The following is a 72,089-nucleotide window of genomic DNA, read 5'->3' on the forward strand; positions in this document are numbered from 1 at the left end:
GACTTTGAGCCCGGTTAGAATTTATTATTGACAAATAATAATATTATTAATATTATATTAATATTAAAACCTTTTGTTTACTTGAATATTACTCCAAGTTAATTGGAGTATGCATATATATATATATATATATATATGCATCACGTAAAAAAAAGAAATAGGGTTTTTTGGAATTATGCCGCAAGCCAAGTCCAGCCGCCGCTACCGATATCGTAACCGACCACCGCTAAAGCAAACTACCGCCCTGTCATCGCTGCCGTGTTGCTGCCTCCGCCTCTGATCTGGTGCTGTTGCCGTGTTCGCGCCACCTTGCCGCCAACGCGCCATCACCACCGACCGTCATCGTGTTCGGTTCGTCACCTAGCATCGTTTGTTGAAACTCGGTGTCTCAACCGGTTATTCATTAACCGAGGTAAACTTAAATATTGTCGGTTTAGATTTATGTTTCTTTGGTTGTTTTGTATCGTACTCGTATCGTATGTAACCGGATCCTGTACGGTTCCATTAAATGGTGATTACTTGTTTTTATATTCCGCTGCGTATTCATGTATTAATGTGATTAATAATTATGAAACTAAGTTAACGAAACCGGGTTTAACTGTTAAACCGTTGACTGATCACCACTGGAACCCGACAAATATATCATGTTGGACATTAGTTAGCTAACAAGAGATATGCATCCATAAATAATATTGTAATTTTGTGGCAAACTTACCAATGCAGCAATAATGTGACAGCAACAAATTTCAGTACATGTGCGACGCAGAAATGTTCTATGTAACATAAAATATCCCATGTTGCACCACGTAGTTTGCTGATCAATGAGCAGAAATAATGAATCATTTCAAGTATTCAACTAAATTAAAATGAAGGGTATTTAACAAGAGAAAATGACCAAAATGTCCATTTGAACGATTAAAGCCAAGAAAATATCATTTGACCATCTTATTCCCAAATTGTCCATCCCTATATCTCGTCGAATCGACGGCATTTAATCATTACTCATACGGGATTTTTAACCAACCAGATTCTGCCACTTGTCCAAAATATCTCGTCAGACGCCTAAAAAATCCAGTCGGGTGTTTAGAACAGACTATCGACCAGACAGTTTTATGGACGCGTGACAGAATCTTGTTAGTTGAAAATCTTGTCGGATAATGATTTAAAAGTGTGTATGTCGAGACGATATTGAAGATGGACATTATGTAAAAAAGCTGGTGAAATGGTCATTTTGGTGATTATTATTATTAATATTATTATGATAGGCATACTCACTCGCAATCCTTGCCGGTAATGAAATTGAATGGAACACCAATGAAATGTAATACCGATTGTAATGGATTGCCCACAGTCTTTTTAACTTGCAAAATTAAGTAGAAAAAGCAATCAACCTGTACAAAACAAAACACAACAACTAGATTCATGGTCTAATCAGAACCAACAAATCATATGTATCATAACTGTTACAATAATTTCAAATCTAATGTAAGTGAAAGTGAATGAACCGTTAAAACATATTTAGCTTTTGACGGTTATTGGAAAACAAATAATAATAATAATAATAATCAAAACCATAATTGGTTATTTACAATAGATTAACATTATCTATGAATAAAAAATAATGGGTGGTTATTTTTTAAATAGAAAAACATAATTAAGTTAGGAACGAACTAGATTGGATTTGACGATAATGACTAAATATAACTTTTGTATTGATTAGTTTAGTATTATGAATATCATTTAGCATAGTTAAAAGTTAATTGAGATCAAAGTAAAATTATACGTACATCAATAATAGTTACAAGACATTGTGGAAAATGCTAATGCTAATGGTTATTTGTAAGTTACAAGTTACTACAATACTAATTAGTAGCAACTTAGTTCATAAGTGATAAATGGTTGTTAGTAGTTATTTACTACACGAGCAGTGATAACTGGTCGTTAGCAACAACTTATGCATCAGTGGCAAGACAGGTGATCAACACTAAGTTGCTAGTGATGTCATACATTTTCACAAAGAGTTGTATTGTTTCAACTTAAACATTGTGGTGGTTCCCCCAACTATAAAAGCCGAGTATTCAATTTGATTATGATACACAATCTTTTAAACATAACATGAATATTCATTCTTGTTTTCTCTTTTCTAATTAAAGTTTTGAAAGTACCATTGATATATTTCTTTCAATTTGAAAGTGATATTTTCAGGATTCATAAAGAAAGATATCATGACTCGTACAGATTACAAAACCTACATCTTTCTCTCACATTTATTCCCCTTATATTTTAAGGTAAGCGTATATAATATATCCTTCGGTTTAAAACTAGAATGAGACACAAAATGATTCATGTTACATGCACCATAATATTAATGAAATGCACCATAATAATGAAATGCAAGATAGCAAAAGTAAACAGAAGTAACAAACCGATTTTGAAATGCGGAAGTGTCAAACCAACAATAATCAGAAACACGTAACTTGGATAATCCTTAGAATCGGATTAGACTAAGAAAAGTAGACAAAATTTTTATTTTGATGATGTCCATGGTTCGATGTTGACCTTATTAACCAACCGTCGATATTGTTTTACTTTTACATCGGCAGTTTCAAAAACTAAACTTCCAAAAAAAAAAACGATCATATTCAAACCCAATAATAGGTTTATAAATCCAAGTAGAGTTTAACTAAAATAAAACTGATCCAAGCCCATTGCAAAGCCCATATCTTTTTTTCTTTTGAAACGACCAATTCCACTAGTTCGTTAATACTATTATTAAACGGTTTACATTCCCGCGTCTCCTAATTCCTTAATACCTAATAATATTCAATTACACTAAAATTACAGACAACAAACATATAGAACAAAATAACATAATTATAGATACTTTTCGTGTTACGCTTGTATGCTTACATCATAACCGACATATTATACATGTGAACCTGGACGCCGACAACTTCACGTATGAACTTGTACTCGTATTTAAAAGGCAAAGACTTGATGTGTTTTATTGTTTTAAAATAAGATTGAGAAGCATTAACTATTCACTTTCATACTAATACTAATATGGGTTCATTCATCTGATTTCGTGGGTATCCCTACGGGTTTGACAAAACGAAAACGGGTTATATCACATAATAAGCTGAAGTAATAATGCCGTTCACATCTCCCCTACTTTCCCAACCAAACCCTAACCTCCTAAAGCAAGGTGCTTTAAAACCCTAATCAATCGAGGCTTCAGAAGGTTCGTTTGTTTAACAATCGACATCAATCAGGTTTGTTTATTTCTCACCGATCTACTCTCTCAAATCTATCAGCCTCTTCAGATCTTTAAACCCTAATTAATTATCTATTAATTTACGATTCACTTATTCCGTATGTGAACTGTCAAACTCTAAAATCGATATGTTGTTTCTGATTCTATAAATACCTATACTATACATCTATCTCTGTATATACAATCAAACAGTCTGTGAGTTTTCTATTTCTTTTTATTAATAATCTTAGGTTTTGTTTAATTGATTGGGTATAACCCTAAGTTTAAATGATAAAAGTTTGTTGATTTTAATAATATGATTTTGATGTTTTTTGAATCTACTTATTGTATATAAATTGTTGAAAGATTATGTTTTTTTTTTATTGAAATTAAGGTAACGCTCAATGTGGATTTTTAAATTTCAAGATTTTTGTTGATCTTTCTAATGTAAATTATGTTAATTGAACTTAATGTATCTATCAAAGCAATTGATGCCATATAATGTGAGATACATAAAGTGAGAGACAAAGAACTGCAGCCACAAGTCAGCGAGTTGATTTACGGGTATGAATTTATTTTTGTATTAATGCAAATAGTTTATGCTATTAATATCACATAACAATTATTATTTGTGTTCTCTACAGGTTAATAAGAATGTGGCAAGCGATTGTAAAATGTCACCGAAAGCAATTTGAAGCGATCATGGAGAGCAGAAGTCGGACTTTAAGGGCAAGCACGAGTCTTGAAAGAGATTCAAACTTGAGAACCACTCTCGAGCTTGAAGCGGGGCTTGTAACGTGGGCCCAACATTTTAGTAACTGGATTAATGCGCAGAAATCATATGTTGATTCCTTAAACGGGTGGCTAAAACAATGCATTGATCACAAACCAGAAGTAACCATTGATGGTGAGATTCCTTATTCCCCGGGTCGTTTAGGAGCTCCACCGATTTTCATAATATGCAACGATTGGCACCGTGAGATTAAAGACGTGTCTCAAGAACGTGTCTCGTGAGCAATGTTTAATTTTGTTTTGAATTTGAGACAGCTGCTGGAGAGACAAGATGATATGCAAAGACTAATGTTAAAAAAAGAGTATATTGCAAAGGATTTCGGTGAATTCGGCTATCGGTTTTAAGACTAGTGATGATATTGTAGAGTTGATCCAACATGTGTAGGTGTTGTTAGCTATTGGTATTTTGTACAGACAACTTGGCCATTTTTTTTAAATATTGTTGGGTCTTTGTTTTAGTTTTGGTTAAAACCAGTAATATGATAGTATGTTACATTTAGTTATTAGAAATGACATTAAATTGTGTCAAATTACATACATCAGAAAAAGCAACAACACTATGTTACATGTCATGCTTCTTATGTGCATGTTTTGATCTCTTGTGACTCAGCCCCTTCTTCACAAAGCTCGACTAATGACCCGCACATCATCATGTTTAATATGTTTTCTCTTCATGGAATGAACCGAATCATCAACACCTACATGCACTCGATGTGTCCTAGCCCGTAACGACCTTCTTTTGTGGTCTCCTGACCATGATTTCCGCCTCTTCCTGTAACGTTCCCTATGATAAGAAACGCTCGCCTCCATATCCAAATCTTCCTCATCTACCTCACATATTTTACTATTCATGTTTGCCAGTTCAATGTCTCTCTTGCGTTGTTTACGCCTCTCGTGGATAGCATTCACCTTTGCGTTGAAGCCATTCACTAGACTGAACAGACAACGACATCCACCTTGCCAACATGAGATAATCGTCCTTATAAAAGCAAAGAGCATCTTGAAACTTGATATGAAAACAAGGTGAAGTATCTTCACTTTGTATAACAAAAAAACCACTAGCAGAACTGCAATATATATATCATGTTGGACACTAGTTAGCTAACAAAAGATATGTTTGTATGTATCCATAAATAATATTGTAATTATGTGGCAAACTTACCAATGCAAAGCAATAATGTGACAACAACAAATTTCAGTACATGTGCGACGCAGAAATGTTCTATGTAACATAAAATATCCCATGTTGCACCACACAATTTGCTGATCAAAGAGCAGAAATAATGAATCATTTCAAGTATTCAACTAAATTTAAAATGAAAGGTATATAACAAGCTATTTAATGTTTTATCAAGAGAAAATGACCAAAATGCCCGTTTGAACGCTCAAAGCCAAGAAAATATCATTTGACCGTCTTATTCCCAAATTGTCCATCCCTATATCTCGTCGAATCGACGGCTTTTAATCATTACTTAGACAAGATTTTCAACGAACCAGATTCTGCCATTTGTCCGTCAAACGCCAAAAAAATCCAGTTGGGTTTTTTTGGACGCGTGGCAGAATCTTGTTAGTTAAAAATCTTGTTGGCTAATGATTTAAGAGTGTGTATGTCGAGATGATATATGGGAAAAAGCTGGTCAAATGGACATTTTGGTGATTATTATTATTATTATTATCAAACACATGGTATTTGTATGGTAGGCAAAGGCATACTCACTCACAATCCTTGCCGGTAATAAAATTAAATGGAACACCAATGAAATGTAATATCGATTGTAATGGATTGCCCATTGTCTTTTTAACTTGCAAAATTTAGTAGAAAAAACGACCAACCTGTACAAAACAAAACACAACAACTAGATTCATGATCTAATTAGAACCAACAAATCATATGTATCATAACTGTCTGCAACAATAGTTCCAAATCTAATGTAAGTGAAAGTGAATGAACCGTTATTTCGTATTTAGCTTTTGTCGGTTATTAGAACACAAATAATAATAATCAAAACCATAATTGATTATTTATTTACAATAGATTTTACTTCTTATTATATATATATATATATATATATATATATATATATATATTATCTCTATTACATTTACAATTAAAAAGATACCATTTAGCCAAATTAAAACCACCATGCGGTTATTATTAAATGGAACCATGACTTTTAATTTATTTTCTTAATCGACAATATTTATGAATTTATCCAAAGTGTAACCGCCACAGTTTTAAAAATGGAAACGGTTATTATTATTTGTTAATATTTATCGATTAAAGAAACAACAAACAGTAAAATTAATATTTAATTAGGACCATGTTTAATTTCACATCCTCCCAGTTATAGGGTATGTTTGGCAAAACTAGCTGGTAGCTGTTAGCTGTAAGTTGATAGCTGTAAGCTGGTAGCTGAAAGCTAGAAGCTGGTAGCTGTTACTGTAGCTTTTAAATATTTAGGTGTTTGGTAGAGTAGTTGAAGCTTTTAATAAAACTAGCTGGGTGTCCGCGTGGTGCGGCGGAATGGGCGCACAACCCAACATCAACCGCATAATCAGTGTCGGTATATGATTCACCTGATGACAGTGCATACATAACCTAAATGTAGACGTTTAATTCATGGAAAAGTAGTAAGCTTGTAAATGATGTCGAAAATCAAGAAATAAAGCTGAAATATACAGTAATTTTTAAATAGATATTTTTTTTAAACCAACATATTTTGATATGAATCCCTTTCGGAACAAGCACTGTTTTAATCTGAAATATGTTCTGACCTGACCCTTTCGACTCAAAAGCGTACCGACACGAATCGAACTAATTTAACCATTTTTGTATCGACTCGTTCTGACCCTAATTTGGTCTTACACATGACCCAAGTTCATCTGACTCGACTCCTAATTTGGTCTTACACATGACTCGAGCTCATCTGACTCGACTTTTTACCGATCTTAACCGATAATCACGTAGTATGTTAATTTTTTAAAGTTAAAGAAGTATAGCAATATCATACTCAAATTAAAGAGAATAAAATGCTCATTTTTATGATGTAATTTGTTTAAAAAATTATTAACGTGTGAAAAAGTCATGGGGGTAGTTAGTTTTGAATTAGGGTTGAATGTGTAACTATTATATAAGCGTTTCAATTTAGAGCTTTTTCTCATTCTCTAAAAGCTTTAAGCTCCTTTTACCAAACAATACTTTTATTAGATAAGAGCTTTTTCTAAAAGCTTGTAGCTTAAAACCCCTAACAAGCTCCTAAAAGCCCCTTGCCAAACACACCCATAGTGTCGTTTCATGGCACCTTTTATAAAACAAAACAACAGTCGTGTCTATTCTTCATAACGGTAATTAATGATAACCACCTCCACTCCCAAACCTATAAATACACCACAATATCGATTCATTCTCCTCACCGATGATGGCTGTATATAGCAAAGCGAGAGCGCTGGCACTACCATGTCCGGTGATGAGTCTGCGTGGAAACATTACATGACTTGAACCTTAACTAATCTAAAATTCGACGGGACCAAGGGAGGATTCGGGTCTCCGGTGGCCGAGGATCCAGTGGCCCACCCATTTAAAGTTGTGTCGTTTCACCAAACCACTTTTAACCGTCAAAATCAATAACCGCCACGGCGCCACCCCTCCCAAAACTACAAAATCTCCATGTCCATCCATTCCCCTTAACCCAACTTCTGATTCTATTATCATGGTGAACCGCTGATGCCAGTGGCACTCAACTAAACAACGAATGGTGTCCCGTATCCATGTAATGTAACGTATGGGATTGCGGGAGCGCTGGTCGGCTGATGAGCGGGCGTCCAAACGTGCAGTGGCGGAACCAGGACGTTTTAATCAGGGGGTCGTAATAGAAAAAAATTTATTTTCATTAAAGTACATGAATCACTTTTTTTTCCCAATCGATGTAGCAACTGGTAATTGTAATCTACGGGTCCCATAGCTTGAAAGCGTTGTAAAACAGCTTCATTTTCAACGTTTGCAAAAACATCTTTCTCAACATAACACAACAATGAATCTGTGAGAAAATTATCATCCATCTTGTTGCGTAAATTATTCTTGATATACTTAATCGTGGAAAAAGATCTTTCAACGGTAGCTGTTGCGACAGGCAAGACCAAATCCAACTCAACTAGTCGATATACCAGTTCATATGTAATGTGATACTTCATTTCAACCATTTTCTTTGCAAGTTCTCCAATATCACGAAGACCAGAAAAAGCTTCATTACTTTTCACATTTGAAATATATCGGTCGAGTTGTATCCTTAGTTGTCCTAAATCAGAGCCACAAAAATCTTCTGAATATAAGGCAGCAAGTCGTAATAACTTCTCACGGTCAAAACATTGAAATGAATCTCTAGGATCCAGACATGCTATACACGTAAGCAACTCTGTGTTTGACTTAGTAAAACGTTCATTCATTTCATTAAGAAGAAGATCAACCACCTAGAATCATGTGAAGAAAATGTAATTTTTTTTTCTAAAATAAAACTTAAAAACAGAATGTTGTAACCTACAAAAATTAAAAGAATAATATATCTGATAAAAGATATCAACATGGAAATGGTGGAGATATGTTTGTGGCTCGTCATTAACTGTACGTCTAACTCGACTGGGAATGACTTCTTCCATATTAGGCACATGGATTTCATTTTGAGAACAAAATGAAGTGACTTCTTTCATTAATTCCTCCCATCCCTCGTCCCTGTATTTCTTTATATCATGTTTAACATCTTCAATCAATCGTACGGCATTGCCAATATTTTGATTCTTTAACTGTAGGGCTTGTGACAAGTCATTTGTCTTTCTTAACAAATTCAACATTAAATGACCAACAAAAACAAATTCAAAATTTTCCATTTTCTCAGCCAAACCTAATGCTATGCCTTGAGTTTTTCTATCAGTGCAATCTCTAGACAAAGCAATAATCACTTCTCTCACTGGTTTCCACAAGTTCAAAAGCCTGTCTATTGTTTTAAGATGAGAACCCCAACGAGTGTCACCGGCTCGAGCTAAACTCATTTATTGGTTTTTCCCTTTTCCTGTACAAACTTCACCCGTCTCTATACATTCCACATAATCATCATGTTGTTTTTGCCGAATAGAATCTTTTCTTTTACATGAAGCTCCAACAACATTCACAATTTTCACAAGGTATTCAAAAAAACTACTCATAGATGCGTATTCAGATGACGTAGCGACAACAACTAACTGCAACTGGTGAGCAAAACAATGAATATAAAATGCATACTTATTTTCAGCTAAAATTTTTTGTTTCAATCCATTTAGCTCACCACGCATATTTGAAGCCCCATCATAACCTTGCCCTCTAACTCTAGACATAGTTAAACCATGTTTTGCAAAGAAATTGTCAATGGCCGCTTTCAAAGATGTCGCGCAAGTGTCGGTAACATGCACTACCCCGATAAACCGTTCGATAACTTCCCCACCATCATCAATGTATCTCAAAACCACCGCCATTTGCTCCTTTATAGATCAATCACGAGACTCGTCAATTAAAAGAGAAAAGAATTTCCCTTTAACCTCATTCACAATAATGTTTCTTACCTCCATGGCACAAGCATTAACAATTTCCTTTTGGATTTTCGGCGATGTTAACTGATTATTTCCGGGAGCATTTGAATTAAAAACCTTATTTACTTCATCATTATGCTCACAATACCATTTGACAAGTTCAAGAAAATTACCTCGACTATTAGAACTAATAGTCTCGTCATGCCCGCGAAAAGCCAAGCCTTGTTGTAAAAGGAAACGAATCACATCAACAACGACTGTTAACTGAATACGATAATCAATCTCATCTTGCTTACATATTCGAGACATCATATAGTTTACATTATGCCTTTGATCTTTTAAAGACTCGAATTGAACTCTTGCATGATTGTGTCTACTATTCTGCCCCCCCTTCATGATCACGGAAATTTTCAAATGCCCTTTTCCAATTTTTAAAACCATGGTTGATAAAAACATCATCCCCGTGTTATTACCAGTAGGGAATAAATAGCACCATAAACAAAATGCGGCATCCTTCGATACACTGTATTCTAACCAACAAAAGTTTTCAAACCATAATTCTTGAAATTTCCTCATACTTCCAGAAACTAACTTTTTAGGGAAGTCATGACCTTTTGGTTGACAAGGGCCTTTCGCCATATACCGTCTTCTTACTTCCTCTCGTATATTAACCGAATAATCATTAATTGGTTTTCATAAGGCTGGGTCACCAACAATTTCATCTTCAGATAACTCAATTTCCTCTCGACTTCTTTTGTTATTTTTTTCATTGGAATTCGAAGGATTTGATGAACTCTTGATATTTGATTTTGGTTTCTTTACCAAAATATTTGTCTATACGTGCATTTCTACACATAAAAATAGTAATATGTTATTAGAAATTGAATTATATAAAAATAATAATCTAATTGAATATAGTAAAACTAGTATGCAACACACTGTATATATCAATTTGTTTATTAAATAAAATTTACTAACATAGAAAATCAAAAAACTAAATTAAATATACTTACTTCATAGTTGCAAAACAATGGAATCCAAAGTTTTCTTTCTTTTATTTTTTTCCGAAAAGCAAAACAAAATATATGTGGCAGGTGTGACTTGTGAGGCGTAGAGAAAGTCAAAAGACTTAAAAAACTAGGGTATTAATTTGCTGGGCCAAACTCTTCTAAAAATGCCCACAAGTTAAATCATTAATTTAATCTGATAAATATTAATATATCAGTATATCACCCAGTTGTCTTTTTCCTTTTCCATCTTTTTCTCTCTCTCTGCAATTAGCAATTTCCCAAAGTTGGCCGGATTTTCTTTCTTGACTAGCTCTCGCGGCTGCCGGAAAAAATTCTTGCTTCATCTTTTTTTCTTTTTCTTTAACCTTAACAAACTTTAGAGGACAACCAAGAGGGTCAACAATATAAAACTTTTTTTGGCAGGGTACTTTGGTAACCTTAGAATTTGGCCGGCCGGAGGGTCAGCTGACCCCCTGACCCTCCTGTAGTTCCGCCCCCGCAAACGTGGTCGTGAACATGTTTGGATGTTTTTCCTTTCAACATATAACTACTAAGAACGATTTTTCTTTTATTATTTATTTTTTTTTTGTCATGCATGTATGCTATATTAATTTACTAACATAGTTGCAGCAAATGTGACATAAATTAGTTGATGCATATTTTAATTACCCATTTAATTGACCAACCACTCGAGAATAGAACGATGAATCAGAAGTCAAGAGTTAAGAATGATGAGAATATGAGGATTATATCATGAAAGCATTGAAAAAAAAAATTAAATAGAAAAATACGTTACTTTAGACATTATTTTAAGTATTGGGGCATTTACATATTTCCCCTTCCTAACATCCTTAATTACATATTTCCTCAAAACTAAAAAAATAATTACATATTTCCCCTTCATAACACATATAAAAAGGGGAAATATGTAATTGATTTTTGAGGTTAAGGATATATGTAATTAAGGTATTTAACAAGGAGAAATATGTAAAAATTCCTTATTTTTCAAATGATATATTATTTGAAGTAGTAATATTACCAACAACGCCAAATTAAGTTTTATTATATTCATGTTATAATTAAATTTAACATATAAATGAGATATAAGTGTAAAATTATCATTTTTATTAATTAAATTAAATTACATGAATTTAATCATCTTTTTAATTATTGTTTTTCTCTTTTATTATCTAAGTAAAGATTTAATTTCTATTTGCCATAGACGTCAAAGCAAGAATATATGCAGTAAATAAATTTTATTTCTGCATAAATAAATATTAATCACATTATGGTTTTATATTTGTTTGTGGTTATATAAGTATTAGCGCATTGATGTTTGTTTTTTTTTTCAAAATATAAATCACTTATGAACCAATCTATTAGAGTAAATTTAATATTAATTTCTTGAATTTTGTCATAGTAATTATCTAAACATATAATATAACTACCAATAACATGCTATTTGATTATAATAAAATACATAGCTATCAAAAATAAAAATGATATTAGTAACCAAAGAACAGTTAACACCACTATAACGCGCGGATAACCTTACTAGTTCTATCTACTACATTTAGAATTGGTTGCATACTCATTTTCCTAACCTTTTTTCAAAATACCTTAATCTTCCCATATAACATAATATTAAACCAAACATTATCTATCTATCTATTCTTACATTTAAAAAGATTACATATTACCTTTTCATACATATGATTTCTCTTTTTCTTTGCAACCTTTAAAAATAATAAAATATTATATACGTAACAATTAGTTTGACGCCGCTTCATAAATTGATCAACCGCCGCGTCGGTTTTTAGCAACCGCCGTATAACCGCCACCACTACACATCTATAAATACGTCATCATATCCTTTCATTCTCCTTTATACGTAGTCATCGTCGCCACCAAGGCCTTTGGGAACCAATTAGTGGCGGATCTAGACTCGAAACCGAGCCGGAGCGCTCAATTTTTTTTCCCCATATTTAATACAATGTTAACGAAACAAATATAAAGAACACAACAACAAATAAATTTAAAGCTAGTAAAGCCTCCACTAACAAAAAACCTCTCTTCCACCTTGATTACCAACACTTCTATTAAACAAGTAACAACATAAACAATACGCTTTTTCTTGTTTAGTGCTATACTCCAACCAATCATATTTATCAAACCATTTGACATTAAAACGTCTCCGGCCACTAGAATAATTTGACCATTTAAAGTTATGACTTCGTGGTTGAAAAGCTTTTTAAACAAGATATGTTCTTCTTACGTCATCTATTTGATTAGGATGATAACTAGTAATAGGTGGTCTATCGGCGGGTTCCGAAGGAAGATCATCCAAATTGATTTTTGAACGTATTGAAGGACTTGAACTTGGACAGATATCTTCATTTTCTTGCAAATCATCAACCATATTTGAACATGAAGTTGGAATATTTAAACTTGGTGAAGATGAACCAATGTCATCGTTTTCTTTTCTTTGACGTTTAAAAAGGTTGCTAATAAGAGCTTGTTACTCATCTTCAAAGATTCAAAGTTCCTAAACAAAATTTGAAACAAAAACCTAATATCAATAATCAATATTCAATAACCAATATCAATAATCAATAACCTAACAAAAACCTAAACAAAAACCAAACCTATTCAATTCCACATGTCATATTAAATATAATTATTCTAACAATCTAACATAAACCATCAACACCGACAATCCCACAAAAATAGCCTTAAATATAAAATATCAAACTTAGCGTCATCTAGTTATATGCATAATTAGTCTCCTTTTCATCATACCTTTACCATCACTTATTTCAAGTGCTCTGCAAGACTGCAATGGCTCTTAAATTGCACGGGACCGTCGGTTCACCGGCTACCTTTCGTGCTTTGGCTGCTCTCTACGAGAAGGATCTACACGTCGACTTTGTTCCTGTCATTTTGGTGGCTGGCCCTGCTGCGCTGCTACATGGGAGGTGGAAGGAAGACTGCGTATGCTTTTTTTTTTTTAGGTTGTGAAAGGTGGGTTAATGGGTTGGTTGGGTTGGGTTAATGGGTTTTGTTTGTTTGGGCTTTATCTTTTTATTGGGTTTAAAACATATATTAGTTGGGCTTAAAATCTTATCCGGAACGTTATTTTTTTCAGCTGAAACAAAACACGAAAATCGACTAAATTTTTTTTTTACACTACCCGTAAAAATTTGAGCCGTAGGGAGGCTACGGCTCGGGAATAGGTAAGTCCGCCACTGGAACCAATCGCTATCGACACACCATAACGCGAAATCCGGTTTGAACTAAATGAAAAGGCTTTAATGGACACATAAGATGGCAATCCGCAGATAGAAAACCGGCAACGGGCTCGCGATAACAAGAGCGTTGGTTTCAGCAAGTCGATCGATGGGTTCGAAACAAAATGTTTTTAAGACACCATATCTTAACACGTTTTCGCCACGAGAAGATGATGAACCTGTTCCCCAATCCTTTTGCAAAACATACCTTTATTTATAAAATTGCTTCATTTGTGATAAGAAGGTTATCCAATAATGATACAAACTTTGATAATAATTTTTTCAAGAAACGTTTAAACCAACATGTTGGTTCATTCACTCACCACTTCAAGATGTAAAATGAGGCAAACATGGCGCGGCACACCGTTTAATCGCGCACAACGATTTGATCCATGTAACCATCGCATTGTTTCTCTTAACCGCTAACGCGTAACCACCACCACTCTCGCCTATAAATTATATATCGTCATTTCCATCGGTTCATAAAGACAGCAATAAGAACTGTGCAACCGAAGGGCAAAACGTTTTTGGTGAATGTGGAATAGGTTAGTAATGACTGGGTCTCGAAAGATGGGTCTCGAAAGATTGCTAGAATCTCATGCGTCTGTGTTTAATTTGCATTACATGAATAAATAACATCACTAATAAATTATCTATTAAAGTTTTTTGTCATTTTATTATTCCAGTTTTTGTAAAGTTTATATTATATATTTGGAAAAAATAATTTGAAACGATGTTTGTATAACTGTTCGGTCTCTCACCCAAACCAGATTACCGGCCGATATATATAACCGTTACTGGCGGTTATAAAACTGCTCAAGTAAATAACCGCTACATCGCGTCTAAATATCGTTACCGGAGGGTATAAAACACCGATTCACCGGCGGTTATAAACCTCAGTTCATCGGGAAACTGCCGGTGCCAGAGGTTATAAAACGCCCTCTCCGGTCGTTTATTTTTTATCCTTCGCAAATGGTTTCGTAAAAAATAAAATTGCAAACCCCAATTTCGCCTAATCGATAGCATCTGACGAAGGTTCTCACAATTACAAGAGCGGAACAATGATTACTTTACTTGAAATGGGGGATTATGTTACTGCAAGGGTCGGCGGTAGAAACAAAGAGAGGGTGGTGGTGAGATTAAGAAGAAGATATATGGTTGGTTTGTTGTAACTTCTTCATAGGGTTGTTTTTATTCTGCCCTGTGGTTTGTTGATGTTCAATTGTTCCCCTCAAGTTCACCTATTAGACTGGTCGCTTTGGGGCGATGTTGAGGAGATTTTTGGGGCGCGGTGGGCGCCGAACACCGCCGTGGGGCGCAGACGGGGGAGGGGCGACGAAGATCCGGTCATTGCAATGGCCGGCGCGGTTGATTGAGTTTTGGTGGGCCCCCTTTCAGCAGCCCTCTCCATCTCTCTCACACACATATATACATATGCATATATATATAATAGGGGTGCCCTTGGGGCATTAACCATAGCGGGACATTTTTGGGGTGGGGCTTTGAAGCCCTCGGTGCTTACGTGGCGCTGACGTGGCACGGTGGAGGGTCTTCGAAGCCCCCCACCATAGAGGACAACCTTAGGAATTTTTTATAACCTTCGTATATTAAGCATTACATTTATTTATTACATACAATTTGTATAAGAAGAAATAGAATATCACTAAACGAATAACATTTTAACTCTAGAAATTTTCTTATAACCTTCATATATTAAGCATCACATTTATTTATTTATTTATTTATTACAATTTGTATCAGTAGAAATAGAAATAGAAAATAGCTCTCATCATTTAAAATTAAATACCTTAAGATATATGAATGGCCTTTTAATATAGTGGGATATTGCATTAATGTTTATGCACTCTTGACATTTTAATTAATGATATAAATAAAATGAAAACTGCATGTATGAATTTTCTCATCCACTTTGTTGACTTTTATTTAATAATATATCAAAAAAAAAAAAAAAATGAAAACCCTTTTACATGATTGTAACCGTCATCCTTGTTTTTATTTCGTTTGAAACCGTCTCTTTTCGTTCGAAGATTAATTTTGAAGTCTTCTGGCTTAATAATATTTTTGATTTTCATTTCTTATTCAATTCTGAAATCTTACTGATTTGTGAAATTGATTTGCGATTTCAGTTTTCTTTGTTTCTGTTTGATGATGCAAGTAAACGATTCGTAATTGTTCTTGTTTCAGATTGCTTATTTCAATTTGAATGTGACGAACAGTCTATTACTCATTTATTTATTTTGTGACAATGGTGAAATTGATTCTTTCTTGATGTTAATAATTAAATTTGGATTGGAAAATGAGTAGTATCCTCATTATTTAGAGATTACATGATTGGTTTTCTTGTATTCTTGATGGCTAATTCAATGGATACGAGAATCAATTTTGCATCATGTGAACATATACAACATAGTAAGAAATTGTAAAGATGATGTTGATGATTTGTACCAGGATGATGAATTTATTGATGAATGCAACAAACTATGAAGATGTTGATAATTTGTACTCCGATGTGATGAACAGACAACGAATCTGTGTACAGAGCAATTCGTGCTGATAACGTGAAATGAACCAGAGAATCCAATTATTGATGTTCTATATATACACACTATACATAAACGTATATATATATATATATATATATATATATAGAAAATGGTTCAAATAAAAAGAAAGAGCTTCATAAGAATGGTAAGAACCAATAGATTTTTGACAAGTGGCATCACAACATATGGTGAAAGAACAATTTTAAGAAACTATGTCGGTTATAGTGGTGAAAGAGTAATTATAGGAAACTATGTCGGTTTTTGGTAATTTTAAATCTCAACCATTGATTAACTTGATCCAATGGCTATGATTTATTCATAGTCTTCCTAGGAAACTATTTCTTTTTATTTAAACCCTTTTCTATATATATATAATATATATATATTTATATATAGATAAAAGATCCAATACAAAAATTGGTTATCATACATTACGTACGCGAGGCTTTCTATCGTTGATTTCCAATTTCATTAATTTGAGCACGTAAGTTAACAGAAGGGTGTTTTTGTCTTTTTACATTATTTTTAAAAGTTAATCGCGCCTGTATAATAAATGGTTTTGCATATACCCTGTTTTATTGAATTTGATCTTTTGTATCCGAAAACTACTTAACAATTGGCGAGTTGTTGTTCGATTAGCTTAGACGGGTCTTCATTGATTTTTAGCGTCATGTATTACGATCATCAAAGTAAGTAATTGTAGGTTTAATTCTGATCAATTGTTTATTTATTTAGCTGTATACTGTAGGGTTAATTGACGGATAAATTAAGTTTTTCGATTTTTAGGTTTTGTTTCTGATGAATTTTTTGATCGATATTGTGTTTTATAGTTTGTCAACTAATTGTGATTCGCTTAGATTTCAAATTATGTGTTTTAATAGCAAATCGTGGATAGGATTGTTGATTTTCTATGTAGAACGTATAATTGGTTAGTAATTGTGATTCGGTTAGAACATATTATAACGTATTAGAACGTATTAATTATTTTTTGATGTTTAATTATATTTTAAATTATATTTATTTTCGTATGTATTTTCTAAACTGTAATTAGTTTTTTTTAGGCGAATTTTTTTGACTTAAATTGCTTTTTGTTTATCAGATCCTTCATCAGATGTTGTTATACCGCAAGTTAATGCATCTTGTAAACCTGTCAAAGGAATGATTTTTGAATCTGTTGATCATGCATATGATTTCTGTTGTGAATATGCAAAGAAAGCTGGTTTTTGTGTTCGTAAAGGAGGTTCGTATATGAATGACGGTTTATTAAAGTCTAAATATTTTACATGTTCCAAAGAAGGTCATAAACCTGCAAACAGTTATGATTCTATGGCTGAAAAAGATGGTTCCAATAGACCGTATTATAAAAGAAGGAAGAGACCAACAATTCGGTGTGGTTGTCGAGCTCAAATTTTTCTAAAATCTGATGACGGTTTGAGGTTTGAAATAAATGATTTTGTCGAAGGACATAATCATGAGCTGGTGGATGCAAAAGATATGCATTTTGTTCGATCAAATAGGAAGTTGACTCATGTATAACAAGTTATTATATATGAGTTGTCAACATTGAATTTGGGCCATGTTAAGGCGTTTAATATTATGAGGACAAAGTATGGAGGATTTGAGGAAGTTGGGGCTACAAAAGACGATTGTAAGAATTTCAAACAGAGTTTGACTTGTTATATTGGGGAGTATGATGCGGAAATGGTTGTACAAAGATTAAGTGGGAAGAAAAACTGTTGTGATGGTTATTCGTTTGAGTATACTGTTAATTCTAATGGTGAATTAGATCGTTTATTTTGGACGGATGAAATTTCAAAGAAAAATTATTTGGCTTTTGGAGATATTATATCATTTGATGCAACATTTAAGACCAACAAGTATGTCAATTTAATACATTTGTTTTTTAATTTTTTATTTTTTTTACATATTTTTTTTAATTCGTTTTCTAATAATTTTGTTTTTTACAGGTACAATATGGTTTTTGTACCATTTACTGCCATTGATAATCACTGTCGTAATGTTACAGTTGGTGCTGCGTTATTATCATCTGAATCTATTGATTCTTATTCATGGCTGTTGAAAGTTTTTCATGATTCTTTTGGTGTTGCCCCAAAGGTAGTTGTTACTGATCAAGACCCTGCAATGAAGCAAGCAATCTCCTTTGTTTTACCAAACTCGAGACATCGGTTATGTATGTGGCACATTATGAAAAAACTTGCTGATAAGGTAACTTTTTAATGTATTCAATGTACTATGCATATGTTTCAGAACGTATTAGAATGTCTAAACATATTAGTATCCATCATTATTTGATAACTGCATATTTTTTAAATGTGTTAGAACGTTTAAGGACGTATAAACATATTACTGTTTTAGTATATTTATTTCATATTTGTATTAGTGTTAGAACGTTTTAGAACGTGTATAACAAACTAGCATGCATCAGCGTGTTTTTAAGTGTGTATTTTTAACGTATAAGAACTTGTTTTTTAACTGATTTTGATCTTATTACCAAATTATTATTTTTTTGTCACATCAGGTTGGCGCTACCCTTTGTAACAATGAAGATTTTAAACGTAAAATATGTGACATTGTTTGGACGGATGCAATTTCTCAATATGATTTCGAAACGCAATGGGAACTTATAATGAAGGAATATGATCTTGAAACAAATAAATGGTTGTGTGACATGTTTGAAATGAGATATGATTGGATTCCTGCTTATTACATGGATGAGCCGTTGTCTGGTCTTATGAGAACTACATTGAGATTAGAAAGTGAAAATCATTTTTTTGTCAAGTGTCTAACTCACAGTTATCACTAGTTGAGTTTTTTAGTCATTTTGATCATTGTATGGAGATACAAAGGCACAATGGTAGGAAAAATGATCATGATACAAGGTACACGCATCCAGATCCGGTTAGTGAAAACTCTTTTGAGAAGGAAGCAAAACTGATGTATACAAAGGCTATTTTTAATGATTTCCAAGATGAAATGTATCATATTAGGAGCGGTGTAGCATGCTTGAAATCAACTGAAGAAGAAGATTTTGTGAGGTTTTCAGTATTTGACTTTAATGCATACGTTCCAGGCTCTTTGGAGGTATGAATTAGTAAAAGATTCTATTTTTTTTGCTTGAACGTTTTAGAACGTATTAAAACAATTTTTTTAAAGTTTATTTGATTTTTTGACAGAATGTTTTAAAGTATTTTTAATATATTTTTGATGTCAGGTTTTGTTTAAGAAGGAAGGTGAGGAAGGAATTGATTCGACGATTTCTTGCGGATGCAAAAGATTTGAACATTATGGGTTATTGTGTCGTCACATCATTTATATTTTAAATTTGTTTAGAGTTACAAGATTTCCAAAGAAATATATGGTCAATCGTTGGAAGAGAGATGCTGGTGTCAATCCTAGAACTGCTCCAATTTCAACTTTTGGCAATGACAAAAATTTAAAAGTCAAAGAGATCGCAAGGGAAATAACATTGGCTGGTGAGTATCTCATAAATAGCTACGCAACTGATGTTGATGAACTTACTAAAGTCAGGGATCAAATGAACATTATGATCAAACAAGCCGATGAGACAAGATACAAAAGAACTCATTTATCAAAAAGGGATAGGTTTGCAGCTATTCTAGGGTATCCATCAGAGGTGACTGTCCGTGTGCCTAGTGGTATTAAGAATAAGAGTTGCGGGTCACATAAATGGATTAAATCTCAGAAAGAGATTGCTATAAGTCGGTCTGGGAAGAAATATAGAGAATGCAAAGTTTGTCATAAACAGGGTCATAACAGTCGAACTTGTCCTCAACTTCAAGAAAAATAGTTTTTAGCGTTATTGTTTTGTTTATATTTTTTCTGTTTTTATACTTTTTATGTTTTATATTTCATGGAACGTGCAAGTTTGTATACTGGAACATATAAGAAAATGTTTATATTTCATGGAACGTGCAAGTTTGTATAATTGAACGTATAAGAACGTGTAAATAAACTGATACTAAATAGATTTTATATTAAACCCGGTTGAATAAGGAGGTTACAAAAGAGGATCATATTTAATCTATTCACAAACTTATTTTATTCTACCACACCACCATACCACACCATCACCACACCACACCACACCATCACCACATCACACCACCACACCAGCAGTCAACAGTAAACCCTAGTTGTCGAGGATCTCTTCGGCCCCTTCACGCTTCACTCTTTTATTCACCGTCACCTTGTGAGCTGTTCTCTCTAGCACATCTTGAAGTTGACCATAGTATGAAGCTTGCTTTTCTAGGTAGGTTGTTGCCTGTGTCTTGAATGTGCTATTTGGTTGCTTCAGAACTTCTTTGTGAAGAGCATCGGTTTTTGTTGCTTCATCTGTCACACACCTCTTTGTATCTTCGACTACTCGTAGCCGATTGCAGTCATTTTTAAGCTCGATGTTGATTCTTGCTCGGAAAATGCTTTTAATAGTAACATTTCCAGAATCCATTTTCTTTTTTCAAATTTTTTGTTGTGTGTTTGTGGGATGCGTTTGTTCTGTTTTTATAGACTTTTTTGATTTTTTTTATTGGTGAATGAAGTTATTACAATTTTTACTTAATTTATTGGACTGAGTATAATTATATCTAGGCATCATAACATTTTTTAGTAGTCATGATTGAATTCCCAATTTATTCAAAGTGAGTAGCTGAACGTATTAATTAATTTTGTAATTTCTTTTCTCTCTGTGTTTTAATTGGTTGGAGATTTAATATATTTCATAATTAAATTAAAATCTGATGATAGTTTTTTTAATTACATGCAGTTGTCACTTCAGTAGTGTTATTTTTGAGCCCAATCTTTTTAATGCTTTTTGGTGCAGAACGTATGAGAACGTTTTGGTCAGATATTTTAATTACATGCAGTGGTTCATAGGTGTCAGATATTTTAAATTATTGAGAACGTTTTTCTCAATAATTTATTGTCACTGTAGTTATTTTTTGTCTTTATGTATCTTTATTTTATCTATTTAATTACAACCACACCTTTCATCTCACCACACAAAACTCAGTACAACAAGATATGGATTCCTCATCTTCATCTTCTTCTTCATCAGCTAAGGATCTGTTGTTGAAACAGATTCAAGCTCAAATAATTGAGGATACAAAGAATCGGGCTGCTTTACAACATGAGTTTATCATCACCGCTGGTGTCAACATGGATATGAGGGATGAAATAACAAAGTTTCTAGCAAATATGCCTGGTAGTACTATTAACTATTTGTGTGCTTTGTTTTTGATTGACACAGGTAAAAAGGAGGTAGATGAGTTGAAAGAGTTGTGTAAGGCGATCAAACTTCTGAACTGCTCTGTTGAATTGAAGACAAAGTTTCTTAAATCTATCATGTAATCAATGGATTTTAGGCAGTGTGTTCTGGTTACCTAATAATTGTTTGCCTGTTTTTTATTTTTGTATTTTTTTTATGTTGTATGTGGTTTTTGATAACATTTCTATGTCTTTTTATGTTTTATTTTTTGGTATTGTTTACGAATAACTTTTATGTTATCTTATAAAGAATTAAGCAAAAATAAGATTTGTTAACTAGAACGTATAAGTAAAATCTAATTTAAACTCCATCATATTTTCCATAGAAGGTATGTTAACTTGAACATACAAATCAAATCTATCTAGAACGTATTAGCAAAATAGAATAAATATTTGTTTTATCAAGTCTGTTAACTTGAACGTACAAACAAAATCTATCTAGAACGTATTAGCAATATAGAATAACTCTTTTGTTATTCTGGAACGTATTATCTTATAAACAATTAAGCAAAAATAAGATATGTTAATCGGAACGTATAAGCAAAATCTATATGTCAACTGGAACGTATAAGAAAAATCTAATTAAACTCCATTATATTTCCATACAAAGGTCTGTTAATTTGAACGTACAAACAAAATATATCTAGAACGTATTAGCAATATAGAATAACTTTTTTGTTATTCTGGAACGTATTATCTTATAAACAATTAAGCAAAAATAAGATATGACATCCGGAACGTATAAGCAAAATCTATATGTCAACTGGAACGTATAAGCAAAATCTAATTAAACTCCATCATATTTCCATACAAAGGTCTGTTAACTTGAACGTAATCTCAAACAAAATATATCTAGAATGTATTAGCAAAATAAAGTTCATTTCATACAAAAATAATAAAGGTCAGTTTCTAATTATCTTGCCTCTCATCAATTTTAGCAGTTAAATTTTTGTTACTGAACAGTTTTTTCTCAGGTAATGCATCAAATTTCATCGCCAGTCTAATTAAATCTGATTTGGCTTTGTTGATATCGGATAGTAACACCTTTGACAAGTATTTTATCCTCAAATCGTTTAGTTGTCGTTTTTGTCTTGGACACTCTTTATGAAATTCGCATGTCCACGGATACTTCCCTTTGTAAGTTTCCATGTGTCTTATTGCGAAGACACCACAATCGAGTACGTTGTTTTTTGTTCTCCAATCCATCTGCAGCCTCTTTATATATGATATCTCTAACCTCGGCGCAATTGGGTGCTTCTTTCTTGATAAGTACATGCAAAAAATATCCCTCTGCGGGCAATCAACCTATTATTTTTTTATATATTATTTAAATCAGTTTTTTCAGAATGTTTAAATGTTTTACCAGATTTTCTGGGACACCCTTATATCTTTCTTCCAAAGATTTTTTTGTAGCATCTCCTTTTTCCTGAGCTGAATTAAAGCGAGCAGTTTTTGATATATCACCGTTAGACATGTTGTTAATCAGCTCAATTGTTCCTGTTTTCAAATTGAAAACAACTAAATAGAAATGGAATTAATAAATTACTGGCTCAACAAACAGTGTAACTGGTTCGAGTGACTTGAATTTATGCAAAGCCATTATCTTGTCAAGGTTGTCGGTGAAAACTTCCAGTATTTATATTCGTTGACTTTAGCTCCCTTCAAATAGTAATCAGTTGGCTTCATGTATAAAAAATATACATTTTTGTTAACGTACAAATAAAGGTGTAATACTTACTATAAGCGTTGATGTAGCAAACAATCTTAACGGGGATAATTTTTCATCTCTCTTCTTCTCTTCATGGTTCAACAACTCTGTGTAAATGTCCATAGCACCAGACAAGATGTATACATCCGGATTAAAGCATACAAACACAAATTTGAAAGCAGTGACGTATTCTGACTTGTAAATCACTTAAAATTTATGTTTATCAGAAAGATCACCAATAACAAATCTTGAAACAATCTGCTCATCTGTTGTTATTTTTTCAGTCATTTCAATTTCCCGGTTCAGATATGGTGATTTCAAGGTCGGTGCTAGTCTTTTTTCTCTTTCTTCTCGCTGTAGTTTATCTATTTTATGATGACTTGCAGCTGGTGTAGGAGATGTAGCAACAATGGGCAATTTTTTTGATTTAGATTCAAGAGTTCTAAATTATGTTGATTGATTGAAGAACGGAGTTTTCATTATCACTGTATCCAAATCTTCACTGTCGTATTCATAATTTTCTTCAATATTAACATCAACCGGCCCTATAATACGACTAAGTTATAATATACTTTTTTTTGTTGTGTGTGTTTTTGTGATTGTATATATAAAAGTTTTTAATACCTTGAGTAGAGTTGTTGACACTTTCTTTGTCACCAATTTCCGCATTCAATTCTTCCAATTCTGTAACTACAAGCCATTTTTTTGTTAGTATATTTTTTAAATAATATTTTAAAAGAACAGGTTTTTTAAATAATATTTTAAAAGAATTTTTCTTAATAAACCTTTTTGTTAATATTTATTAAAAAAATTAAACTGTAGAGTTTTGAACGTATAAGAACGTATAAAGAGGTAAGTATTTTTTACCTTGAATTCCCCCTTGCTCATTGGTTACTTCAACTTGATTATGAACATCTTTTCCTACCTCATTGGCCAACCTTTTTTGTAAAATACCTTGAGTAGAGTTGTTGACACTTTCTTTTTCACCAATTTCCGCATTCAATTCTTCCAATTCTGTAACTACAAACCATTTTTTTTGTTAGTATATTTTTTAAATAATATTTTAAAAGAACAGATTTTATAATTAATTACCTTGAATGGGTTCTTCCATTTGTCTTTCAGCATTTTCTTGTGTTGATATACCTGTATTTTCAAAATCCTCACATCCTTTGTCAGCTACATCAGTCAATGGTTTTTTTTTCTGCAATTGAATTTTTTTTAATTAGAACGTATTGGAAAGTTTGTTAGCATTTTTGAACGTATTTTTTTTCTGCAAATGAATTTTTCTTAATAAATATTTTTACAAAAAAAATTAAACTGTAGAGTTTTGAACGTATAAGAACGTATAAAGGGGTAAGTATTTTTTACCTTGAATTCCCCCTTGCTCATTGTTACTTCAACTTGATTATGAACATCTTTTCCTACCTCATTGGCCAATGTTTTTGGATCCTCATTGTCTTGGATAACATTCTGAACATCTGTTTCATTTAAAACTTATAAGAACGTATATCATCCGAACGTATAAGAATGTATATAGGTATTTTTTTCTTCAAATGAATTTTTCTTAATAAATATTTTTACAAAAAAAATTAAACTGTAGAGTTTTGAATGTATAAGAACGTATAAAGGGGTAAGTATTTTTTACCTTGAATTCCCCCTTGCTCATTGGTTACTTTAACTTGATTATGAACATCTTTTCCTACCTCATTGACCAATGTTTTTAGATCCTTATTGTCTTGGATAACATTCTGAACATCTGTGTCATTTAAAACTTATAAGAACGTATATCATCAGAACATATAAGAATGCATATAGGTATTTTTTACATGTATATAATCAGAACGTATAAGAATGTATATAGGAGATGGTATTTTTTACCTTGAATCACTCCTTGCCCCTTGGGTACCTCAACTTGATTCTCAACATCATTTTCTATAAAAAAAATTAAATTGTAGAGATGTAGTAGAACGTATAAGAACATATAAAGGAAATTTATTACCATCATCCTTTTCTTTTGTTACATTGCCTTGATTCTGAACATCTTTCTCATCATCATCATCATCATCATCATCATCATCATCTTTGTAGTAGAACGTATAAGACATATAAAAAATATAAGGAGCAGAACGTATAAGAAAGTATACGTATAAAAAAGTATAAGAACGTATAAAGGGTATAGTATTTTTTACCTTGAATTCCCTCTTGCTCATTGGTTACTTCAACTTCATTCTCAACATCTTTCTCACGGTTAAGGCTCATATTTTTGGTCCTCACATCTTGATTCTGAACATCATTTTCTACCTCATTGTCTTGGCTCACATCTTTTGATATAATTACATAATAAATAAAAAAAATTAAAATGTAAAGGTCTAAAACGTATTAGAATGTTTAGAACGTTGTAGTTTTACCTTCATTGTCTTCCGTGTTAGCATAACATGACTCCAAACCAGCTTTGTTTTGATTTATTGAAAGATCAACTGCTGCAACTATAATTTTGTACAGTGGTGTTGGTTAGGTATTGTATTATACAATTAAATTAAAAAAAAGGTGTTTACCTAATTCATTTAGACTTCCTCCTTCAGATTGAGATCCAAATGGTGTTTCTTTTGAACAACCTTTTTGATAGAATTTAGCTTCCCAAGCACAACACCTATCAAATAACCATATGTTTGTTCCATGTTTTTCTTTACCTCTCTTTACCAACTCATTGATTTCAGAGACAATTTTATCAAATTCCTCTAACTTGTTGTCCATTTCTTTATTCCAATTATGCAATAAATATTTTTGTTAATATTATTACAAAAATATGTTTTTGTATGTATATAACTGTTACCTCTTCCTCTATGGTGAAACGTTCTTTTGGCATATATGCAGACAATCCAGACAACTCAGGTTGGGTGGTGTAGTAGTTTATTATTTCTTGAGTTGCTGTTCCTATAGGCATCTACAAATAATCTTCATGATTTTTTTCATTTTGTTCTTTTTCTTTGGCAGTTTCATTTTCTTCTTTTTCATTATCCTTGCCATCACTAGTGTTCAACATACCATTATCCTCTTCAGTCACATTTTTCCCACCTTTTTGAATACTGCTTGTCGCACGTTCACTTACTTGATCATTTTTTATTTCTTTTTCACTGCAAGCTTCAGTGATCATCAGAACTTTACCTTTTCCAGTTGGTTCAATATTTGATGTACTATCGTTCATTGTTTTTGGTTTTTTCAATGATAAAATTAATATAGCATCAGTAGTAATATTTTTAACATTATAAAGTTATAGTTACTTACCATGATCAATTTCAACTATTTCATTCTCGTTTGCAGCAGCAGTGTTCATCATAGCATTATCCACTTCAGTCACATTTTTTTGCACTAATTGAGCATGGCTTGTTCTATGTTCACTCACTTTTTCATTGCAAGATGCAGTGATCATCAGAACCTTACCCTTTTCAGTTGGTTCAATATTTGAAGGACCATGATTCACTGTTTAGGTATTTTCAAAGATTAAATTATTATAGCATTAGTAGTCATATTTTTAAAATTAGAAAGCTACAGTTACTTACTTGAGTCTTCGTTTTCCTCCTCGGTATCAGTTAATGGACCATTATTATACACGTAGCTATCCATGCTCATAAGAGTTGTTGTGGTAATGTAACTAGTTGCTGGTGTTCTGATTGGCTTCTCAAATGCTCCATGACGTTTCTGATACTCGTGTGTATAAATCACTGCAAGCAATGTTGTTGGACCATTGAATTGTTCTTGTTTTCTATTTTCTTTTATACCTTTCCATTCATTTTTTGATCTCTTCAAATTATGAATCATGTAGCTACACCAATTCATATTTGAGATTTTTGAAAAGTCATCAATCGATTCGACGAACATTAAATTGACTGTTGTTGATTTTGTTATCAACCCGATGCATGTGTTGAACAACACAAGGAAATTCAGTTTAAACTCATCTTTTTTTCCATTATGTTTTTTCATTCTATCCAAGACGTTTTGAATACTTATCCTTGAATGGTCAAATTGTTTTAAAAACATGTCTGCACAAATGCTTGAGCCCAATCTTGGTCTGTTTTTTTCTACCACTGTTTCTTCACCAATTGGTATCCCAAAAAGCCTCATGAACTAATTGTGGTGTTATCTTAACAATATGGTTTCCAATATTTAATTCATTCAGATCAGGATCATAGTTCATAACCAACCAATATGCCAATCGAAAAGGTATTGATGTAATCTTCATTGTTAACAGTGACCCAAATCCTATTTCTTCAATTCATTTTTTTTCTTTTTCATTCATCACTTTAATTGCTTCATAAATATTACCTGGTGCACACCTCATCCAAAGCTTTTTATCTACATATTCTTGAAAAGGTTTTCTACAACGTGTTGTTTGAAGGTTTGGCCTTTTGGCTTTTTTCTTTGGTGTTTCAAAGTCTGAATTAGAATTGTTAAACTCGGCTTCTGATTTTCCTTTATTTTTTCTTTTTATCATGATGCTTGTGTTCCACCTTTTTGTGTTTAATTTTCAATGATTTGATTGGTGTTTCAAAGTCGGAGTCGGAATTTCTTTCTTCAGCTTGTTTTGTTTTAACTTTCTTATTTGCACGTCCATGCTCATTTTCATCACTTGGTTCTGCATTTCTTTTTTTCTTTTCAACATCTTCATTACAAAAAAATATGATTAGTGTTTCTAATCAAAAAATCTTAGTAACATCTTATGCTAATTTGTTTGTTGTTATAAATCAAAACAACAAACATAATTAACACCTAATTAGTAACAGCTTAATACGTTCTCATTATTTAAACCTCTATTATTCCTAGTTTTAAACACCTATGCATTTTTAAACGTTCTAACACGTTCTGCTGATAATTCACATTAACCACCCTATTTTTTACTAAACAAAATTGAACATTAAAACACGTTCTGTTTCAAAATCAAAAAAAATATAGTAATAGCTTATGCTAATTTGTTTGTTGTTACAAATCAAAACAACAAACAAATTCACACTTAATTCAATATACGTTCTAGGGTAACAAATTAGAAATGTATTTACCTGATTTTTGTACGTTTTGATGTTTGTCGTTGTTCGTTTTTGACCTTCGTTCTTTATCCTTAACAACAAGCTTCGTTGTTCGATTTTCGGCCGAGCTCGCATTCAACTCCACGTTTTTCGAGGTATTCCGTTTACTTCAAAAACGAATTGACGAACAAATTGGAGGTTTTTGATAACTAATTTGGGGGAAATTGGAGAACTGATTCGCGGAGTGGGAGGTTAAATTGAAATATTATCTGGACGGAATTGCCCTTTTGATAACCGGTATGTTGTCAATTTCCTTTTAATTACAACTTTGCCACCGCGTTATATTGTACGTTCCAGATCCTCTCGTACGTATTGTATGATAGTATATTAGTGTACATTAACCACCCCCCATATATTTATATATATATATATATATAGGGGTGGGTTATAATAAGAATACATTGTTTCCTAAGAATTGTAAGAATAACTGTCAACCATTGGATCAACACATCTAATGGATGAGATTAGAAGTTACTAAATAACCATATTGTTTCTTAACTTTTCCCTTCTTGTGTAGGTTTTTAGGGGTAATATTGTACATTCATTATTTTAATAAAAATCAACCGTTTATTTTGAATGTGTATCACGATAATATGATGCAGTTATTATGGCTAGTATGTTGGTTTTTAAATTCACCATATCTATTAGTTGAGCCCATGTAAATCAACACAGTTACAATACCATGTTCTTCTAAACAATCAACACAAAATCAACACTATTTTTTAATAAAATAGTTTCTGAATGAAATTGGAAGCAAATTTTCAAGGTAAGACATTATAAGACAAATGCCATATTATATGTAGTTTTTAATGTGTGATATTCAGATTATACTTTGGTGTAACATAGTGTTTATGGTTTGGAATCGATCTGTGTAGGTATGGCCGACGATTACGACAAGTCCAAGATGACCATAAGCCAGATAAAGCGTAAATTGGCGAGGCCACAAGGTGTGTGTAAGTTAATTTTTGATTGTCAACCAAAACCCCTATGGTCAAGGTTAGACAATTAAAAGTTGGGGGTTTTTGGTTAAAACTTATAATTGTGTGTGATAAGTTATGTGGTAATAGTTTTGTGTGTTGAGTGGTGTTATAGAACGTTATTAAATTGAATCAGTTAGTAGTAAATAGTGTTATAGAACGTTATTAAATTGAATCAGTTAGTAGTTAATGTGTTATAGAATATGAAAGTGGTAATTAACAGACTCGTTAAGTATGTGGTAGTGGATAAATTTATAGCAAAATCTGCAGTTTTTGAAACTATGGATTTTGATTAATGGCAAAAAAAAGTTATGAAGTTATGAAAAATTTATGTATTGCATTGAGTGGTTTGCTAACAGGTTTCTAATGATTGGGATATAATGTTGGTGACCAAAAATGGCTTAAGAGACTAAGGTTGTCAGTGTTTGTAATATAATTTGTGTTTGTGAAATCGTAGTTTTTATAAGAAATTTTTGTTAACATAAAATGAGAGTGTTCCTTGAATTATTTAGAATATAAGAAGATTTTGTTCCAAAAATCTGCCATGTTAGTGCTGTAAAGTTGATTGTACTAGTGCCTTAAAGTGTTGACATCGTTTATATAATGTTTTGTTTATGAAAAATGAAATTAATAGTTAACAAAGTTAGGAGGAGCCCACGTATTGCCTATAAGACAAGTTTCTGTAAGTACACAAACACTCTTGACACACCAGTTGATTTAACTATTGAATCTGAGTCTTCTACTCGACACAAAAGATCAAGTAAAGGTACAATAAGATTACAAAAAATCTATTAAAATGTAACAATAATGTATTGATGGATATGATAATATGGCAAATGTTTTCTACAATTTTAGTTGAGAAAGTTACGTCTCGGAGTGAAGATGTTGGGTTGAAGGACATAGATAATTTAGTTTCAAAACGCAAAGGTATGTAAAATAAGTTGTATAATGTATTTAAAATGAGTTTAAAAACTATTACATTGTGATATGTATTTGTACATACAGCTAAGGGGAGTGTTAACAACCAATATCGTGTGGGTGATATCGTTGGTGGAACAAAAAAAGGTACATTGCTCGTATTTCTTAGCATTGTGGCTGATCATTTGTACAGTTTTCAACATTGTGTTATTTAAAAAAAATGCAGCTAAACTAAGCTTACAAAATGGTGGTGGACACGCGTTGAAGACCCCAGTAAAGAGTGTGTCTCCTATAACAGGATTGGATAATGATGGGGGTTTATCAAGGCTGAATAAGACCCCGATACCAACAAAAGAAATTGAGAATTTCCTTAAAGGTTGATTGCTAATAATAATTAAGATGTAGTTATTTTGAAAATAGTTAGAGTAAGCATAAAATAGTAATGCTGGTTGTGTTTATATTGTGCAGGTCTACGACCGAAGCCAAATCCTGACGATGATTTTGTTTCACCTCCAAATAATCAAGTTAAAATATCATCAAAATCAGCTGCAATTCGGCATACATACTATCCATTTGATGGTACAAAAGTAAAACCAAGGATAAAAACTTATAAGTTTTATGAATTCATTCAGAACCTCAACGAGAATCAAAGAAGGGTGGTGAAAGAAATCGGGTTTGGCACAATACTCGAGCTGAAAATTAATCAAATTCCAACGTCGCTAGGTTACTGGTTAGTTAGGAACTATAACCATGAAAGTAGCGTATTAGACATTGGCGTGGCTAAGATAGATATAACACGGAAACTGGTACATACGTTACTTGGAATCCCGATCGGCAATAAGGATGTGACTGAGATGGTTAGAGCACGCGAATCAGATATGGTTGTTAAAGCGTGGAACAAACAGTTTAAAAAGGGAGCAACAACCTTAACACCGTCATCATTTATGAAATACCTGGGGCCGGACAGACAGTGGCAGGCTGTTTGTTCTTAACTTCTTGGTAGCTTTTAACACTATGTTGGGAGAAGTTACCAGTAACAATGCCTTAAACCGTAAATTCCTGACATGTATTATTGAAACTGATGATGTTAAAGATTTGAACTGGTGCAAGTACATGACAACACTGATGAAGCGATCAAAGGAAAGGTGGGTTGTGGATAAGGAATACAACGGATCAATGATCTCGCATCTGGTAAGTATAAATATATATTAATTGTGTTTAATTTGTAGTTTTTGTGTCCAGTGATCTTAAAGTTATGTTGATTATTGATTTATTGATTATGTTTTGTTTTAGCTGGCGTTGGCGCATTTCAAGAATGATATGGTTAAGGAGTCAGACAAGTTGCCACATCCGGTGACGAGGTTTACGTTTGGTGATCTGGATTATTTGGAACTTGTTGAATCAAAAAGGATGAGCTATGGACCACCCAAAAAGGATACACATGTGATCAAGCATAAGGATAATGAGGCACAAGTTAAAAACAAAGATAAGGAGGGGAGAGAAAAAAAAGTTGTGATCGAGGTTAAGAAATAGTTAAATGAAGGGGGAGGTGTTGAAGATGTGAAGAAGCAAAAGTTACTACCGGAGTTATTTAAAAAGAATAAAGATAAAGCGAATGCAGAAGTAGAAGGCAATGGGCTAATTATGGAGGTAGATGATGGTGTAACAAACTTTAAGTGTTTTAAAAATTGCAACAACTATATAAGCAAGTACCCAATAAACAATGATGTTGACACTAGTGGCATGCCGACCGAACCCATTGTCGAGGCGAATGTGGGAGATATTCAGCTCACACAATTTGATACACAGACACAATTGACACAAACAGATGTTGAGGTAAACAAATATATATTTCGTGTACTGTACTTGTTTTTTATTATCGTAGTCGTAACGTGTGTTTGTTGAACTTATTCAGGTGGCAGCCCATAGGTTGTATGAGCTAATTCAGGATTTCGAGAATAATATTAGTGACATTAAGATAAATCTTGAAGAAGCAAAGATAAAGTATCCGTACAGTGAGGCTATAAAGGAAGTTGAAGAACTATGGAAATACGTAGTTGGAAACTATTTCCTTGGTGAAAACAACAAACCGGTTGGCGGTGATCATGTAAATGATCTTGAGAATAGCCCCAACTATTTAACTCCGAGAACTATTGAAGAGTTGGGCAGACATGTTAAGGCATATACAGATTCAAAGTATACAACGCCACTTAAACAAGCACTTGTATTCAGCCGCCCAAAATTCGACATAGGGTCATCAAGTAATGTGCCGAAGTTTGTTAGTGTAGGCGAGATAATAGTAACGGATTATGTGATGGCCGGTGACCATGTCGAGGGAAAAGAGGACAACAAGGTTGAGGAGAAACAAGAAATATGTCCTCAAACATTTGGTGAAGACACGTGTTCTCCGTATGTGCAACGTGTTGTTCAGTTGAAGGAACCAGTAACTAAGCCGGAGAACCTCGTGTCTGACATGATTTACGCAGCGTATGGTGGGACCTGGTAAGATACTAATGAATATGGACATGTTAATTATGTATATATGTTAATATGTAGTATTTTGACAAAGTGAGTGTAACAGGGAAGTGGTATTTAGAACTGGTAACGGTGTATCAGTAGGACGCGTTGTGATGGAGACAATGCGACCGGGTCTATACATACATGGGTCGGCGGAAAGTTCGTGGGCGGAGGTACTGAACACCGAAGAAATGTTAAGGAAGAATGAAACGACACATCGATTATTTTGCTCAGCGGTGATGTTGGTAAGGAAATATGCCAGTAGTCAATTTATCAGATTTTTTTTTTAATAAATGATATTCCTTTTATATATAACACAAACCGAACTACATCTGGATAATGGGTAAGCGAGCAACAAGCTGCGCCGCTATCCCCTTTTGAATCGCAAAGCCTATTCTACTAAATATAAATCCTTGGTTCCTCGGGCTCTGCGAGTCACTGTGCACCACCTTCTGCACCCGCTCCAAGAAGCGAACCATCTCGGGAGCTAGGGATCCAAAAGTGTCGAAGGCAAAAGGAATGAACACGTTTTGATTCTCCAAACACGATGTCTCATGCTTAGCAACCTTCCTAGACTCCGCTCTCAAAACCGCCTGTCCCGGTATGAAGCCACTGTCTCTTAGCCCCACCAACGGGGACACCTCAGTGAGGTCAACACACGCATGCTTACCCCCTGCCCAGCCAAACACAAGAACATCCGCAGGACGCAGGGTAGATCTTCCCTCACGCGGATCAGTCAAAAAGTTAACAGGTGCCTCTTTCTTGGCTGAGATCCCGGCACGTCTAAGCACATCCCATAACACATCTCTAACCCAGTCATGACGATACTTGAATCCCGGCAATTCCTTACAGTGGAGGGCATGCTCACCAAATCTATCCAAACATGCTTTTTTACAAACGGGGCATAATTCATCTGGAGGGAAAAGGGGAATCATAAGCCGGTATTTAAGGATGGCTCTGTATTCAACTGCTGACATCCGTTGCCCAAGACCTTCAATGGGCACAACAGTAAAAAAATCCTGGGCATGAGCCCCCTTGAGACAAGCTAAAACTGCCTTTTGTCTCGCGCTCCTCCAAATCATTTACGTGTTTACCATAAAGAGCACTCGCCAAGGTTTGTTGAGGTTTCTTGGGGGCGGTCTCCTTATCAGTAAAACCGCCTATATCAAGGTTCGGGAGAGTTGTTTCAATATTACCAAGTGCAAAAGAGTCGTCAGGATCTACCACCGTAACACCAGCGTTTCGCAGGACGTGTCCTGCAATTTCCACGACTGAGACCTGGAAGCTACAAATGCATATGCGGAGACATCCTCAGTCGAGAAAATTCCTAAGCCTCCGCAATGCATAGGGAAGGAAGCCTCCACTGGAGGTCCCCAAAATGCGGTCCTCCACACACAACAATATCTTCAATTGCCCCCCGCAGGCCCGCATCAAAGATGGACACAGCCTCTTTGACATGTTCAGGTTGACAGGTCCGGAGCCCAAACACTAACTTAGTAACCCCCATGCACGAGCGTAACAAAAGGAGCTCACTTTGGGGGTCCCTCAGGTCCGGCAGGCGTTTCATAAGTTCAACCGCCCTCAAAGCTCTTTTAGTTGCCAAAGACCGAATAAACCCTGCATCCCGACTAACCGCTCCCCCAAGAGTTTAACTCCCATCGCGGGCCTGCTAATATCTCCAGGGAATAAACCTGACACTTTCTTCAAATCATCACATGACGGCCAAAAAACCTCTGTTTTTCGAATATTAAGCCTAAGCCCTAGAGACGCCCCCTCTGAGCGAATAATGTCCAACGCTCTAGCGACCTCCTCAGCCTTACCAATAATAGTGCCATCGTCTAAATACCAAGCATGGAAGGGCAAGGAACAGGTCCCCTGCACCCTAAGGATGAGCGGATGAAGGACCAATGCAAAAAGAAGAGGGCCAAGGGGGTCCCCTTGCTGCACCCCAGTAAAAGCCTCGATATGAGTATCCCCCACATATAAACGGGCGGGGTGGGCATATAAAAACTGGACCCATGGGAAGATGGATGGACATATGCAGCTAACTTCCCTGAGAAGGGTCGTCCGATCCACCTCGTTGAAGGCGTTAGAAAAATCAACAGTGAGCATAGCCAGGGACCCGTCAGAATGAAACGCGCTCAAAAATCTGTTAGCACTATGCAATACCGCTTCTGCCCCATTAGGGATCCCAACCCCGAATTGGAAATCCCCTAGATAAGCAGCCACCTTTTTCCCTATTTTACGCATAGCGACTTTCGACACCAATCTTCTCCAAATGGCCCCCACTGCGATGGGTCTAATTCCATTGTTAGGCTTCAACAGGGGGTCAACGGTGCCGAAGCAATGAACTCCGCTAGAACTTTTGGACAAAGCCCCACAAGCCACAAGTTGACAACATCAGTGATGGCCTTTAAGAGCCCGGAGGCGGTCGGAGACCCCTGGCCACAGAAAGCGTCTAATATATGTTGGGCCCGCAAACCATCCCTCCCACAAGATGTACCTTTCGGGAAGGTTTTAATACATTCCAACACACAATCACCGTCCACCTGCAAGGCTGGTTCCGATGGCACGACGGAGGGCATGGTCGGGGGTCCACCACATGATGTTTATCAATCAATGCTCTCAAAGTATCCCCCCGGCAAGCGCGACCCCAGATGAACACAGGACTTTGATCGTCGCGGTGTAATGGCCGTCCGCTACCTTCCGGAGGCACTGCTTGATATTGCCCCCTCCCTCTTCTTTATGTTGGCAATCCCACATCACTGAAAGTTCAAGGAGTGGTAGCACCAACTCTTCTAAACCTGCCCCATCTTTCCAAACAGCCAAAGCCCGCATAATGGAGCTACATTGAGCGATTTCCTGTTACTGGACCTTCGTTCTTGCCTAGTAGCCGGTTTGACAACACGTAACGTTCAACGAGGCAACAACAAAAGTTTAACCGAAGCCTCAATAGACCTCGGGGCATCCACCACTTTACGGAGCCCCCTGACAAAGCCTGGGCAAAAGCCATGCGACACGCGGGCGGGATACCCTTGACAGTGGCAATAGGAATGGCGAGGATGCGCTCAAGGAGAGCGACATCTACCACAAACGTCTCAGACTGAACACTCCCAAGTTCCACCTGCGAATCGCGGGGTTGAGGGATCCCCACAATAAAATCAAAGTCGCCTCCTGCATGTGGGGTGCATTTAACAACTTCTTTTCCGTGCAGACAAGGCCTATTCAAGGCATGCAGGGCCATGCACTCCCCGCATAACCAGTTCTTAAGCAAGCGCAAGGTTTCGACAACGTCATTGTAGAGTTCCAAGTCCGAAGCAAGACGCTCCTTTAACTGATCTCTCCTTTCCTTTACACTGAAGTGATCCCGCTGAAAATGCATGAGTAACCTAGAGTACCCCTTTATCCCGGGATACCATCTTTGCAAACATGAAAATTTTTAAAGGGGCAACGCCAAATCCCCGTGCCCGAGCTAGGACCGGGCTCTCCACCACAGGCCCTCATAAATCACTTAAGAAATTAAAACTTTTTTTGTTTTTTGGAAACAAAGGAAATTAAAATAAAATTTGGTGTTGGCGGGCATTACTAGCGAAACCTCCAAACTAATGCCCTTCAAAACAAATCGCCTAGAAAATGAAATGCTAGAAGACCAAATAAGCAAAAACCGAGAATGGGTGATGACGGTGGCAAAATAAGGGTGGAGCAGTGAGGTGGAGAGGGGGGGGGGGGGGTCAAGTGGCAGCACAGGATTACCAAAGGTTTGATTTTTCTCTTAGAAAATAACATATTTATCAGATTATAATAAATATGTTAGCTAATAGATAATCTAAATGTCATTAAACACAGTTTCCTACCCACTACCACCAAGACAAGGCAACACAGATAGCTCATTTTATGTCAAACATGGTATCGGCACTTAAACAACAAGATCTTAAAGGTATTGCAGGAGTTGATCTTGTGTTTATACCAATTCTATACCCTGTGCGTTACCACTACTATGTGATGGTTTTTAACCTGAACACCGGGAGGATTGAGCTGCTAGACAACATAAAATTCGATGCCGATTTCAACGAGCTATACGGAAAATGGCCATTCATAATGGTAAGTCTTTCTTTTTTTTTTTGCCAAATATGAGTATTATTATATGTTAAATAATTATATGCAAAATGGAACAGTGGGACACGTTTGCAGAATACTTACATAGGGTTAAACATCGAATGGCATCAAAGATTGCAAAGTCAGATGTGGTTGTGATTGACATGCCTTGGAGAACGCAAAACAACTACGTCGATTGCGGAGTATTTGCAATGAGGCACATGGAAACATACCCAGGGGAGGTAGCGTTAAAGAATGGGATGGAATTTGTAATTTATCTAGAGAGGTCGTTGAACATGGCATAAAACAACAAAAGGAACTTGATGAATTAAGGAGAAAATATGTTGCAAAGATATTGTTAAGTGAGATCAACTTGGCTAAGAATGACCTTGAACGTGCATTAATATTTGATGCCCTACCCTTGGATGAAAAAATGGAGTTGTACAACAATGCAGTGGATAGAATCAAGATTCGTTTGGAGGAGGTAGATTAAGAACCAAAGTCACGATTTGGGTTTCAGCTGGTGTTTGTTGAACAAAGTAGTTTATGGTTTTAGTAAATGGATTTTTAAGTTGTGGACTCTGGTTGGTTCTTTATTATGTTATGATATGGTTGGGATTACTATAGTTTTGATAGTGTATAAACTGTGAATTTGTTTTGTGTGTTGCATATTCTATTAGGGGTGTGCAAGAAACCGAAATAACCAATCCGGAACCGAAAAAACCGAAAAATCCAAACCGGAAAAACAGAACTGACACAAAAACCGACGGTTTGGTTTTATATTTTTGTAAAAAATGAACTAATGGTTCGGTTTTGGTTTTGCATATAATAAAAAACGAAAAAACCGAACCGAACCGAATTCCTAAATTTTTTTTATATATATTATATTAAGTAATTTATAAGAATGTAATAAACATGTAACTCAAATATATTTGGTAAAATGTTTAATAGGCTATTATTTTACAATTAACAAAATTATTTATGCCTAAATCAATTATTTTTTGAAAACATTCTTTTGACCTAAAATTTTCAAGATCAAATGGCAATAACTGAAAAAACCGAAACCGAACCGAAACCAAAGTGAAAACCGAAAAACTGAAACCGAAAAAACCGAAACCGAACGGTTTCAAATACTACAAAAACCTAAGCTTTGGTTTTCGGTTCGGTTTTAACCAAAAATCGTACCGAACCTCACCACGCATACCCCTATATTATATGATGTGAAGAGTAGGTTGGTGTTACAAAGTAAGGTGTTAAAATGGAGTGACATGGTGATAATATGAACATATGAATGGTAGTATACACAAAATTACTTTTTTGAGAATAAAATAAGAAACCATAATCGTTGATGGTTTTGAGAACAATTTAAATTTTAATCAAACACACAAGTAGATTGTGTAAAACTGTGTAAATTTCTATCAATTAAGATATCTCAATCCTTTTATATGCAGTTAAGATTTGATAACATTCAAGTATTTGAAACAAAATGTCAAAAACTACAAAACACAGCTTATGTTGCATAAGGAAAATTAATGTATGAAACAAAAATATACATCAGGTTTGAAACAAAATGTCACAAATTAACCATGTGATCATAAAAGATAAAAAATCTGAAAACATAAAGAACATAAATTGCGATTACTATTCTTCACTTCCTGGAGATAAACAACGTTTAGACTGAGCATTTTTGGTTTGAACCTTGTGATGGTTACGGGTATCGTGCCCAGGCTCACCACAAATTCTGCATGCCCTTGGTGGTTTTCCAGCTTGGCTGATCGTCTGTTCAAGTTGTGATCTTATACGATTGTGAACACCACACCCTTTGTTCCTTGTATCCATAAGAGCACGAATATTAGCGTGTGTGGGCTGATTAGTATTGAGGATGTCAGCAAACATGTCTCTTTTGCTCGATGGTGGGGCAACAAACTCTATCTCGTCCACTTTAGCTTTATAATTATTAATATACTCAGCGTAGTGGGATAACTTCTCCATGTCACCAACCAATTGATTTATAACATGGTCGTGCGCCTTGTTCATATCCCGAACAACAGAGTAAACATTGTTATTACCAATGCCATCGGCCTGATTATAAGATAATGAATGTAATGGACTATTTGCAACAGCATCTTTTGTCCACCTTCTAAGTATATATTGCCTAGGAAAAACCGTTACCTCTCCCAATCCGAGGACAAAAAAAATATGTCTACATAAAAGACCAAACTGTTCAAACCTTTTGAAACTGCAATAAACGGTTAAGTCTTCACTGCGATACATAACCTGGAAATACGAAAAACGTGTGTCACAACTTACATAATGACAGCAAAAATTAATTTATACGAAACATATGTATTATTTAAGAGCATACTTCCCATATTGATGACAGGTAGAATTCAAAGTCCTTGATATAAAACTTTATAAAATCACCTACAGCGTGATAACTCATAGACTGTCATTTGTGAATAGAGGTATCTATTTCTAACTGGACGTCAAAGAAAATGTTTCTAGTGTAAATTTCTGCAGCCTGCCTCTCTAGGGGGAACTTACTCCATATATTGGGAGATTTGTACCTACTATCGTGGTCATTTCTCTTGTGCTCGTGTCGTTGATGTTCGATTGCAGAATCAAAGTGAGCAAAGAACTCTATCAGAGTACAACGTGGTTTGAAAAACTTTAAAAAAAAATGGTTCTCACTTTCTGACCTAGATGAAGTACGCATCAGCCCAGACATGTTTTCGTCACGATAAAATGCAGGAATCCATGAGCTTCTCATTTCGTAAATATCGGTCAACCATTCATGGTCAGTTAGATGAAAATCATGCATAATCTGGCCCCACTCGTTTTCAAAATGTTCAGCGGATATCTGATCCGTCCATACTATATCACACAACCGTTCTTTAAAATCTATTTCGTTGTATAGCTTTGATACAACCTGATGTTAACCAAAAACGTTATTTGTAAAACCAAAAATCTTAGAAAAATATTAATTCAAAATAAGCAAGTTCATATATTTATGTGATATAAAACAATGTGTTCACCTTTGCTGAAAGCTTATCCATTATGTGCCACATGCACAATCTGTGTCTAGTATTAGGAAAAAACGTCTTCAATCGCCTTCTTCATAGCAGGGTCCTAATCAGTGACAACAACTTGAGGTGCGTATCCAAATTCATTTTTAAAACATTTGAGCAACCAAGTATATGTTTCTGCCGTTTCGTTACCAAGCAGAGCAGCACCGAGTGTAACGTTACAATTGTGGTTTGTTGGTGCATGATGTCGGTAGTTCAGTGTCTAGTGTCTGTAATCGCGTTTGTAATATTTTATGTTTTGTATAAACGAAGTTGCTAACAAGTTCGCTGATATGGGCGAACTTGTTAGTCAAGCGAAGTTAGTGACAACTTCGCCTGAACATGCCAGGCGAAGTTGTCGTGATTATATAAGCCATCTGTTACGGCTTAAAATAATGGAATTCAGTTTTCGTGTATTCGAGTCAGAGAGAGTCTGTAATCAAGTGATCTTCGTATCACGTGTTTAAGGTTGGTATACAACGTGTTTGATTATCGTGTGTTAATCGTATTGTTTTCTATACTCGTAACGTCTTACGTAGGGATTCCGTACCTGCGTAGTACGCGATATCTCGTGTAGATCCGGCTGGGAACCTACAATTGGTATCAGAGCTTTTGCTCGATTGTGTGGTTCGGGATTATCACGCGGGTATAGAAATCGTTCCGTTCGACTATTCGCGGGACGAGTTTTCTGAGTTTTTGTGTCATACTCATCTCCTACAAGCTTAAACAACCCATAACACCTTCACAAACCTCGAAAAACCCAGAAATCTAATCTGCCGAAACTTCATGTTCATCAGGCGAAGTTGCCGTCACTGTTACTAGGGTTTCGGCGAAGATATAAGGTTAAGCGAAGTTATCCACAACTTCGCCTACCTCTTCAAGTTCGCTTACCTCAAGCGAAGTTACCCTCAACTTCGCCTACCTCCCAAGTTCGCTCAACTTAAGCGAAGTTATTCTCAAGTTCGCCAATCCAGCGAATTTAAGAAAGTGAGCGACGTTACAAATTCACGCGAAGTTAAGCTTTAAGCGAAGTTATCCACAACTTCGCCAACAGTGCTGTTTGAAAATAAAATTTTTATTTTCGGATTTCTTTGAGTTTAGAGAAAGATGTCTTCGATAAACATTACTGAACTAGTAAAGATGGAAGTAGAAGCAGGTTCAGCTACAAAGGCACCCAAGATGCTTAAGAAAACGGATTATGTAGCGTGGAAAGATCGTTTTGAACAATATGTCAAGTATCAAGATGCCAAGATGTGGGTGTGTATACAAGATGGTTACATTCCACCTACTACTGAGTATGAAGGTCGTGATCAGATCAAGAAGTACAAAGAGATGGAAGATGAAGAGAAGAAGATGTATGAGGCAGAAAGTAAAGCTCATGCAGCAATTACAATGGCTCTTCCACAAGAGATACTTCACACCTTCTGAAAGTATAAGACTGCTAGAGAGCTTTGGGAAGCTCTTGAAAATCGTTTTGAGGGCAATGTAGGAATTCGTGCTTCGAAGATTAAACTTCTAAAAACCCAATTCTCGGTCTTCAAGTATCTGAAAAACGAATCACTTGATGATATCATCACCAGATATTATCATTTGATGACTGAACTCAGCAACTATTCAATTGCATACAAAGAAGATGAGATTGTTGAGAAGCTTCTTGATGCTCTCCCACCAAAATGGGAGATGTATACTGTGTTGATGAGAGAAGATAAAGACTTTGCTGACTATGACCTTGAGACAGCAGTTAACAAGCTGAGAATGTTTGAACTGAACATGGTACGAAAGGAGACACCTACCGATCAGGTTCAAGATCCGGGTATGTATGGGGCAAAGGTTAACTCCGGATCAAGTTCGAAAAAGGAATCATCTGCTTATTACTCTAAGGGAGAGTCAGGCGCGAGCTCAACACATGAGGGACATGTATCTCTCAATATGAATGGTGATGTGTGCTATGTAGCTGGAGGGTCAAATGCTTCTCAACCTCAAGCGACCAAGAGTAGTTATTCCTCAAGTGTTTCAAACAACAACTACTCGAAGATGCCCATGAGTGTCAAATCTGCTGAACAGCAGTTTGCTCTCTATGCATCTTTTATTGCTTCGTATGAGAACTACATTCAGGGTAAGATCGTTGATCCTGCAGTTTTGGATGAAGATTATGACCAGATCGATGCTGATGATCTGGAGGAGATGGATCTGCAGTGGCAGATGGCCATGATAGTGAGAAGGGTAAAGAGGTTCATGAAGAAGACTGGCAGGAAGTTTGTCGGAGAGAGGCTAGGGTTTGATAAGTCTAAGGTTCGCTGCTACAACTGTCAGCAGAATGGCCACTTTGCAAAAGAATGCAAGAATGAACGTGTAGAACGCAGTCAGAATAGATATACACAGCAAAGTGGTAGTGGTAATGACTATAGAGCCATGATTTCCAGACAGAATGAAGAGTACAACTGGAATCTGCATGTTGAAGAAGTATTTGAACAGGCCAACTTGGCAAACATCGAAAATGCAGATAGTGAGAAGGGAACTGGCGAAAATGAAGCGTACATGGCAGATGTAGCAGACCAGCTCTCTGAGGTAAGTACCGAACTCCCTTGTACTAAGTGTGAACTTCTGTCTGAACAACTGACAACTCTAACTGATCAGTTTGTTAGTTTGGATGCGCAATATAAAACTTTAAAAGAAGATCATCATTTCACTAAAGCTAGAGAAAATAGTTACAAAGTAAAAATTAAAGCTAGTGAAACAGATATTAAAAGTCTTAAAGCAAAGCTTGCTGAAAAAATTAACATGATTGATCTTAGCTATGAAGTTCTAGAAGAGAAAACCAAACTAATAGCTGAGAGGGAAAAACAGATAGCTGATCACCAGGTAAAAGTGGTGGAACTTAACAGGAAACTTGAACAATTCAGAAATTCCTCCGCTATACTTGATCACCTCGTTAGTGATCAAGGGTCTCCAAAAAGGGGAGGAATTGGTTATCATGAAGTTCCACCACCTTTCAATCATAATTACACTTTTAACCCTAGTAATCAGAAATCTGTCGATGTTGACTATGGTCAGACAGTTCCAGTTCCAGTTACTGCTAAAAAACCAGAAGTTAGTAAGCCTGTTGCAAGTGTTAAAATTTCTGCTCCGAGTCCTGTCTCATCTAACTCGGACAAGTCTTCTGAGTCGTGTGAGACAAATCAAGAGGAAGTGTTACCAAAAAGTGGAGAGAAAAAGAAAACATCTGAAAAGAAGTCTCTACTAAACCCGTATGTCCCACCATATGTGAGACAAACGGGCAGTAATACGGCCTCAACACCTAAGACAACTTTTGATAAGAAAGTTGAAAACAGGTGTTGTTTTAGATGTAATCAACAAGGACATCTTGTTGCTGATTGCCCTCTGAAGCAAAAATTCAGAGGTGTGAGGCCTTTAAAATCTGAGGAAAAAGCTAACAGTAAACAATTTAATGATAAAACTGAAAACCCATCGAATTTCAGAAAATGGACTAATCTAGGTTTTCAAAGAAATAGAACTCAGTTTTTCACTGGTAACACCCAAACCATAACTAATAATTCATTTAATTTAAGACGGTTTGGATGGCCTCATAGACAATCCACAAGAAGGTATCCTGTTAGGACTCACAGAAATGATTATAATACTAACTTTGGACAGCCAAGGTACGGGATGTATCGACCCAAGACCAAGAGGTCTTGGGTCCCAAGATTCTAATAATCTGCTTTAATCGTGCAGGAACAGTTGAACAGGGCTGCCAACAATCAATGGGTTGTGGATAGCTGCTGTTCCCGGCATATGACGGGTAACAAGAAATTGTTACAAGACTGGAAACCTGTTCAAGGTGGTAGAGTGAGTTTCGCAGGAGAGAGCGGTGGAAAGATCACAGGAATTGGGACTGTGACTAACGGGAAGATGACGCTAGAGAAAGTTAACTTTGTTGAAGAACTGAAGCACAATCTGCTGAGTGTTTCACAGATCTGTGATAAGGATTATACCGTGCATTTCACGAAGAATGAGGCGATAGTGTTGTATCCTGGTTTTAAGATACCAGAGGACTGGATTGTTATGAAGGCTCCGAGAGTGAAGAATACGTATATCATGGATATGAGGTCTACTGAAATGGCCACTGAAGAATCGTGTCTTTTGTCGAAAGCGACTGAATCATAGTCCGAATTATGGCATAGGAGAGTGGGGCACATTCATCTTCGTAAGATGAACTACCTTGTCAAAAATGGGCTTGTGTTGGGAGTTCCCTTGAAGAATTTCAACTTCGAAGACAAATGCTTATCATGCAAGAAGGGAAAGCAACACAAGAAATCCCATCACACCAAGAAGGTCAACTCAATAGTCAGTACCCTAGAATTACTTCACATGGATCTCTTCGGTCCCGTGAATGTAAAAAGTCTAGGGGGAACATCGTACTGCTTGGTGATTACTGATGATTTTTCTCGATACTCGTGGGTATATTTCCTGAAGTCGAAGGATGAAACTGTTCAGATGGTAATAAATTTGATTACCAAAGTTGAGAACATTATGGGAAAAAGAGTTAAATACATCAGGAGTGACAATGGGACTGAGTTCAAGAACTATCAGATGGAGATCTTCTGCCTACAGAAGGGGATTGAACACCAATACAGCGCACCGTATACTCCGCAACAAAATGGAGTGGCTGAGAGGAAGAACAGGGCTTTGAAAACATGCTGGCTGATTCGAAACTTCCCGTGGTGTTCTGGGCTGAAGCTGTTGCTACAGCCTGTTATATCCTTAATAGAGTGTTAACTGTTAAAAGATTAAATAAAACCTGCTATGAACTAATGCATGGGAGAAAACCCAACTTGAGTGGTCTTGAACCATTCGGGTCCCCGTGTTCGATATTAAAGACCAATTCAAAATTTGGTGAAGTAGCCGACGAAAGAATCTTAGTCGGATACGTTGTTGGGACTCCCAACAGACGGGTCTTTAATACATCGACCAGCAAGGTTGAGGTGGTATGTAACACTGATATCACAAGTTACAAATCACCAAAACCAAGCACGGGACCCGCTGGGGTTTTCGACTATGATAGACTCTTTAAATCTTTTAACATACCTTATCTGGATTTTGCAGAAGCTGAGGAAAGAATTGCTATGAAGATGATATGCGATGAGGAAGACACTTTGGTGCAAAGACCACAGTATGATGAATGTCAGTCTTCCTCGTCAAATGCTGTCAATACCCCTGCTGCCTCTACTGAAGAGGAATTCATCAATCCGTTTCATTCTCAACATCAATCAACCATGGATGAGCTAGCTTCGAACTTGGAAGATAATCTAAATGTCAGTTCGGTTCCGACTACGAGAATTCACAAAGATCATCCTTTGGAGAATGTGATAGGTGATCCGTCCGCCGGTGTACAAACAAGACAAAGCTTGAATGAGCACACCTGTGTTTACACAAGCATTAAAGAATCAGGCATAATCAACGAGTGCTTGTACACCTGCTTCATCAGCCAGATTGAACCAAAGAACTATCAAATGGCTCTTAAGGACAGCTCGTGGGTTGAAGCCATGCAAGAAGAGTTAGCTCAGTTTAAGAAAATGGAAGTATGGAATTTGGTTGAAAAACCAAGAAATGTGCATGCGATAGGCACGAAGTGGGTCTTCAAATGTAAGAGAGATGAGAAAGGGGTTGTTATCAGGAATAAGGCGAGGCTGGTTGTTAAAGGCTTTAATCAACAAGAGGGGATTGATTACAATGAAGTATTTGCTCCTGTGGCAAGATTGGAAGCCATTCGGCTGTTTTTGGCATTTGCTGCTCATAAGGAGATGAAAGTTTTTCAGTTGGATGTGAAGAGCGCGTTCCTAAACGGTAAAGTCGACGAGGTTGTGTATGTTGAGCAACCTCCGGGTTTTCCTGACCCTGACTTTCCCGATCACGTGTACAAGCTAAGTAAAGCGCTGAATGGACTACATCAGGCACCTCGTGCCTGGTACTCAACGTTATCCGATTACTTGCTTGAGAATGAGTTTGAAAGAGGTAAGATTGATAGCACGTTGTTCTTCAAGAGAAAAGGAAGCGACTTCCTACTGGTGCAAGTCTACGTGGACGACATTATCTTTGCTGCATCAAAGGTCGCCATGTGTCAGGAGTTTGAGGCCGTCATTAAGAAGAGATTTGAAATGAGTGCTATAGGTGAACTAACTTTCTTTTTAGGATTGCAGGTTGATCAGAAGAAAGACGGGATGTTCATTCATCAGACGAAGTATGTCCATGATGTTCTCAAACGCTTCAAGATGGAGGACAGCACTCCATATGATACTCCAGTCTGCGTCAATCACAAATTGGGTGCTGATTCAGACAACGATGCAGACGTGGACCCAACCCAATATCGGGCTATTATAGGTTCTTTAATGTACTTAACTGCTTCTAGGCCTGATATAATGTTTGCTGTTTGTCTTTGTGCACGCTTTCAGGCAAACCCAAAAGAATCTCATTTGAAGGGTGCGAAGAGGATACTGCGGTATCTCAAGGGCAAACCGAAGCTGGGGTTGTGTTACCCGAGAGGAGGAGACTTGGAGCTAGTCGCTTACACAGATTCTGATTATGGAGGGTGCAATCAGAGTCGGAAGTCTACAACTGGTGGATGTCAGTTTCTTGGTGGCAGATTGGTGTCGTGGCAATGCAAGAAGCAGACTTCAGTCGCAATTTCAACCTGTGAAGCAGAATACATGGCAGCATCCAACTGCTGCTCCCAGGTTCTTTGGATTCAACAACAGTTGCGCGACTATGGTCTGAATTTCTCACTTACTCCTATTTGCATTGATAACACAGCTGCTATCACAGTAACTAACAATCCCGTGAAGCACAGTAAAACTAAACATATTGACATACGTCATCATTTTATACGGGATTGTGCTGAGAAGAAGCTGATTGAGCTCGAAAAGGTTGATACGTTAGATAATTTCGCTGACTTATTCACGAAAGCGTTTGACAAAACTAGATTTCAAAACCTCGTTGAGCTGAATGGGATGATCAATCCCGAGTAACCATGCTTTGTGTTTTTGATTAAAAAAAAAAAAAAAAAAAGAAAAAACTATCGCCTAGAACTATGTCAGTTGCCTCAGTTTGAAGGACATGTCTTAGGATATGTTTGGTCCTCATTTCTACTTGTAGAATATGAGGATAACCATTAACCAGATGACTGAAAGTGACCGGGGCGGTTTATGATAAGTTTTCATTCTTTCGCTGAAAATTAGTCGATCATACTTAGTTAGAAGGACACATACTAGTATGTGGTCGGTCCAGCTGATCCATTGGATCTTCGGGATAGCCGTTAACCTGAAGACTTTGATTTGGTCGGGGCGATAGAAGTTAAATTTTTCTTTTCGGGAGATGAAATTATTTTTCAAGTCTACTACTTCGTAAGAAGTTACTTTACTATGTTTAACAGAAAATTGATCCAACCTTGGAAAGTGATAGATATACTGATTCTGTGTGCTTAACTAGTGAAGTTATTAGGCTTAAAAGTCTTTAGAACAGTCATTGTATGTCATGGTAGCTTTTTATGGTGCGTAAAAGTAGAAGTGATACTAACTAAATCTACTCGATTTTTTGTGGACACTCCTTAAGAGTTGTGCATGTCTTCATACATATCTTTTCGAATGATAGGCAGAAAATCGATTACTAGTCATACACGAGCCCGTGAGTGTTCTGATTCCCGTGAAGATAGAGTGTCAAGACGCTGCAGTGATCCAGATTCGGGACTTGCAGTTATTTTCTTCTTGAAGTTGTGTATATACATGTTAGTTAAAAAAAAAAATAATAATAAATTTCTAGAGTTCATAATGATAATGATTATCAATCAAGACACAAGAAGGTGAACGGGAAACAGAGTCTAAGATCGAAGAGTAATTACTACTTAATCAGACACTACGGGTTGAGGTCAATTCGGGGTGACTAGGGGAAAATCAAATACGCCTTGAGAATAGATAGGAGGCATCATAATCTCTGAGTTGTTGCCCACTTAAGTTTTGAGCTTAATTGAACCTAACTCGTATCACAGAAACGATGAAAACCATTTTAAGTATATTACCTGCTTACAACCTGTTTCTTTATGTCATAATACAGCTGAACACGGATCTGTGTGACAGTCACGAAATTAGTATGATTCCTGTTCGGATCTTTTCCAAAACATGGTAGTCCCTGTCGAGACTGAAATTTGATCCCGTGTACTTTAATTTTTCAAATTTTTGTTACTTTTGTAATTGTTTGATTTTATACCTGGTTACTTGGTCTTGATCGTTTCATTTAACACTTTAAAGGATGTTTTAAAACCTAATTGCAAATTGTTCAAATTATGGGGTTTGTTTTCAAAAATTTTAATATCAGCGAAGTTCTGCATAACTTCGCCTTATAGGCGAAGTTATCCACAACTTCGCCGATACATCTGTGGCCCTATATAAAGAAGTTTTAAGGTCAAACAGATTTATTATTTTTAAAATACCAGCGAACTTAACTCTCTGTCAACCGGCGAACTTATATCATCGATCTAAATCATCTGTTATTTTGTATTCGATTCTAATCCGATTCAAGGTGTGTAGGGTTCTATATTCGTATAATCATTGTCTTTAATGTTAATAACAGGTCGAGTCGACCCGTTCCGTGACCTCGATTCTTTGAAACCTTAAACACCCGATTTTAAACGTGTTTTTACGTGATAGTACACTACTTGAACGTTTAAAACTTCATAAAATCATGTATTTCGGAGTCCTCGATCTCCAATTTCATCACCTACACGTCGTTTGATAAACCTAACTGGTGCCGATTCGGATTCGGCGAAGTTATAGTTTAGGCGAAGTTATCCGTAACTTCGCCTGAGGTTTAACTTCGCCTGATTATTGATTTTGAAACAGTTTATGAGGCGATGTTGTGATTAGGCAAAGTTATCCGTAACTTCGCCTTGATCATTTTACTTAACTATTATCAGACGAAGTTTAAGTTAAAGCGAAGTTGTTTCCCAACTTCGCCTCACCTTTAACTTTGCCTATACAGAATTGATCACAACTTCGCTCATGGTAACAGGCGAACTTGTGATTCGCTTTGATGTTTATCTAACTTAACCTGTTTGTTACAGATATGGCTGCTGTTGCTGGAGCAGGTGGTGCAGGCGGTGATGACGGAGGTGATCAACAAAGACAGTTCTTCCCGGGTCACAACATGTATATCACCTTAGACCCGGAAGCGAGCGGAGTTGATGATTTCCGCGAAATCATCACATTCCTTTTACGCTCGAGGATATTCCACGCCATTACAACAACTCTGCCGTATCCTTACCCAACATTGAGGATTTCTGGCAGACCGTGGAATACGACTGTAGAGTCGAACCCCCGGTGATGCGAGCAACAGTAAACAATCAAATAGTTCAGTTCTCTTCTGAACATATCCGGGCGGCTCTGCAGTTTGGAAACGAGACAAGGGATGACCCGACAGAGTTTGTAGCTCCTTTCCGCGATGGAGCATTTTTGAGGATGGGTTATTCAGGTCCCTTGGGGGATTCGCAGAGAAGGAAGGGTTTTCTGCTTGACCAGTGGCGCTTTCTCATGCATGTTATGATAGTATGCATGTCAGGGAGAAAGGAGGGCACTGATGGCATGGGCGCGATCATGCAGTCAGCAATGACTGCTCTGACATACAACAAGCGATTCAGCTTTAGTCAGATGGTCTTTTACGAGATTGATCGTCAACGAAGAGCGATGGCGCGTGAGCGGTTCATCATGTATCCAAGATTCCTTCAAATGATCTTAAAACATGTTGCTCCAACACTTCCTCAGCGATGTCCGATCCGATATGTAGAGAGTGTGAACAAACGGATCTTCGCCCAGTGTCGATCCTCCAGTGCGAGGAGCAAACCTAAGCTTCGTCCTCGCCATACTCCACTCTTTGGGTACTTAATCAACCCGGGGTATGTGCCTGCTCGTGGGGATGAGTTTAGGGACCCGACACCACAACAGGCAAGAGCACCTCAAGCTATACCTGCTGCTCCTGTTGTGTCACCGGAGGAGGAAGTGGACCTTGATGCAGAATTTGGTGGTCAAGGATTCTTTGATATGGATCGGGTGGATCCAGAGGAGAACGTTCAGGTCCCAGTTGAACGTGCCTCGACTGTGCATGTTACTAGGGCAGCTACAACGGTGGCTGGCTCAGATTCTGATGATGAAGTGGCAGAGGCGAGAAGGATTATGGTGACTCGAGAAAGACTACATGGGAAAAGAAAGAGAACAGATGATGATGACGAGTCAGACTTTGAGGAAGAGGTACAACAGTTGATAAGAAGGTCAAGAAGGGAACGGATAGGTGCAGGATCAGGAGCCGGTGAAAGCTCTAGGGTGGTACGTTTCACTCCACCAGCACTATCCGGTATGATAATGGTTCCCTCATCACTACAGGTTACAAGGCCAAGCGCTACGGGTGTTCCCGTAGTGGCTACATCATCTACATTTGGCCTTCCACCCACTACTTTCCAACTTTCGACTCCCGTGATCGTTTCGTTGCCGCCTCCGACTGTTACTCCATCGGAGGTCGTGGCACGCTTTATTGAGTCGACTGTTGTGGCCACTGCAGGGCTATCGGTGACGATACCACCTGCGGTTACGTCTATTTCTACTTCTGAGGTCCCGGTGACATCGGAAATCCCTCCTCAGTACACTCAAGACATTTCACATATGAGGTTCGATTTCGATGCAACCCTCTCAGACTCAGAACGAATAGCAGCACTTGAACGGGCCGTGGCAGAACAATCAAGGGTGAATCTTATCCAGACCCAGGCTATTCAACGCCTAGTTGCAGAGAATCAGATGCAGTCGTCCCTGTTGGTAGAACATGGAAAGATCATAGATGCTCTGAAGGAGTTCTTGGCATCTCAGGGGGAGACGAGCTGTAAAGGCGACGAGTTGAGGACCAAGAGAAGGAATGATAGAGACGATGATCCCAATGCGTCGAAAGATGCAGGTGGTGAGCTACCAAGAACTACTCAAGCTCTTGGAACTTCCACAACTCAGGGGGAGTCGACATCTGCAGCTGGTGGTGATAATGTGGTGGTGGTGGACGTAGAGGAGATGGATGATGTTTTGGTTGGTGATGATGATGTATTGCCAAGTGATGTGATAGAGAAGATTGGAGAAGATATTGTGATTGATACAGAGATAGAAGAGGGAGAGATAGTAGAAGAGAATGTGGAGCATGAGATACCAGATGTTGAGAAAGCAGGTTTGAGTGAACAGATTGGAAGCGATGAGTCTGAATGGGAAGAGCAGCCTAGGTGGAAGGAAGACTATGCTCAGTGGTTCGTCAAAACGAAGAAACCGGCGGTCCCTACAATGTTTAAGAAGAGTTACAACATTAAAGGCTATGCTGAAGCGAAGAAAGGGATTATATGCTGGATCTATGATGAGCAGTTGAGGCTCTTCGTGATTAAAAGGTATGACGGTGTTCAGTATTTTAAAAGAATGTTAAGATCGTTGAATACACTGCCGGAATGTGAAGTGAAAGACTTGGCCAGATTGGGGTTAATCAATCGAAGTGATGATAATATGGCTAGAGTCATTGGGAAAATTGTATGGAAATAGAGTATAAAAGAGAAGAAGTTTGAGCTGTTGAAGCCACAAAAGGGAAAACTTGTTGAAGACAAGGATAGAGGTTTGAGAGCTGATGGAAAGCCTTGGATGGTCATGAAGTATAAACCGATCCGGTGTTTGAAAGAAGTACCGATGAAGCTTATGCCCAAGGATGTGCTTAAAGACCTAAAGTGGTGGTTTGTAGATTGTGAGACAGCTGAGGCGGTGATGGAAGACGAGGATGAGCAAGAGGTACTAAGAGTTTACGATCCGATGCATTTGGTAAACTTATCGCAAGCTGATCTGCAGGTGCTCAATGAGAAGAAAATCTTTTATATTCCTGCTTGGAAAGACGAAGCGAGGAAATATCAAAGAGTTGTGTCGGTTTGTGTTAGAGAAGGAGTGCATGCGTGAAGATACAAGGTTGAAGATTACAAGACACGTGTTTGAAGCTAAAGAGATGAATCTACTGCCAAGGGGGAGTCTGTTGGTGCATGATGTCAGTAGTTCAGTGTCTAGTGTCTGTAATCGCGTTTGTAATATTTTATGTTTTGTATAAGTGAAGTTGCTAACAAGTTCGCTGATATGGGCGAACTTGTTAGTCAAGCGAAGTTAGTGACAACTTCGCCTGAACATGCCAGGCGAAGTTGTCATGATTATATAAGCCATCTGTTACGGCTTAAAATAATGGAATTCAGTTTTCGTGTATTCGAGTCAGAGAGAGTCTGTAATCAAGTGATCTTCGTATCACGTGTTTAAGGTTGGTATACAACGTGTTTGATTATCGTGTGTTAATCGTATTATTTTCTATACTCGTAACGTCTTACGTAGGGATTCCGCACCTGCGTAGTACGCGATATCTCGTGTAGATCCGGCTGGGAACCTACATGGTTGTCAATGCCCGTAAAGGGTACAAACACCATCTTGTATCTAAAAAAATATTAATAATTATAATGTTATTTACCTTGAAATACGTTAAATTATAGCCAAGAAAAGTAAATATATGCAGTACTTGTTGTGTCGATACGTCGCATCAAAGGATACGACGTCTCCAAATGTGTAAAATCTCCTCTTAGCATCTTCATCCGCCCAAAATAAACCCTTCAAAACACCATCAGGAGTAGTATACTCTTTCTTCCTCATGAGTCGTTGGACCACCATTTCAGCATCATACTCGTTGATATATAGATTCTGGTCTTTCTTAAAGTTTTTGCAATCTACCTTAGTTGCACCCACTTTGTCAAACCCACCAAAAATAGTCCACATAATATTGAACGCTCTAACCGGTCCAATATTAATGTTAGCCAAATCACTGATAAGTGTTTTCTTTGTAAAAGAAAGCTTGCGAGCTGCAGGTATAAAGTGCATATCATCCTCATGAACAAATGGGTGGTTGTGCGGCTCTATAAAATTGTATAGTTTATATTTGCCATCAGGCGTTAGCTCTAATCTAATTAATGCTTCACAACCAGTACGTTGTGAAGATCTCCTTCTTTTTTGTTTAGTCTTGTGTTCTTCATCTAGCGTATCAACAGCCTTAACCGTATTATGACCTTCTTTTGAGCAGACAAAATACTTCCCCCTGAATGATACACCGAGACTTCCATTGTGTTGCTTTCCTTATTGAAAACTACCAGCTAGAGCATATCTTTGGTAGAATGATTTAGCAGCTTCAAGGTTGTCAAATATCATACCTTCAATGGGTTTCATTGATGCAACACAAACTGGATAATAAGACTTTTTTCCAGATATCGGAGATATATGTTCAATACCAACCGGTTGGTAAGCAATAGCATCTGTACAAACAATAAGACATAATTTATATCAAAAAACATAAACCTATTACGAACCAATTGTGTGTCTGATATGAATAATTAAAACCTACTTGCATCAAACAGGTGTTTGGTACCGTGACCCATGGTGTTTACACATCATAGTCATCATCATATAAAATAGCTAATCAACAGTATGTAAAGTAACAAGAATAGATATCACACTAACCATTTTCATTCAAGTATATATATATATATATATATATATATATATATATATATATATATATATATATTTGATGACCCCAGGGTGTTTACACATCATGGACATCATCATAGAAGGCAACTAATTTACATTATGCAAATTAATTGATTGATATAGAATTCGCATAATAACAAGCATGTGTGTTATATTAATAAACAATCGAAATTAATAAACAAATATATATGATACAAACCAGTAATGGGAATTAAATGAAATTGGCATTAATAAACAAATAAACAAAATTGATAGTAAGTAATTGATGTACCTTTTTCACCGTCCATCATAGAATTCATGTTTCTTAGGGTTTTTTTTTAATCAAAATCACTTTAACAAAGAAGTAAAGGTAGCGATAGATGAAACGGTTACTGAATAATCGATGTTAAACAAATCAAATCCATATCGCTTAATTGTAGGATTAAACCGGTTATTTTGATATTTTAAATAAATTTAATGGATATAAAGATTTACTAAAATACCCTTTATTTTAAATAAAAAACTATGCCACTTGTCATTCATTCATTAGTTCTTATCATTCTTACAAAACAATGAATTCTTATTTAAACCCTTCTCTCTCTCTCTCTCTATATATATATAGTGATGGGTTATTATAAAAATAGATAGTTTCCTAAAAAGCCTAAGAATAAATATAGGCCTTTAGATCTAGCATCAAAGGGTTGAGATTAGAAGTTAAAAAAAATCTGCATAGTTTATTAACTTTTGCATTCCGTCATTTAATCTTAGGGGTAAAATGGTCCAATGTTTTTTATTTAAAAAAAGAAACTCCTTTTTAATTGGTAATTTTTTTTAATCATCATGAATAACAAATTTTAAAACACAGTATTTGAAAGTTAAGAACTAAAGTACTATACATAAATTGAAACGCACTGATCATAACTAAAAACTTGAACAATGATCCATATGAACTAACACACTATAACATGATTTAATAAACTATAACATCATTCTATAGTCATAAACATTTTAACATTTTCTTTAATAAACTAAAACATTTTATAAAATGGAGCTTTTTCTGTCTTCCTCAAGATCATAGAATCCTCAAATTTACCTATTCCAAAATGATGAACATGAATTCTTCCTAAATCAGTTTTATTCAAACACGCAATGACACCAAACTCCATCAAACAATTCAAATCTAGTGTAAACTCCAAGAAAATGCTAAAATAACAATTTTCATTAAGACTCCACTATGTCTCCATGCAATCCACTCTCGACTTTCCAGATCCGACGCCAACAATCCCCCCCCCCCCCCCCAAAGTGGTTAGAACTCATGGATCTTGAATCAAAGAAAACACCATCATTAAGAAAATAAATAATGGGTATCTCAAATCAAATTTATGTGAAGGAAAGTCCTCACATGTTATCGGAAATTAATATAAAGGTTAATTAAACTCCATAATTGTAGGGGAGGATAATAACTGTATCGGCTAATTAATAAAAATGAGATAAAACCAAGTTACCTTAATACCCTTTTGATTTAATTGAATGGAATGCCACATGGTATAATCTTATTGCTTCTTACTCTTCTTAAGAAAAATTTCTTTTTATTTAAACCATATATATATATATATATATATAGAAAAGGGTTTAAATAAAAAGAAAGAGTTTCTTAAGAATGGTAAGAACCAATTGATTTTTGACAAGTGACATGACAACCTATGGTGAAAGAACAATTTTAAGAAGACTATGAATAAATCATAGCCATTGGATCATGTTAATCAATGGTTGAGATTTAAAATTACCAATAACCGACATAGTTTCCTAGAATTGTTCTTTTAACATAATTTGTTATGCAAAATGTCAAAAATTGGTTGGTTCTTACCATTCCTAGGAAACTCATTATTCTTATTTGAACCCTTTTCTATATATATATATAGGGTTTGGATCAATTACAAATGAAATTAGCGTGCTAAACGTGAGAATCAAGTAGAGTAATTATGTAATTACTCTATGATAATTACTCTATGATGTAATTACATAATTACTCTACTTGTATCTATAATTACTCTATTTGATTCTCACGTTTAGCACGTTAATTTCATTTGTACGTTAACATTCCTCTCTATATATATATAGGGACGGGTTATTATAAAAACACAATGTTTTCTAAAAAGACTAGGAATAATTATGGACCATTAGATCAAGGCATCCAAGGGTTGAGATTAAAACTAACCAAAAAACCACATAGTGTTTTAGATTTGGTGTTCCATTATAGTGTTTGAGGGACAAAATCGTCCATAGTGTGTTTTAAAACAAGTAACTGCCATTAGTTAGTCAAATCACAATAGGTAAGAATAACCGTTATGGCTATTTTGTACACGATCTATTACTTTGAGTGAAGATAGTATTAGAAAACCATTAATATTTGAATAAATATAACATTTATACAAATTATTATTTTGAACGGCATTTATACAGGTTATAAATGTGCATATTATGAAACTATGATAATATTAACTATAGTAATATTATTAAACCAAGAATCAAACATATATTTTATGAAAAAAAACAACATTTATAAACCAAAACCATATATATAGGCAAAAGAAACTATAAGTGGACAAACACTAAAAGTTTATGAACTAGCAAACTAAAAATAATAATAAAAATAATGACAACCATTGTGAAGTTAGCATTTATTTATAACAAACAAAATATATATGTGATTTATGAATTCATGTTATTATTATTGTTATTAGTATTTGAAAAAAAATCCTACTTTGACGATGTAGTTATGAATTGATGAGCATACTCAATTACAAAAGTCACGTATTTCCTTGATTGTAGGAAATCAGTAGTTATTTGTATTCTTAAATATAATTAAAAGAAACTACAAAATTACCTTGCTACCCTCGATTGTAAATTTAGTGTAATGCCACATATCAAATACTTATTGGTTCTTATTATTCTTACGAAACTATATATTCTTATTTAAACCCTTATATATATATATATATATATATATATATATATATATATATATATATATATATATATATATATATATATATATGGGAGAGTTATTCTAAAAAGAAGTAGTTTCCAGGAAGACTAGGAATAAATCATAGCCATATGATCATGTTAATCAATGGCTGAGATTTAAAATTACCAATAATCGACATAGTTTCCTAAAATTACTCTTTCATCACTATAACCTACATAGTTTCCTAGAATTGTTCTTTCACCATAGTTTGTAATGCCAAATGTCAAAAAATTGTTGGTTCTTACTATTCTTAGGAAACTCCTTATTCTTATTTGAACCCTTATATATATATATATATATATATATACACATGTAAAACATAAAGTAACTGTCAAACACGGTTATGTGGGGTATTGTATATCTGGTTTATAACACATCATTTAATTTAAATTAACTATTAATTATTTATGTAACTAATTTTAGGTAATTTTCTCTTAAAAAACTTTTAATATGACGTTTTTCTAAATATACTAACTAAAACGAGTCTCATTTTTTCAAACCAAGGAAAAAGGAAGTATGTTAATTTTGATTTAAACCTAAGTAGCAGCGATATATGTAATCATACAAATATATCTCCGCCGCAACGCGCGAATAAAAATGCTAGTTAAAAACATATATAATTTATCGTTATTTTCTGAATAGAAAAATATAATTAAGTTAGGAACGAATCATATTGGATTTGACGATAATGACTAAATATAACTTTTGTATTGATTACTTAAGTATTATGAATATCATTTAGGATAGTTAAAAGTTAATTGAGATCAAAGTAAAATTATATAATGTATATCAATAATAGTTACAAGACATGGAGGAAAATGCTAATGGTTATTTGTAAGTTACAAGTTACATACACCGTAATATATGATGAAATGCTAGATAGAAAAACTAATTAAAATTGGCACGTGTTTTGTATAAAACAAAAAGAGCAATGCTGAAACGTTAAAAAACAAACAGAAGTAACAAACCGATGTCGATGTGCGGAAGTGTCAAACCAACAATAATCAGAAACAAGTGACTTGGATAATCCTTGGAATCGTATTAGACTAAGAAAAGAAAATAGTAGAACGAATTTTTTATTTTGATGATGTCCATGGTACCCATCTGTTAGATGTTGACCTTATTAACCAACCGTATATTTTTTTTTTACTTTTACATCGACAGTTTTAAAATTTAAAACTTCCAAGCCCATTGCATAGCTTCCAAGCCCATATCTTTACTTAAATTAAAAGCAAAACCCCACTAACTATTAAAAGATTAAGAAGCATTAACTATTCACTTTCATACTAATAATCCCCTTTCAAACGGTACAAGCATAACTCACCAATCACACACAATCAAAACCAAAACCATCATTCTAGTCACAACCAAAACATGAAAAAATATCAGCCACAAGTAGTATAATTTTATACACTATAATCAACATTCAGGAAGCGAGTGAGTCGAGGCAAACGGACAAAAGCTAACAGCAGAATCACTGTGACGCATGCTGACTTGACGACCAAATATAACTCAACGATGCATTTCCCGGACTGGGATAATATGATGACAGGTGTCGTGAATTCAGAGGAGATACAGACGGGTATCCCAACGAGTTTGATGTGTGAAGAAGATGCCATGTTTCTAATGTCTAGTGAGCTTTTACATTACACCTCACCCCTGCTACAGCAATATATATACATATATATAGACGGATGCCCGCACGATGCAGCGGGTGTTTAAACGTTAATCACGTACAAATATAAGTGTTTAAGGTTCGGTTAAAACCTTGAAATCGTTTAAATCGGTCATTGGTTTGAATTCTTTTTTCTTTTACTTTTTCTTTTTTACTTTTGGTTTGTTGGTCGGTTTCAAAATTTTCAAAACGTAGTGAACGGTTGGTTCGCGGTTTATATCGACAACCGACCATATGAAAGACTGTAAATTATCCTAATCGCAATATGATTCCTTTTGTAATCTTTGTCGTTATTATTTCACGTCCTAGATCTTCCATTAATATTTATCATTTATGTGCTAAAATTATCATTTTTTATTTATGATCATCTCAAGTATCATATTATGTTGGTTTTTAGTTAAAATTGATGTTACATTTAAATTATTAATTATTTTAAACTAAATTTATTATTAAAGTTTAAACTATGAAACCAAAATGGAACCAGGCCGTTAGTAAGGATTCGGTTTCAACTTTCAATGGTTGAGTTTGTTTTGGACGACAAAAAATCAGTATTAACGGTTGGACTCACAAGTTAACTTAAACCCCATCAAAACCGACACTAAACACCCCTACGTAACATATTAATATATTTAAAAAAAATATAACAATATCATATCCAAATTAAAGAGAATAAAATGCTCGTTTTTATGGTGCAATTTATTTATAAAAACATTAACGTATGAAAATGCTATAGTCGTTTAAAAATCATGGGTGAGAAGTTAGTTTACAAGTTGAATTAAAAACATAATATGGTTAAAGATGAGGGACCAAACTTGTAAGTTGAATGGATTGTGTTTAAAAGACATGTTTACCCTTACTAATACATGTACCTCATGCTTTAAGTGTTGTAAATTACTTAAAAATGAGTGTCTTAATTTGCCCTTGTTTGGTGTATTATATATAGTATAGATTATTAATTATTATATTTCTATATCTATGACATCCTCCGTTTTCTCTGCCAGATTCCACCTTCTTCTCAATATTATTATTATTATCATTATTATTATTATTATTATCAATTTCGAAACACATTAGATCTGAATTCTGATTAGTTGTTTGAGATGAGTTTAATTTCAATTTCAATAATAACATTAGGGTTTGTTGGTGGTTAACTGGTTAATGATGATGGTAATACTAACTGGGTTACTTCAATGGGCTACAGACCTTCAAAAGCTGATGATCTGCCATTAGTCATTCGTTGCAGAGAATGAAAGAGGTTGATCAGGTCTTCAAAACCTGATTGATCTGCCATTACTTCAATGGGCTGCTGACCTTCAAAGCATTGTGATGGTTGCCCCCAACTATAAAAGTAGAGTATTCAATCTTATTATGACACATTTTTTTAAACATAACATGAATATTCCTTCTTGTTTTCTCTTTAAGTTATCTAATTAAAGTAATGAAAATATCATCGATATATTTCAATTCATAGTGATTCATAAAGATATCCTAACTCATACATGTTACAAAATCCACATCTTTGTCTCGCATTTATTCCGCTATAAAAAGTGTTATATTTTATGTTAAGCGTATATATATAACATATCCTTCCGTTTAAAACTAGAATGAGAAACAAAATTATTCAAGTTACATACACCGTAATATATGATGAAATGCTAGATAGAAAAAACTAATTAAAATTGGCACGTATTTTGAGATAAAACAAAAAGAGCAACGCAGAAACGTTAAAAAACAAACAGAAGTAGAAGTAACAAACCGATGTCGATGTGCGGAAGAGTCAAACCAACAATAATCAGAAACAAGTGACTTGGATAATCTATCCTTAGAATCGGATTAGACTAAGAAAATAGTAGAATGAATTTTTGATTTTGATGATGTCCAATTGTCCACGGTACCGTCCTCTGTTCGATGTTTGTTGACCTTATTAACCAACCGTATGTATATTTCTTTTATTACATCGACAGTTTTAAAAGTTAAAACTTCCAAGACCTGGGTGGGCCGGTTTTTTATCTGATGTAGTGGATCATATTCAAACCCAACATGTTTATAAATCCAAGAAGACTTTAATTAAAATAAAACTGATCCAAGCCCATTGCATAATATCTTTACTTAAACTAAAAACAAAACCCCCACTAATTATTACTCCCTCCGTCCCATTTTAAGTGTCTTAGTTTGAATTTTCAAGTCTTTCTTTTGCAACTTTGACCGTAAATATTTTTATTCGTGTCATATAATACTTGATGAAAATTATATGAATCGATTGGGTTTTAAATGTATTTTACATTGATATAATTTTCATTAAGTATTATATGACACGAACAAAAATATTTACGGTCAAAGTTGCAAAAGAAAGACTTGGAAATTCAAACTAAGACACTTAAAATGGGACGGAGGGAGTATTATTATATTTATATCTATATCTATATCTATATAAAGTTACATGCACCACAACATATAATGAAATGCAAAATAGAAAAACTAAACAAAAGTAACAAACCGATGTAGAAATGCGGAAGTGTCAAACCAACAATAATCAGAAACAAGTAACTCGGATAATCTATCCTTAGAACCGGATTAGACTAAGAAAATAGTAGAATGAATTTTTGATCTTGATGATGTCCAATTGTCCTTGGTACTGTCCTCTGTTAGATGTTTGTTGACCTTATTAACCAACCGTATGCATATTTGTTTTATTACATCGACAGTTTTAAAAGTTAAAACTTCCAAGACCTGGGTGGGCCCCGGTTTTTTATCAGATGTAGTGGATCATATTCAAACCCAACAGGTTTATAAATCCAAGTGGACTTTAATTAAAATAAAACTGATCCAAGCCCATTGCATAATATCTTTACTTAAACTAAAAACAAAACCCCACTAAATATTATTATTATATTTATATCTATATCTATATCTATATAAAGTTACATGCACCACAACATATAATGAAATGCAAGTTAGAAAAACTAAACAGAAGTAACAAACCGATGTAGAAATGCGGAAGTGTCAAACCAACAATAATCAGAAACAAGTAACTTGGATAATCTATTCTTAGAATCTGATTAGACTAAGAAAATAGTAGAATGAATTTTTGATTTTGATGATGTCCAATTGTCCAAGGTACCATCCTCTGTTCGATGTTTGTTGACCTTATTAACCAACCGTATGTATATTTGTTTTATTACATCGACAGTTTTAAAAGTTAAAACTTCCAAGACATGGGTGGGCCGGTTTTTTTATCTGATGTAGTGGATCATATTCAAACCCAACATGTTTATAAACCAAGTAGACTTTAATTAAAATAAAACTAATCCAAGCCCATTGCATAATATATTTACTTAAACTAAAAACAAAACCCCACTAATTATTATTATTATATTTATATCTATATCTATATCTATATAAAGTTACATGCACCACAACATATTATGAAATGCAAGATAGAAAATCTAAACAGAAGTAACAAACCGATGCAGAAATGCGGAAGTGTCAAACCAACAATAATCAGAAACAAGTAGCTTGGATAATCTGTCCTTAGAATCGGATTAGACTAAGAAAATAGTAGAATGAATTTTTGATTTTGATGATGTCCAATTGTCCATGGTACTGTTTTGGATAAAAATCACTCAGGGATAATGTATCCAAATATGCTAAGTGAGGTGTAGTGCTAAAACGATAATATTAAATTTGTAATCGAAATCTTGACGAACACAATGATTTATCACGAGGGAAAAAGCCTTTGAATACGATAATCTTACTTCGGTCAAAACTTAACAAGGTAATCTTTGATCGATTGACTTCGGTCAAGGATTAACGAGATAATCTTTGGTCGAATCACTTCGGTCAAGGATCAACGAGGTAACCTTTGGCCGGGTAGTACGTGATTATAGTAATCTCTGGTACAAAAAACCCTCGAACGGTGAAAACTATCACCGTCGATTATATTGATAACAATAGGTGGTTACAAGTGTTGTGGAGTTGATGATCAACGTTACCGATAAGCTAGTGTGTAGAGAGAATATATGGTTCTGCTCTAGTGTGTGTGAGAATACATGTGTTTCCTAACTGATCCTCATCTCAATATAAATCAAAGATAATAACTCAATGGAGTTATTAGTAATAAATACAATTAACTATTTTCCCTAAAAATCCGCCTTTATCTTGAATATACTTGTAACAGCCACTTTGACCACGTGCTCCATCACTCAGGCTGCGAAATAGGTGGTAGACCAGGTCTTCTAGCCGTTACATCTGTTATATATAATGTTATACACAGGAAACAATCGTTGGTAAATAATAAGTACTGAGGATCCTTGATCCTGACGGGATCTGACTAAGGATCACTGATCCAGAAACTTATGCCAGGATAACGTATCCACAATGTCAAATTTCTGTGCACTAACAATTGCCCCCAAAATGGCGGTTGTGATAAGAGCAGCTGTCATTTTGCCTTTGAATTCAAACTTCCTGCAAAAACATATGAGATTTGACAAGTTGGATATAATTGACATATTTCAATGGAGTTTCCTTGGGAACTTCGCTTCCTGTTGTATATCCTTTTCCCTGCAAATCATGAACAACTAGTAACACATGTTTAACCCGGGTGGATGATCCATTTTTATGAATGGTGAAATCCGGGTTAAGATTTTTGGTAATTGCAAGTAAGTTTAATAAATAGTATCTTTTAACTATTTGTTGATTGTCTGGTATTTTGAAAGTTTGTCTGATATAGCTTTAGACTTGTTGAAAGTTTTGATAAATATTCTTTAGTAAAAAGTTTTTAGGATAAAATATACTTGCAAAAATAAACCAGGATCTTAAATCCTTATAAAAATAGATTGAGAATAATGAATCCTAATATCTATGAAGATATAAACTGAAATTAAATAAGTGTAAAACGATAAACAGAAATCATACCGAAAGGTCTGGTTATACCTAAGTTACCATAAGTATTGATCCTTTTGCAATCCTTATAAAACTGAATTAAAGGATTCTGAATCCATAAGTATCGATCCTTTGGTGATCCTCATAATCTAATTTATGATACCTGATGCAAATAACTTATGATATTATCTGGGATTAAACCCAATAAACCGGGGACAAGCCCATAAAATAAACTGGGGACAAGCCCGTGCAACTGGGGACAAGCCCGTGTAACCTGGGGACAAGCCCGTGTAATATGGGGACAAGCCCGTGTAATCTGGTGACAAGCCCGTGCAACTGGGGACAAGCCCGTGTAATCTGGGGACAAGCCCGTGAACTGGTGTTAAATTGGGGACAAGCCCAAAAACTGGGGACAAGCCCAAACCGGGGACTGCCCAAGGATACGGATGTTAACTGGGGACTCGCCCAAACCGACTCGCCCAAACCGGGATTTAGCCCAAACGTGAGTGACGCGAAAACGCCAAAACCTTAGCTAACATGAAAATGTTAGAAACCTTTGTCTTGAGATAATGTGAAAACGTTATAAACCGGTGGTATGGTACGTCTACCATAAATCGTAGGATCCTCCATATAGCCGAAGACAACGAAATTGTCAGCCACTAAGCGTGTACTGGTCCCGCTGCCCCGGACTATACGTTGGATAGCGTGCGCTTCAGGCGAGAGTGTAGAAACTCTAATTTATAAGAAAGGTGAAACCTTTAAACCTTGGAGGATATGACCATCGGGGGCATATCCAATCGTGGGCTAGGCCAAGGAAAATAGCAATGTACCTTAAGCGTGAGGGAGAGGTGGCCAACCTCTTAGACATTGAATCTCTTATTGAAACCTGCATTGTTACTTAAAAACTTGGAAAAGAAAAACGTTAACAATATATTATCCTTAAATTAATAAGAATCTGAAAAGGGTAAGTGATCATATAGATGTTACCGATTTTAAGATCCTAGATCATTTAAGGATACTCGATCCTCTTAGGATACTTGATCCTGATCAGAAAAAGTACTTCTTGAGATGGATAGCATTCCATGCTCTTGGTAACCTGTTGCCTTCCATTGTGAGCAAATGATATGCCCCCTTTCCTGCCTCCGATTCGATAAGATAAGGATCTTCCCACTTGGGTGCTAGCTTTCCATCTGCCGGGTTGGTTGTATTTTGGAAGGCTTTTCTCAATACCGAATCTCCTTCTTGAAATCTTCTGATCCTTATATTTTTGTTGTATGCCCCAGCTACCCTTTGTTGATATACTGCCATTCTGATCTTAGCTAGGTCTCTGAGCTCATCAACAGTATCTAGATCTTGGAGAAGGATTTCATTATTGGCCTCAGGATCACGGAAGCTTGTTCTAGCAGTAGGAACCACCATTTCTGTAGGGATTACAGCTTCTGATCCAAACACCAATGAGAAGGGTGTTTGACCTGTTGCATTCTTAGGTGTTGTTCTATCGGCCCAAAGAACATAAGGAAGTTCCTCAGCCACTTGCCTTTCTTGGATCCTAGCTTCTTCTTCAAGTTGTTGATGATAATCTTGTTGCTTGAATCTGCTTGACCATTGGCTTGGGGATGAACTGGTGTAGAAGTGATCATCTTGATGCCCCAACTTTCACAAAAGTTAGTGGTTCTTTTCCCGATAAACTGGGAACTATTGTAACAAACAATTTCATAAAGGATACCAAATCTAGTTATAATATTTCTTTTAATAAAGGATATAACTTCCCTTTCTCGGACTTGCATGAATGCTTCTGCTTCAATCCATTTAGAGAAGCAGTCTGTCATAGCAAGCATAAAGACCTTTCCGCCTGGTGCCTTCGGTAGCTTGCCTACAATATCCATTCCCCATTTCATGAAAGGCCATGAAGAGGATATAGGATACATAGGTTCTGCTGGCTGGTGAAGAATGTTTCCATACCTTTGGCAAGCATCACACTTCTTTGAGTATTCCATAGCATCCTTCTTCATTGTTGGCCAGAAGTATCCAGTCCTAAGTATCCTGGAGAATAATGCTCTCCCCCCTGTGTGGTTGTCGCAATCGCCTTCGTGGAAGTCTTGAAGTACCTCTTGTATTTCAGGATCCTCAATGCATCTCAGATAGGGACATGCAAGAGATTTTCTATACACAATATCTTGTAAAATAATGAATTGTGATACCTTTAATCTGAAAGCTTTAGGATTTTCCCCTGTAGGGATCTCTCCATCTAGTAGGAATTTTTTGATTGGAAGGATCCAAGATCCTACTTTTGAAGAGGATAAGGGATCCGTATGTTCTCCTATGCAATCCACTGTTATCTTCACAGATTCTTGTTCTCCAATTGCCGGAGACAATATATGTATGATGGGTATCTTTACATCATCCGGGATCTTCAATGATGATGCTAAGTTTGCTAAGGCATCTGCCCCAGCATTCTCTTCCCTTGGTACCTGTATTATACTAAACAATTCGAAGGATTTTGCCAATTCCTTCACAATTTCTAAATATTTGACCATATTCTCACATTTCACAGTATAAGAACCGTTAAAGTGGTTAGCTATTAACAAAGAATCTATATATATTTGAAGATACCTGATCCTCATGCTTTTGGCTAATTGCAAACCTGCGATCAGAGATTCATATTCTGCCTCATTGTTAGTGGCTTGGAATGCACATGCAATGTACCGGGGTATTATGCCCCCCTGTGGAGATTTTAGTAGGACACCCAATCCTGTTCCTCTTACATTGGATGCTCCATCTGTGAAGATGATTTAAGGATCCTTGGTTTCTTCAAGTTGTTGGACCTCTAGATCAACTTCATTTTGCATGTCACTACTGAAATCAGCCACAAAGTCTGCAAGCGCTTGTGATTTAATGGCTGTTCTAGGCTCATATTGAATATCATATGCACTCAGCTTCATAGCCCACTTGGCCATTCTACCTGATAATTCTGGCTTTCTAAGAACATTCTTAACAGGATAATTAGTTCTCAAAATAATAGTATGAGTTTCAAAGTAATGTCTCAATTTAGTAGAAGCCGTAATAAGTGCAAGAATTAATTTTTCTAAATGAGAATACCTGGCTTCTGCATCTAAAAGACTTTTACTTACATAATAAACGAGATGTTGTTCACCTTCATGATCCTTCACAAGGACAGCACTTACAGCGTTTCCTAAGACAGCTAGGTACAGGTATAAGGATTCTCCATCCACAGGCTTCATCAGAGCTGGAGCTGAGGATAAGTAATCCTTCAAGGCTTTGAGTGCAGCATCATGCTTTTCCGTCCACTCGAACTTCTTATTCTTTCTCAGAATGTCATAGAAGTCTTTGCACTTCTCGGAGGATCTTGAGATGAACCTGTTGAGAGCGGCTATCCTTCCCGTGAGCCTTTGGACATCCTTGGCATTTGCAGGAGATTTCAAGTTGATGATGGCTTCAATCTGCTCGGGGCTTGCTTCAATTCCTCTTTTAGTCACCATATATCCCAGAAAATTTCCAGCCTTAACACCAAAGTGGCATTTTGACGGATTCAATTTCATGTTATATTGGGCGAGGATATTGAATGCTTTTTCGAGGTCTTTAAGGTGATCCTTAGCTTTCTTGACTTTACCACCATGTCATCAATGTATACTTCCATAGTCTTGCCCAACTGATCCTTGAACATTATGTTAACTAGTCTTTGGTATGTTAACCCTGCATTTCTTAGTCCAAACGGCATAGCAGTATAACAGTATATGCCGGTAGGAGTCATGAATGATGTATCCTCTTGATCAGATGGTTCCATCTGAATTTGTTGAAATCCAGAGGAAGCATCCATAAAGGTAAGCATTTCATGTCCTGCCGTTGCATCCACCATGGAATCTATATATGGTAATGGGAAAGGATCCTTGGGGCATGCCTTGTTTAAATCGGTAAAATCGACATACACCCTCCACTTTCCATTCTTTTTTGAAACAACGACCACATTAGCTAGCCATCGAGGATACTTAACATCTCTGATCATACCGGCCTTAAGAAGTTTTTCAACTTCTTCTTGTATGATCGCGTTCCTCTCAGGAGCGAATTTCCTCGCTTTTGATGGATGGGTTTAATAGAATGATCAAGGCCCAATTTATGAGTAATTACCTCATTTGAAATACCTGTCATGTCTGAATGTCTGAAGGCAAATGTAGATTTTCGTCGCTATAGGAAGGATACTATATCCTCCTCGATCTCATTTGGGATACTGGATCCTAGGAAAATTTTCACATCTGGATCCTCGGGATCTAAGGATACTTCTTTAATGTCTTTCTCCCGAGCTTCAAGTACATTCCTAGGATTTTGTTGTAATTGCTATGCTATAGTTTGTTTAGCTGTCGGCTTCATTGATGAAGAATAATAATTCTTGGCCTCTACTTGGTCACCATCTATCCTTACTACTCCCCAAGGAGTTGGTAGTTTGATACACTGATGGTAAGTAGAGGCTACAGCCTTCATCCCATGTAGCCAAGGCCTGTCAAGAATAACATTGCAACAAGAAAGATTGTCAATAACACAAAACTTTTGGTAAAAGTTTAACCCTTTGATGTATATTGGGAGTTTGATGTCCCCCAATGTTTTCTTGGTTTCTCCACTGAAACCAACTAACACCAATGTCCTCGGAATGATCTCCGAGTCTGGTATGTTCATCTTCTGAAGCACATCGTGTTGGATGATATTGACCGAGCTCCCACCATCTACTAGGATCCTACAAACATAATGGTTAGCAATAAACAAAGTAACAATCAAACCGTCATGGTGAGGATCCTGGATGCTGGTTTTATCTTCTTCATCAAAGAAGATTCTTTTATCAGTTGTTAAAGTAGTGGAGATTACTAGTCGTTCCCCGTTCTCCATCTTGGTTTCTTTGGCCAGTCTCTTAGCTGCGGAGAAGGAAGTACCACATATATCCGAGCCACCGGAGATGAAGTTGATTACTTGTGCGTCTGGTGGGGGCGGAGTTGCTTTTTGTGGTATATCCTCAGGATCCTGGATCCTCTACTTTTTTCTTCCCAATAGTTCTTTGAAATGGCCTTTGCTTAGAAGGTATCCAATTTCCCTCTTTAAACCAATACAATCATCGGTCTGATGACCAAAGTCTTCATAGAATGCACACCACTTGGACTTGTCTTCGAAGGATGTTATTTTCTCAATTTTCCGAGGCCATCTTGATTTCTCTTCAAGATCCTTCATGGCACAAATCAAACCATGAGTATCAACAGAGAAGCAATATTCAGAAATACTTGGGTAGTCCTCATCATCATCTCCTTCTTCAACTGCCCGGACGTTTTGGTTGTTGAACTTGGAGTAAGGCTTTGAGTTATTGTTCCTGAATGAGGATCCTTGTTTCTGATTAGGAGATTCTTGCTTCGTTTGGACCCCTAATCGTTCTTAGATCCTCTTGTCATCCTCCAGCCGTATAAATCTTAGTGCCCTATTCCTTACTTCATCTAAAGTCCTGCAAGGAGTCATCACAAGATCGTTATAAAATGGGGAGCCCCTTTGAAGTCCCATCTTGAATGCTTCAACAGCCGTAGCCATATCAAGATTAGGTATTTCTATGGCTTCCCTGCCAAACCTCGTAACAAAATCCCTTAAGGATTCATCATAAGGTTGGACAACTCTATATAAATCACTACTTAACTTCTCAAATTTCCTACTACAAGAAAACTGGCTGTTGAACAAGTTAACTAAATGTGAAAAATATGTAACAGAATAAGAAGGAAGACTTAGCAGCCATTTAAGTGCAGATCCTGTTAGTGTGGATCCGAAACCCTTGCATAGACAAGCTTTCTTGAGTCTTTCAGGAATTGGATTGATCTCCATCCTTTCCCTATACTGAGCCACGTGTTCTTCCGGATCAGTGGTCATATCATACACCTTCATGTTTGGGGTTTGAAAGCGTTTTGGGATCTCCGCATCGCATATCGGTGGAGCAAATCTGGACAGCTTGTGGCTCCCTTCTGGTTTTTCAGGAATTGGACGGACCACTCCTGGCACGCTGGATATCATATCCTTAAGCTTCTGAAAGTTCCGTAGCCATAGCCTGATTGATACCTGTATCCTTCATAAAGCCAATGTTAGTGTATGAGGATATGTGATTATAAGCGTTACCTCTTGGTTGGTTGAACGTTGGCATCCCAGAAGTGTAGTTAAGATAAGAGGCATCTGGTACAGTAGTAGGTCCACCAGTGGCAATGGTCTGCATGGGGATGATGTCCCCTTCATGGACCTCAGAAGACCTTTGATGGTGAATTCCTGAGGATCCTTGATTCTGCCAGAAGGATCCTTGAGGTTGAGAGCTGAAAGATCCTTGAGGATACAATCCAGAGGATCCTGGTTGAAGGATGGATGATCCTTGTTGAAGGAACGAGGATCCTTGACTTTGCTGACCCATGGACCCTTGATGAAGGATAGATGATCCTGGCTGAAAGAGGGAGGATCCTTGAGTTTGTTGACCCACGGACCCCTGTTGAAGGATAGATGATCCTGGCGGGAAGACCGAGGATCCTTGAATATGCTGACCCACAGACCCTGGTTGAAAGATGGATGATCCTTGCTGAGAGATCAAGGATCCTTGAGTATGCTGACCCACGGACCCCGGTTGAAAGATGGATGATCCTTGCTGAAGAATCGAGGATCCTTGAGTATGTTGAGCCATGGATCCTGGAGTAGTGAAATCTAGCACCCTAGGCATTAAGGGAGTCAGATCCTCCGCTGGCCTCTTTCTTTTCTTGAGATCTTTAATTTCATGTAGGATTCTCTGGTTGGTTTTGTTTTGCTGCTCCATGTATGCCATAACCTGTGAAAACATAGCAGAAACATCATTGTTAGATTTGACCACCGAAGTGGCAGTAGTGGTTTTTGAGCTCTGGAAAACTGGAATTTGTGTCTTGTTTCCAGCCGCGGTGGTCCTTGGTGCTTCCGTAATTGGAGGAGGCATCGGCGGCAAAGTTCTTAATGAGAGAGAAACCGAGGATGGCATGGTTGATGAAGCAGAGGCTGATTGAGAGGCCATTGATGGTGATATGGGTAAGAAAGGTTGAATATTGATATGGTATTTTCTGGATTATAGCACCAATTGGCCCGCGGTGGGCGCCAAAATGTTTTGGATAAAAATCACTCAAGGATAATGTATCCAAATCTGCTAAGTGAGGTGTAGTGCTAAAACGATAATATTAAATGTGTAATCGAAATCTTGACGAATACAATGATTTGATCACGAGGGAAAAAGCCCTTGAATACGATAATCCTACTTCGGTCAAAACTTAACAAGGTAATCTTTGATCGATTGACATCGGTCAAGGATTAACGAGATAATCTTTGGTCGAATCACTTCGGTCAAGGATCAACGAGGTAACCTTTGGCCGGGTAGTACGTGATTATAGTAATCTCTGGCACAAAAAACCCTCGAACGGTGAAAACTATCACCGTCGATTATATTGATAACAATAGGTGGTTACAAGTGTTGTGGAGTTGATGATCAATGATACCATGTAAGCTAGTGTGTAGAGAGAATATACGGTTCTGGTCTAGTGTGTGTGCGAATACATGTGTTTCCTAACTGATCATCATCTCAATATAAATCAAAGATAATAACTCAATGGAGTTATAAGTAATAAATACAATTAACTATTTTTCCTAAAAATCCGCCTTTATCTTGAATATACTTGTAACAGCCACTTTGACCACGTGCTCCATCACTCAGGCTGCGAAATAGGTGGTAGACCAGGTCTTCTAGCCGTTACATCTGTTATATACAATGTTATACACAGGAAACAATCGTTAGTAAATAATAAGTACTGAGGATCCTAGATCCTGACGGGATTTGACTAAGGATCACTGATCCAAGCCCATTGCATAATATCTTTACTTAAACTAAAAACAAAACCCCACTAATTATTAATATTATATTTATATCTATATCTATATAAAGTTACATGCACCACAACATATAATGAAATGCAAGATAGATAAACTAAACAGAAGTAACAAACCGATGTAGAAATGCGGAAGTGTCAAACCAACAATAATCAGAAACAAGTAACTTGGATAATATATCCTTAGAATCGGATTAGACTAAGAAAATTGTAGAATGAATTTTTTGATTTTGATGATGTCCAATTGTCCTTGGTATCGTCCTCTATTCGATGTTTGTTGACCTTATTAACTAACCGTATGTATAGTTGTTTTATTACATCGATAATTTTAAAAGTTAAAACTTCCAAGATCTGGGTGGGCCGGTTTTTTTAATCTGATGTAGTGGATCATATTCAAACCCAACAGGTTTATAAATCCAAGTAGACTTTAATTAAAATAAAACTAATCCAAGTCCATTGCATAATATCTTTACTTAAACTAAAAACAAAACCCCACTAATTATTATTATTATATCTATATCTATATCTATATAAAGTTACATGCACCACAACATATAATGGAATGCAAGATAGAAAAACTAAACAGAAGTAACAAACAGATGCAGAAATGCGGAAGTGTCAAACCAACAATAATCAGAAACAAGTAACTTGGATGATCTGTCCTTAGAATCGGATTAGACTAAGAAAATAGTAGAATGAATTTTTGATTTTGATGATGTCGAATTGTCCATGGTACCGTCCTCTGTTCGATGTTTGTTGACCTTATTAACCAACCGTATGCATATTTATTTTATTACATCGACAGTTTTAAAAGTTAAAACTTCCAAGACCTAGGTGGGCCGTTTTTTTATCTGATGTAGT

At 35.8% G+C, this 72,089-nt stretch overlaps 5 protein-coding genes, 1 long non-coding RNA gene and 1 pseudogene across 11 annotated transcripts; 3 read left to right on the plus strand and 4 right to left on the minus strand.

Moving 5' to 3' along the window:
- Positions 1 to 4,663: 4,663 nt before the first annotated feature.
- On the minus strand, positions 4,664 to 9,088 carry LOC143557965 (uncharacterized). The gene is made up of 3 exons (XM_077046909.1): positions 8,624 to 9,088; positions 7,945 to 8,512; positions 4,664 to 5,001 (listed from the first exon to the last, which is right to left on the minus strand). Exons 1-3 carry the CDS (start codon positions 9,086 to 9,088, stop codon positions 4,664 to 4,666), a joined length of 1,371 nt encoding a protein of 456 aa, XP_076903024.1.
- Positions 9,089 to 9,562: 474 nt separating this feature from the next.
- On the minus strand, positions 9,563 to 10,240 carry LOC143557972 (uncharacterized). The gene has a single exon (XM_077046915.1). It carries the CDS (start codon positions 10,238 to 10,240, stop codon positions 9,563 to 9,565), a length of 678 nt encoding a protein of 225 aa, XP_076903030.1.
- A 7,270-nt stretch (positions 10,241 to 17,510) lies between these two features.
- On the plus strand, positions 17,511 to 18,839 carry LOC143558758 (protein FAR1-RELATED SEQUENCE 5-like). Its single transcript, XM_077047533.1, has 2 exons — positions 17,511 to 18,339; positions 18,430 to 18,839. Exons 1-2 carry the CDS (start codon positions 18,059 to 18,061, stop codon positions 18,698 to 18,700), a joined length of 552 nt encoding a protein of 183 aa, XP_076903648.1. The 5' UTR covers positions 17,511 to 18,058; the 3' UTR covers positions 18,701 to 18,839.
- A 476-nt stretch (positions 18,840 to 19,315) lies between these two features.
- On the plus strand, positions 19,316 to 20,291 carry LOC143557982 (protein FAR1-RELATED SEQUENCE 3-like). The gene is made up of 2 exons (XM_077046922.1): positions 19,316 to 19,564; positions 19,695 to 20,291. The coding sequence occupies exons 1-2, from the start codon at positions 19,316 to 19,318 to the stop codon at positions 20,289 to 20,291; spliced, it is 846 nt and encodes a 281-aa protein (XP_076903037.1).
- A 3,811-nt stretch (positions 20,292 to 24,102) lies between these two features.
- LOC143558769 (uncharacterized) lies at positions 24,103 to 25,786 on the minus strand. The gene is made up of 3 exons (XR_013139803.1): positions 25,692 to 25,786; positions 25,120 to 25,380; positions 24,103 to 24,164 (listed from the first exon to the last, which is right to left on the minus strand). It is a non-coding gene; the product is annotated as an uncharacterized LOC143558769 (long non-coding RNA).
- A 3,179-nt stretch (positions 25,787 to 28,965) lies between these two features.
- LOC143558723 (uncharacterized) lies at positions 28,966 to 37,641 on the plus strand. 6 transcript variants are annotated; one of them, XR_013139794.1, is made up of 4 exons: positions 28,966 to 30,459; positions 30,538 to 30,597; positions 30,677 to 33,212; positions 36,814 to 37,641. XR_013139794.1 is itself a non-coding variant. In XM_077047509.1 (2 exons), the coding sequence occupies exons 1-2, from the start codon at positions 32,095 to 32,097 to the stop codon at positions 32,954 to 32,956; spliced, it is 783 nt and encodes a 260-aa protein (XP_076903624.1). In that variant the 5' UTR covers positions 28,969 to 32,094; the 3' UTR covers positions 32,957 to 33,235. The 6 variants fall into 6 exon arrangements, 1 of the variants encoding a protein (XP_076903624.1); XR_013139786.1 differs by having other exon boundaries at positions 28,969 to 32,286; positions 32,366 to 33,212; positions 36,814 to 37,068; positions 37,143 to 37,641; XR_013139792.1 differs by having other exon boundaries at positions 28,969 to 31,641; positions 31,744 to 32,286; positions 32,366 to 33,212.
- A 196-nt stretch (positions 37,642 to 37,837) lies between these two features.
- On the minus strand, positions 37,838 to 52,858 carry LOC143557990 (protein FAR1-RELATED SEQUENCE 5-like; annotated as a pseudogene).
- Between the last annotated feature and the right edge of the window lie 19,231 nt (positions 52,859 to 72,089).

The sequence above is a fragment of the Bidens hawaiensis genome, unplaced genomic scaffold (assembly GCF_021521415.1).
Source record: "Bidens hawaiensis isolate Kalapana, Puna unplaced genomic scaffold, B.hawaiensis_p1.1 tig00001087_1, whole genome shotgun sequence".
Classification (NCBI taxonomy): Eukaryota; Viridiplantae; Streptophyta; class Magnoliopsida; order Asterales; family Asteraceae; genus Bidens; species Bidens hawaiensis.

Excerpts from the sequence above, each read along its gene's own strand:
- LOC143557965 (XM_077046909.1), bottom strand. The coding sequence starts at position 9,088 with ATGAGTTTAGCTCGAGCCGGTGACACTCGTTGGGGTTCTCATCTTAAA. Across the intron at positions 8,513-8,623 it reads CATATCTCCACCATTTCCAT|GTGGTTGATCTTCTTCTTAA; the intron begins GTTGATATCTTT and ends ACATGATTCTAG. Across the intron at positions 5,002-7,944 it reads GGGAAAAAAAAGTGATTCAT|GTGGATGTCGTTGTCTGTTC; the intron begins GTACTTTAATGA and ends CATGTTGGCAAG.
- LOC143557972 (XM_077046915.1), bottom strand. The coding sequence starts at position 10,240 with ATGGCGAAAGGCCCTTGTCAACCAAAAGGTCATGACTTCCCTAAAAAG.
- LOC143558758 (XM_077047533.1), top strand. The coding sequence starts at position 18,059 with ATGAGGACAAAGTATGGAGGATTTGAGGAAGTTGGGGCTACAAAAGAC. Across the intron at positions 18,340-18,429 it reads GCAACATTTAAGACCAACAA|GTACAATATGGTTTTTGTAC; the intron begins GTATGTCAATTT and ends TGTTTTTTACAG.
- LOC143557982 (XM_077046922.1), top strand. The coding sequence starts at position 19,316 with ATGGAGATACAAAGGCACAATGGTAGGAAAAATGATCATGATACAAGG. Across the intron at positions 19,565-19,694 it reads ACGTTCCAGGCTCTTTGGAG|GTTTTGTTTAAGAAGGAAGG; the intron begins GTATGAATTAGT and ends TTTTGATGTCAG.
- LOC143558723 (XM_077047509.1), top strand. The coding sequence starts at position 32,095 with ATGGAGGTAGATGATGGTGTAACAAACTTTAAGTGTTTTAAAAATTGC. Across the intron at positions 32,287-32,365 it reads TGACACAAACAGATGTTGAG|GTGGCAGCCCATAGGTTGTA; the intron begins GTAAACAAATAT and ends GAACTTATTCAG.